This window comes from Lissotriton vulgaris, chromosome 3_1 (assembly GCF_964263255.1).
Source record: "Lissotriton vulgaris chromosome 3_1, aLisVul1.2, whole genome shotgun sequence".
Classification (NCBI taxonomy): Eukaryota; Metazoa; Chordata; class Amphibia; order Caudata; family Salamandridae; genus Lissotriton; species Lissotriton vulgaris.
The window spans coordinates 1,729,203,682-1,729,275,770 of record NC_141689.1 but is presented as its reverse complement, the minus strand read 5'-3'; positions in this window follow the sequence as shown (position 1 = coordinate 1,729,275,770).

Here is a 72,089-nt window from a genome sequence, read left to right as displayed (position 1 = left end):
CTGGGGATAGCCTCTTTGTTGGTATTTTGTGATTTGTTCTTTGATGGTGAGTTCAAGTTGGTCTGGTTCCGATGTTATTCTTTTTAGTCTGATCAATTGTGAAGTGGGTAAGTGTTTCTTGAGCGTATCTGGATGGAAGCTCTGATATAACAAACTTGAATTTCTGTCAGTGGGTTTAGTATGAACCTGAGTAGTAAATTTGAAATCTTTTATGTTTACTTTTACATCCAGAAATACTATGGAGTCGTGGTTGATGGTGTGGGTAAACTTGATTCTTTCATTGTGCGTGTTCATTAAAGCAATGTTGTTTTCCAATTTGACTTTGTCACCTTTCCATAAAATAAAAATGTCATTGATGTATCGTTTGAATATGATCAAGTTGTTTTGCCAGTTGGGATTATTCAAGATGAAATCAGATTCAAATTTAGACATATAGATGCAGGCGTATGAGGGGGCTCCCCCAAAGCCCATCGATGTTCCATTGTATTGGTTGTAGAAGTGGCCTTGCCATTCAAAATAACTATGAAAAAGGGCAAATTGCATCAGTTCAAGTAGAAATATCTTTTGAGTGTCTTCGATGTCCTCATTTAGTAAACTCCATTCTAGAGCTTCGAGACCTTCGTTGTACAGTATGCGTTTTGAAATACTCCACAGAAGCTTCAAAAATCAAGAAAATAATGAACAAACATTGGAGTCTCATTAAAATGGAACCTGACCTCAAAGACTTATATAGTGAAGCATTACTTTTGCTTTTGAAAGATCCAAAAATTTGAAAGAAATTTTAACAACTAAAAAAACTCGAAAAATCGACTACAAAGGAATGTCAAAATGTGCAAATTGCATCCATTGCAACAATGTTATGACTGGCAATAAGTTCACACACCCTACTAAAGGATATGACATAGAGCTACGACATAACAGCACTTGCGATAGCAAAAACAGCATATACGCCATGAAATGCCCATGCGGCAAAACTTACGTGGGTCAGACTGAGAGAAAGATCAAGGTACGAATAACAGAGCATAAGAGCAATATTCGTGCACAAAACATGAAATCCACTATAGCCACTCATTGGCTGGAAGCCAAACACCAGATTTCTCAACTCAGGTTTACAATCCTGGAGATAATTCCACAACGCAGCGACACGGATCCTACCAAACAGAGACTCAGAGCAGAATTTTTTTGGATAAAAAAACTAAATACTCTACAGCCGATAGGAATGAATGATCGTATTGAATTTGCATGTTTTCTTTAATCAGCTCGTCATAAGGTCTATTCCCCCGTGTTTTAATCAATTTCATCAGATCATCAATATTGTGCTACCTTGTAGATAAAACACTGATTGTCAATATGCTAATATATGCATAGTTTACTCAGGACATTTCAGATTTAATAATGAGATTGTTAAAATACCAACAAAGAGGCTATCCCCAGGATGTGCTTGAAGAATCTATGAAAAGAGTTCGCACTATGTCAAGAGAAAAACTTCTCAAACCCAAAAGTTCAATTTCTGAAAAGAAAACAGTATGCGTTTTAAAATACTCCACAGAAGCTTCAAAAATCAAGAAAATAATGAGCAAACATTGGAGTCTCATTAAAATGGAACCTGACCTCAAAGACTTATATAGTGAACGCATTACTTTTGCTTTTGAAAGATCCAAAAATGTGAAAGAAATTTTAACAACTAAAAACACTCAAAAATAAGACTACAAAGGAATGTCAAAATGTGCAAATTGCATCCATTGCAACAATGTTATGACTGGCAATAAGTTCACACACCCTACTAAAGGATATGACATAGAGCTACGACACAACAGCACTTGTGATAGCAAAAACAGCATATACGCCATAAAATACCCATGCAGCAAAACTTACGTGGGTCAGACTGAGAGAAAGAACAAGGTACGAATAACAGAGCATAAGAGCAATATTCGTGCACAAAACATGAAATCCACTATAGCCACTCATTGGCTGGAAGCCAAACACCAGATTTCTCAACTCAGGTTTACAATCCTGGAGATAATTCCACAACGCAGCGACACGGATCCTACCAAACAGAGACTCAGAGCAGAATTTTTCTGGATAAAAAAACTAAATACTCTACAGCCGATAGGAATGAATGATCGTATTGAATTTGCATGTTTTCTTTAATCAGCTCGTCATAAGGTCTATTCCCCCGTGTTTTAATCAATTTCATCAGATCATCAATATTGTGCTACCTTGTAGATAAAACACTGATTGTCAATATGCTAATATATGCATAGTTTACTCAGGACATTTCGGATTTAATAATGAGATTGTTATTTTTCATGTTCTAGTTCTCAAACAGTAATGATATAGATAAATCTGCATTTTATTATTTTTTCATTATGGGCTCATTTATCTTCAACTTTTCACATTAATTTCTATCGATTAGCACTGTTTTGCGCTTTATTTAACATCTTTCCGAACATACATAGTAAATCTTCGATTTCTATTGAGGTTAACACACTCCTTCCAAGTGACCCTGCCACGACGCTATCACCAATAACGTTTAGTCTTATTTGATACGTTGTACTCTACACGCATAGTATTTTTTTGACTTCGATTGAAGCCAGCGTACTCTCATCACGTGACCTGGGAACCTGTAATTTAAACTTCGCGGTTTCCGCAATCATTCACCAGCGGCTACATCCACACGGCGCTAAACCGACTATACTCCAAGTAAGTTCCTCGTACGCATGGCATTTTCCTAAACCTCAGACCCTTGTCATGCAGTGCTATTTTGCGTTCACGTTTTCCTTCATGAACGAACACCTTCTTGCTTCGGCCACGCTCAATAACCATTTTACCCCCTACCCTCGATTACGTTTCCTTTCACATTAACTCCACTTCAGTTATCATGCTTAATTCACCTAATCATATCAACCCTGTAAGATTGATTTTGAGAATTTAGAAATGTTTTGTGAACAATACATATTAGATTATTTTATCGTTTACCATGTATATATACTGTTTAACTGGGAAGCATGCTAAGGTCCTTTATTATTTCATTTTTCAGGCCCCTGAGGAAAGGTCACTCTTCGACCCGAAATGCATTGGGCGGATGAGTAATGTTTAAAAAGTGGATGTAAAGTAATTTCACTAACCCTTATGGAATAACAATAAGGAATGAAATGATTAACTAAAATAAAGAAGAATACATATACACATCAAGAGTACTTTGTTTTGACTTTATTGGAAAATCACAAACATGTGAAGAAGCCTTCAAGCTTCAAGTATATTTGTGCGCACGTTTATGTGAAAGGTACCCAACCTCCACACATAGTTCCTCAATTCAAGACACGACTAGGCATCGTGTGACAAACGTTGACGCCACATCACAAAATATCTCAACTATCAGTTCAACCAACGATCAAAAGGAGTGCATAAGGGAATCATTGACATTTCTATTTTGAAGCTTTGCCTACACCATCCCTGGTGCACCAACCCATAAATATGCAACTTGATAAAATAGCACAAATCACAACAAATAAAGCTGAAACTCTAGCATTCTCCACTGATGCAGCAAAAAATATATATGATTTAATACAGGAGACCAGAGCATTCACACCACAAATATCTACAGCAGCACAATTGTTACGTCAACTGGAATACATCAGCAAGAAAGAAATTAATCAAAGGCTGCATGCCACAACGCTAATACATTACCACAAAAATCAAAGAATTCCCCGGGGACTACGAATAGCCCTGAAACCGATGCTGTGCAAAAATAACAAAAAATTTGTAGAGAAGTGGTATCAAATTTTGAACAAATGTTCATTAGACCTTATCCTTTTAATTGTCGAAGAACTGGCTAAAGTACTAAAAGAATTAGAAGAAGAACTGGAAGGCATAAAAAGAGAATTGAATAAATTTGAGGATTTACAATCACTCCTTGAGGAAGTCAATAAAAAGCTTGACAAATATACCAAAGAAGTGAATGACCGTAAAGTAAGGAAATATCGCCGAGACACAATCGATTATAAGCCTGAAGAAGTTTATACATGGGCTGACATTTACAACCAAAAAAGATGGCAACAACCACAACAAAGATCTAATGCAGGCTCCTCCCAAGAAAGCGTAGTATCTGAATCAGAAATATCACAAACAAGGAAACCCATTCCCTCAACCTCAAAACTACCTGATAAACAAACCCACCCGACTCAACCACAACAACCGGCTTTTTTAGAAATAAGCCCAGCAGCAAATGCCCCCCCACAGACAGGAAAACAAGGAGAGGAAAAAGAAACAGAAGAAGAACGAGTAAAACGAGTCACAAGAAGCCAAACGAAAGTGACTTAGTCATCAACATCTCTTCAAAAGAATTAACTAAAACTCAAATAACAACACTCAACAAAGGTACTACATTTGTCCCTACATACAGATCTAATCTACCAGAAACCGAGATATCTATGTTCAAATTTTTCAGGAACTTGAAATTAAGATACTTCTTCAAGGAAACTCAAAGTTCTACAGACGTTACCAGTAAAGAATTCAAACCCAAAAGCACATTTTGCGCACCCATGACTCATAAAACCATTGAAGCTTATGAAAGAACAGTCCTCACTGAACTTGCGAGATTTCTTAATGGGGCCTCGCAAACCACGGCAAAAGCTTTTCATATATGCCGGTATATACTCTGCTTACAATAAAGCTTGGAAAATAACGCAAATAGAAACTGCTGAAAGCTCTCACTGTAGTGGACAATGGGTTAACGACTCTTTCCTCCAGGATATATTCATTGGACAGCATTGTATCCTCTGCAATTGACATAATCGAACAGGACTTGCTAATGTTACAACATGGCCAGTCTCAATTACGTTCTATAATGCAGTTAGGCTGGACGTTGCAAAATCTTCGTTCAGGCTACGTGCCATGGCGTCTAATCAACACAACGTCATTGTTTGCTGTATTTAACCTTACAGATAAACAAATCTCTTTGGCACAAAGAGGAGCAGATTATACGGTGCTGTGTATTGAAAAACTGAAAAGATTACCAATGACAGTTTCTGAGAAGCCTGTCATTGAATGGACAATTCATGGAACCATCATGATACCATTGACGATATTCCAATTTCAGTATTGTCTACAGCATATACCAGCAAGCCTGTATGAAAGGTTGGGGAAAGAATACATTAAGTCAACATGGACTTTACCTTACACACACAAATGTTGAAACAAGGGTAAAGAGGTATTCCTTAGTGGTAAAAATTGTAAGAACTCACTAAGTGGTACACTTTTGTGCAAAGGTATTCATTTACATGGAGCCTGTGACGGTTCTGCAAATAACCTCGCTTGCCACCTACACGGTACACCCTCCACAGTGATAGCACCCATTTTCAGGCAGCTATCCAATGTCAGTTATGTTATGTTGAATGATCACAGCTGCTGTGGCATGTTACCAGGAAAACTTTACCTCGTTAGTGTGTCGTCCATGGTCACTTGTTGTATGCACGTATTGTATCCAACGTACAAGACAGACAGTAGGACTGCATTATGGCCTTCACTGAATATCTCTTACATGCAAATTTCAATCCTGATGACAGCATTCATTGAGGTCTCACCAGTCTAACTGAGAGTGAGATACGAGGATCAACAAGCACACAGGTACCATCTGATAAGACCATTGCTAACGCGGCAACCAGCGCTGATGGCAATGCTTCTCATCTGTGCACATTTGATCTGCTATATCTAGTTCCACTTTCACCTACTAGGTAGACGATTTCTTTGCCAGCTTAGATGATCTGATGTTTTCTCCTGACACCGAGAATAACTTTTGATTCATGCACACAGCGTTCCCTGAAATTCGGCCTTCAATTTTACAAAACAAAGACTTCTAACTTTGGAACTCTATTTTTTCACAACCAATTGAATTTTTCTCTCAAAAACATTTGAACTTTTTGGCACAGACTAATCTGCTTAAAGTAGAACTATTCTTGAAGAACAATACATTCTTTTTCTTTTTGAACACTGCTTAGAGAGAATATTTGGCCTTGTCCTCATATAACAATTGACATGATATGTTATGTTATGAAATGGTCTCGACCTTTCTTTCTGTATTTAAGAGCCATTTTCATAAATGTAATTTCATGATTCATTCAGTTTGCATATTTAGATACTGTATGCTTAGAATGACATCACTTCCTTAAAATGCGCACTGTAGAAATGCTCACTATTTTTTTTCTTTTGTGCAACCATTTCAAATGCATGTTATGTATTTTGGGGTGGGATTGTAAACACTAGCTTTAGATATGTTCAGTGCTTATACGCTTAGCTTTATTGAACTTAAGGTTGTAGAGTGGGTGTTGTAAATGAATCTAGGACCCTAGTGTAAACTTTCCCGATTCATGCCCGTATATAGGTATACATTATTATATCCTTTTATACGCATAGAAATCACTACCATATTTGGCCTAAGCCTTACAGCCCAAATACGGCATGGCTACTTCCACTAAGTTCCGAGAAGCAACAACGATTTCTTGGAAAAACCCGCCTCCAGCAGCTAGGGACTTCCCCCAGCTTGAATATTGAGTTCTCCAAGAAATCCTGGAGTTTTCAAAGAATCTAGCCTTTGAGTGACGTTATTAATTCCAATCATGCGTCAAACTCGGCACCTTCAAAGTATAAATATGCCTAGGTTTGCCCAAACACACAGTGGTTTAGAGCAGATCAACTATCTACTTGCCCGACGCCCTTCAGCAGCAAGTGCTGAAGGAAGCCGACCCTCCAGCTGATGCACTGAGAGACTCTGTCTTTTCTCCTGTCGAGAAATCCAGTTCCAGTGTTTCCGGGCTACCCTTGCGGGTATCTGGGAAATCGAGTCCTGAGAGAGAGATACAAGACCGCCTTCCTTCTAAAACCAAGGTATGGAGCTGATTAGACCTCTTAGAGAATTCTTTGAATAGATTCCTTGCAGAGAACTACTAAACTTAAGCTACTCCTCACTTACTTCTTCCCTTGTACTAGACTTAGGTTTAGGTTAGGTACACCGGGGTAGGCATATTTTAGTAAGGGTGAGCGGGAAATCCGTTACGCTCGCGGATTTTGCGGATTTTTGGGAAATCCGCAATCCGCGAATTTTGCGGATTTCCCGCAAAATCCGCAAAAAAAAATCCGCGAACGTAACGGGTTCAAAAGTTGAACCCCCACTCATGCAACTATTTTACAATGGCGCCAGCAAGCTGCCAGCGCCGTTGTAAAATAGTTACAAAGTTAGCTTGCACAGGAACCACTAGATAAAACAAAGCAGGTGCTGCTTTATTTTATCTAAGTGCTTCCTGTCAAGCTAACTTTGTAACTATTTTACAACGGCGCTGGCAGCTTGCTGGCGCCATTGTAAAATAGTTGCATGAGTAGGCTCACTCAAGGGACCCCTGCGCCCTTCGGGGAGATTGCATAGTAATAACACACACATGGTCGCTCGAACTAGTTGATGCTCAAATTCAGTGACTCATTCATTAGCCCAAAAACAATTGTGAGTGTCGTCGAGGCTGGACAGGTGTGCCTTCTTCCCAAATCTACAGTGGAAAATCAGCTGTGATGCTGGATAGGCTTTGCATCCTTGACTTTCACGAGCGCAATACCCGAACTTCTTTCTCTTCATCTGCTGAACTGATCTTTCTCTGACCTTTTATTCACACAAGAGGCACATACCCTACTGGGCACATTGTGTTCGCATGGGTTTCTGCAAGTTCGCACGCGTTTTGTACAATTTCGCAATTTGCAAAATTGTACAAAACCCTCGCGAACTTGCAGAAACCCGTGCGAACATTAAAAAAAAATAATCCGCGAGGATTCGCGGATTTTGCGGATTTTGCGGATTTTCACAATCCGCAAATTCCCAAATCCGCAAATTCGCAGATTGCCAATCTGCAAAATCCGCTCATGCCTATCTTTTAGAAGCAACAGTTGAGTACTTTTAATCATTATTTATTACTGTATGTATTTTATACATTTTATGCACTTTTATGGCTTAGAAACCATATCATGCTTTTACAATACTACTTTATAATACTGTTCGTATTATATGCGTTTTACTTTATGACAAGTATTACGATTGTAGCAGTACATTTCCTATGCTTGAGAAAGAAGACTGTTCAATAAATACTTGTTTTTAAAATGCCCGTCTCTCTATTTTCTCAGGACCTCTGGTGAAACGAAGCATGCACGATTGACTGAGTAAAATAGTTATCTATTGTTTCCGGGACTCTAGAGATACGTTTCTTTTCCTGGGGAAACAAAGTTGTCATGTTTATGCGATTGTCAGAAACTAATCCCTTCTTGTGAATTCGAGAAAGTTTCTAGTGACCTCTGAGCTAGCTGGCACTCACTATTAAGTTTAATATGTTCGGTAGAGAACTAGTCAACCTCAGTCCTACGTCTAAACTACATTATATATTATTCTAATGCGCAGAGCCTATTGGGAATATAGGAACTACACTACAAAGGTGGATACAAAACCAAAGACGCTGAAGAGCTGCCTGATGAGAAATGGTCTTGAGCTATATAGTACCCGCTGGGATCTCAAATGAAAAAGAGGTGGTTGCAATTCAGCAGTTGGAGGTGAAAAATTAAACTCAGAAGGTGTATTCAATGGCAGATCAGTTTAAATGACATCTTTGTAGAAGATAGGGAAGTAGAAACAGCAACCAAGTCGAATGAAATCTCGTCCTCCGCCCAGGTAGCCGGGAAGAATTAGCAACTGTGGTACTCACGGGCAGCAAAAGAAAGTCTTGTGAAGGGCCACTTCTGGGCATACTATGGAGTATCGGCCATATGCTGTAAATTGACATGTTAAACTAAAACAAAGCTATTTTCTTTATGACTTGGAAGTGGTGTCAAAATCACAGTTTATGTACCCTGGATACCAAGGACTGGAACAGGAGCATTTTATATTGGGCCAAATAAGTTCTTGGGAGATACTTCTTCGCGAACAAGGTCTCCAAACTTGGGAAGCCAACCAGAAACAGGAATTTGAGTCTCAATACTTGATGAAAGAGCTGGAGGCAACTGTGTGCAAGCCATATTGTCACTGCACTTTTGTAGATCTGGTAAGACAGCACAGTGGTTATCTACATCAAAGGTTGCGGCTGCCGCCACAATGTCTGGACCATCAAGGTCTGAAACATATAGCTTGTTGCTAATGAGCATTTTGTATGGGGTTCACCACCCAGAGATCTTTTAGGGAGATTACTTAATGCTTGTTGAACCCCATAGAGATGACGCAACCAACCCACGCTTTGTACATTATACTCTTGCTGTTAAGGAGTGCTTTATGTCACGGTTCATTCTCTCCACAACAGAATTGCCCTCAGGCCTCTAGGAAGAAGAAAAATGCACTTGCACACCCATTGACTTAATCAAATCATGGTAGGCCTTAGAGGCAAAAGCCGGACCTTGGGTCAAATGGAATGCGCAACAGTCATAAGTCCAGACAAAGACTTGCAAATCTTTATTTATAGTTCGAGTGTCAGCTGAGCACTGTGGCCAAACCTATAGGAACCTGAGGAAAGAATGAACTGGAACCAAAATAAACTTGAAAGCAGTATCTGAAATTAGAGGACCGCAATGATCACAATAAACACAGCTGAAAGGTTGATTCGAAATAAACAAATGCATCTATGGTGGACGAAACACAGTAGAACGTTTAATTCATGACAAATGTCACAACATAACAAGTATTTTCGGCTTGGTCGTATAAACCTTTCCACCAATAATGTTTCTGTAAAAGGGAAATATTGGCAGCCACTACCACATGTGCGGAAGCAATACCTTCATACGGGCCAACTATTAATGATAGTGTACAGTCAAGGTTGGGTATCACGCGATCTCCCAACCCAGGTATACCTAGTTGCAAAAGGAACCTGATGCTAGTTTAGGGAATATGAATGTTTGTAAGGGAAACCATTAGGTAAAGCAGTGCTGGTCTGAAAAACATGGACAGCAGCCAAGATTTCATTATGAACACAAATATTTTACTGCTGCTATTTTACATGTGGCTACTGCATATATGGCTGCCTCATCACCCATAGAAAACCCTACTGCGTGTGCTCCCGAAAGCTGATGACCCAATGTATGGATTACATGTGTATGTCGCAATTTATCCTTGAAATCTGACACCTTAACCCAAAGCATTTTTTCGCTTGATTGTGCTACCTTTGAATTTCTTAAAGTCATTTTGTTTCCAAAAATGCAAATTATCATTAAATGATTGTACACAGTAAAACTAATCACACACTATAAGTGTAGGGAACTTGGACTTTGCATGTTCAAGTGTGAGGAGCAAAGCTTTCAATTCAGCCAACTGCAAAAACATTCTCCTAGAGACCGAGTGTGAGCAATAGTCCGTTGAAAAACCCCATTTAACATAGTGCCTAAAACGACTGCGAATGCTGCAGAGTATTGCTGTTTAGAACCCATAAGCTGGTTGGGTTGAACCATCGGTATAGATAATACATTTGTATTCATCAAGTGGAATTATTAAGAATGTACAGGATAAACATGCTCATACTGTAAGAATTCTTGTGTTTGTAAAGAAGAGCCAAAAACAAAGTAAACATCAATTGCTGTTTAGGATGTAGCCCTTTGAATCCACCGGGGATGAAGGGCTTTTTTCTTGGGAACGCTACCTTTAGTGGCAGCCTCAAAGGTGGGTACAGGAGAAATGAGAATCAAGGGCCTGATTTACAAACGTAAACTTAGACCAAAAGTCTAGGTTTAGACCTGAAGTCTAAGTTTAGACCTAAAGTCTAACTTTAAACGTTTGCCCTAAGTTTAGACCAAAAGTCTAACTTAGACCTAAAGTCTTACTTTACTACAACTAAGATAGACTTTTGGTTGAAACTAAGACCAGAAGACTAACTTTAGTAGCAGTAAAGATAGACTTTAGAATCAGGCACAATGTATTTACCTTGAGCTAAAGGCCATTCCTTTAGGGCAGTCAACTGGAGTGCTGTTTGTGTTTTTTCAATGGATGCAAAACGCATTTCCACCAGGGACCATGAATGCGATTTTTATGTAATGGGTACAATTTCACTTTCATTGAACGTACATAGGTAAAACCAATAGAACCTGGTAAAATCCGGATGACCAAATTTGTTGTATTAAGCATTGTATGTAAATAGTGCATTTGAAGTAAATCAGATTGTAATGATCTGAGTAGATCAGTGTGTTCAGGCATCCAGGAGGATGACAAAAACTCTGGTTGTATCAAAGCATAGTGTCATTGAATATGTTGAGCATAGTCTGGAATGTAAGTTCTTCTGAAATGTTGAAATCCAAGCAACTATAACGTATGCTCTGACAATGTGCTGCTTATGATTTCACATATTACATCACTCATGAGATGGTCAGTGACATCACGGATGACATCTCAAATGGGTTTATGGGTGTTAAACATACATACTAACCTACTACAAAAGTAAAAATAGTATACTAGGTGAAGTACTACTGATCAATACTACTTCTAACATATATTCAGGGCAACTAGAATTATGCGATTTTTTGACTGTGGCAAATTTCACTATTTCGCACAATTATAGGTGTGCCACATTTGCCACATACTCCATAATCTGCCGCATAATATGCGGATGTTAACCAAAAAGATTTTTGTTACTAGCTCTAATGTTTCAAAAGTTACTAAAATGCAGCTAAACATGTTGCTTTGCAGTGTAAGGCCCTTTGCACAGCTTGACTGGTCCTCTTTTCGTTGCGTATTGCTATATTTGGATACTAAACTGGTTCTTATGTATTGCAGCCAATGCCCTGACAGTGTTACCAAAGTTCATAGATTATGAAGAAATACAATGTAAAAGTGCTGCATTATGCCATATAATTCCAGTGGCACTACATATATTATGTGAGTGGTTGTCTGACTGTATGTATCTTTGTGTGAGTGGCTGTATGGGTGTGTTTGTTGGTGTGTGAGTAGCTGTATGGAGGAGTGAAATGCTGTGTGAGTATCTGTTTTTGGTAAGTGTGGTCAGTGAGTGGTGGTGTGAGTGGGTCTATCGGTGTGTAAGTGGGTGTGTAGCAACTGTATGGAGAGCAAGTGGGTGCCTAAACAGCTGTTTGAATCGGTGTTTGATTAAGTGAGTAGCTGTGTGAGTGGCTGTATTAGGACTACGGGGCCAATTACAATGCTGTAGGGAATGGCTCCGACCCTCGGTCAGAGCTGTTTCTACAGCATCGCAAACTGGTGCTTGGATTCATTGCGTACTGATCCATTTTGATAGAGTTAGTTGGAAATGAATCCAAACAGGATTTACAAATGGCTTACGACAGTCTTGGAGAACCCGTCTGCCATTTGGAAGGCCTCCTGTAATATTAAGGGCAGCTCTTTCTGCCCAAGGGATTACAATGTCAGATTCCGACAGCCTTTCTGTGTCAGCCTTTCCGACACAGAAAGGCTGTGGGAAGTTGAATTTGGACCCCTGCAGGGCCCCCAATGGTGCAAGCCCTCTAGATGGTGGCCAAGGGGCCCTGCACCTGGTGGCAGGCACCTTGAGATGCCTGCCACTGGGTGTAGGGAGAAACTGCACCTCCGCGCTTCACAATGAGAGCATGCATTCTACTCATAGGGCATACTCCCAATGTAAAGTATAGGAGTGCGACCAAACAGTATGTGAGTGCTTGTATGGGTGTGAAAGTTTCTGAGTTCAGAGGCTGTATGGGTGAGTGAGTGAGTGAGTGAGTGAGTGTGTGACTGTTCAGGTAAATAAGTGTGTGGTAAATACAGTTCAGGTAAATAAATATATGGTTGAGTGTTTGGCTATGTAGCTGGCTGTACGGGCAAGTGACTGGTTATATGTGTGGCTGTATGGGTGAATGATTGATTGTGTAAGTAGTTGTACAAGTGAATGAATGGGTGTGTGAATTCTTCTATGGAAGACTGAGTGGGTGTGTGAGTAATGGTATGGGAACCTATTCGCGAGGCCCAGCCGCAATTGTGGGTGCCCTGGTACCACCTAGGAAACACAATCACATGTGTTGGGGATGACAGAGGCAGAGCATGAAGGACCCCACATTCCCTGCTGGCTTCCTGCCTACTTGTACACACACGGAACTGCTAAACCACCAGCTTCCTCTCTGTCAAAGCTTTTTTAGCCATTTTTATGCTCCTGCTTGTTAGAAGTATAGGCTTTGCTATGGCTTGGCAGGAGCAGTAAAGCTCCTGCCAAGCTATAGCAAATGGCTATGAGCCGGCGGTTGGCACCCTGGGACATGAGAGGAGCCAGCCCTGGGGTATGGATAAGTAAATGGTTGATAGGGTGTGTGAGTGAACATGTGAGTGCTTTTATGGGTGAGTGAATGGGTGGGTTCAGAGGCTGTATGGATGAGTGAATGGGTGTGTGAGTGACTGGGTAGCTAAATAATTGGGTGTGTGAGTAGCCGGAAGGGTGAGTGTATGGCTGGCTGTCCGAGTGAGTGACTGGTTGTATGAGGGGCTGTATGGGTGAGCGACTTAATGGGTATGTGTGAGGCTCTATGGAGGAGGGAGTTGTTGAATGAATAATGGTGTAGGTCTGTGAATTGGTATGAGAGCAGTTGTGTGGGTGTGTGAGTGCACATATTATAGGTTGGATGGGGGTATGAGTGGGTAAGTCAGGGGTTCTGTGTATGTTATCATCAGTGATATTATTTGAGATGTCACTGACCATATAATGAGTTCTGTACTATGTTAGGTCATAAGCAGAGCAGTGCAGGGGTGTAGGTTATAGTTATCTCAGGTGACAATAGCTGCTGAATTTTTATGGTTTCTAATGAGTGAAAATTGAGCCTTACCCAATATGTTTATGTAATCTCTGGCTTTTTAGCACATTTCAAAGGTGTATTTTATTTATATTTCATCACTATAACATCCCTATCACCTTAGGTATTTTAAATGGATTTCTAAGGGTTTTCAAATTCTATTTACTCGCTATAAATCCCAGTAACACTTAGTTTTTTAATTGAATGTCTATGATTTTTTAACTCGTAGTCATGTTTGAAAAGTTGTGATGTCATTTGAGATGTTATGAGTGATGTCACTGACCATATCCTAAGTGATGTAATGTGTCTATGGTTTTGAAAATAGTAGTCTGTATTTTAGAGTTGGTGTTATATTAGGGTGTGAGGAGGTGCATCAGATTATCATGTGGATGATGTCATCAGGGATGTCATCTGTGATGTCATTTGAGATGTAATCAGTGATGTCACTGACCATGTCACGAATTATGTAATATGTGACATCATCAGCAGTGCATTGTGGAAGCTCAACTAACTATAATGGCTGAATTTCTTTGGTTTTGTATGAGTGAAATGTCCAACTAGCTATAACATCCCTAAAACCTGTTTTTTTTTCAGTGAATTTCAAAGGTTTTTTAAATGCTGATTTCTAACTATAAAGTCCCTGAAACCTATTGTTTTTTCAGTGAATATCTAAGGTTTTTTAAATGCTAATTTCTTACTATGCCGACAGAAATGAGGCAACAGAAGTCCAGAAATAGGCCTTGTCGGAAAGTCATCCTGTGCCCTGGGTACCCTCCAAATTTTTGCTGACTGTTACTGGTGGTAACTGACTCTGAAAGACCCTGGGCTCAGCCTAACGAGGTCCGGAGCCAGTGCTATGCTGAAATACACTTAGAATACAGTGAAAACACCTACATACACTATGGTACACTATGGGTTGGGGTACACCTGTGATTGGCATGACCTCTCCTGTAAGGCCCTAGTACATATTAGGGCAGGGGGATTAAAAGTACCTCTAAGTCCCTAGCATATAATAGGGCATGACAGTTTAGAGGCCAGCATCCTTTTTCTGCACTTGCATGTGTGCACTGTTGAGCCTGAGGTCAGTTTAAAGGTAGCTCTATGTGTGCAGAAAGAGGGAAGCGAAGTGCTGAAATTTGCAAGAGGGGTGCAGAAAGAAGCAAGAGCAGTGCAGAAACAAGCAAAGTGGACAGAGGCTAGATGGGTGCTGAAAGAGGCAAGAGAGGTACAGAAAGAGGTAAGAGGTTCACAAAGGGGGATGAAGGGTGCAGAAAGATGCAAGTGGGGTGAAGAAAGAGGCAAGAGGGGTACAACAGAGGTGCAAAAGGAGCCAAAAAGGTGCAGAAATAAGCAAAAGAAGCGCAGAAACAAGCAAAGTGGACAGAGGCTAGATGGGTGCTGAAAGAGGCAAGAGAGGTACAGAAAGAGGTAAGAGAGGTTCACAAAGGGGGATGAAGGGTGCAGAAAGATGCAAGTGGGGTGCAGAAAGAGGCAAGAGGGGTACAGAAAGAGGCAAGAGAAGTGCAGAAAGAAGCAAAAGTGGTACGGAAGGTGGCAAGAGGGGTACAGAAAGAGGCAAGAGCAGTAAAGAAAGAACCAAAAGACATTCAGGAAAGGAGGGTGCAGGAAGAGGCACAATGGTGAGGTAGTGTGGCTCACTGGTTAGAGGCGGCAGACCCGAGAGCAGAGGACGGCCCGGGACCAGGGTTCGATTCCCGGTGCGGCAGGTTTCTGGACCAGGGTCAGCAGACTCAATAATTCTCTCGCCTCGGTGCCCACTCTGATCAGCGATCACACTCGGCAACTCTGGGCATTAGCTTGCCTCATCCTCACTAACGGCCCCACCAGACCGCCGGGGATGCCTGGTCTCACCCTGGAGATACCCGATAAGGGACCATCTCTCAGGGAAGCCAGGAAGGGTTTCGCAGCGGTCGAAGCGCCTTGGGACCCTCCGGGTAAGTAGTGCGCTATATAAATGCCTATACATTTACATTTACAATGGGTGCAGAAATAAGCAAAGCAGGCGCAGAAAGAGGCAAGGGTGTGCAGAAAGAGGCAATAGAAGTAAAGAAGGAAACAGCAGAGGTGCAGGAAGAGACAAGAAAAGAGCAGAAAAAGGCAAGAGCATTGCAGAAACAGGTAAAAGAGGTGCATAAAGAGGGTACAGGGATGTACATAGAGGCAAGAGAGTTACAGAAAGAACCAACCGAGGTGCAGAAAGAGGGAGGAGGGGTGCAGAAATGTGCAAGAGAGTAGCAGATAGAAGCAAGAGCAGTGCAGATAGAACCACCAGAGGTGCAGAAAGAGGCAAGAGGGGTGTACAAAGAGGCAAGAGGGATGCAGAAAGAGGCAAGAGAAGTGCAGAAAAAAACAAAAGAGGTGCAGAAAGCGGCAAGAGGGGTACACAAATAGGCAAGAGAGGAGCAGAAAGAGCCTCCAGCAAAATGCTGTTTTTTCCCTCCTTTTTTGGGGGGTTGGAAGGGTGGCTATGTGGCACCCCATCTCTCAATATTTTCTGGGTCCTGGGGACCCAATCCCACATGGCCTGCCACTATTCTTTAAAATAAAAAATAAACAGGAAGGGGGCTATGTAGCCACTCCCGAGGCTGGGGCATGGCTACATATTTAAAAAAAAGTAATCTTATTTTCAAGGAGGGGGGCCATGCGTGCTGCTCCTGAAGCCAATATTGGCCCCGGGGACCCCATCCCCCATTTCATTGCCTCTTTTTTTGTTGTTTGTTTTAAATTCAGGACGGGTGCCGCATGACCCCCCCCTTCACTGGGCCACTTCTGGCACCGGGGATCCTATCCCACAGGGCCTGGCCTCAGCGTTGGGGACTGTGGGCGAGCCCCAATGCCCCCACAGTCCCAGCCGGCTCCCTGCCTCTTGCGGGAGCAGGCATTGCTTTTGGACAAGGGGAGCAGCAGCACATGTAGCTCACCTTGTCCAAAATCAATTCTGCTTTGCTGCTTGGAAGTGAGATCAGGTTTCCTGCTCTCGCTTCCAAGAAGCAAAGCAGTGTTTGCTATGGCAGGGCGGGGGTCGTGCTCCTGCCCTGTCATAGCAAATGGCAATGACCCACAGGTGGGCACCCTGGGACATTGCTGGAAGCGGCCCTGAGGGGGGGGGGATGTCTGACTCCCATGGACATAGAGGGTTCGATGAGGGGGGCCGTGTGCCCCTCCTCCATTCATAGCCCTGGGAAGTGGTGGTCCCCGTATCCGGTGGTATGCAACAGAGTCTCCCCGCACTTACTACATTTATATTTAACCCCCCTGGGGAGGTGGTGTGCTTAGGGATTGGGGGGCCTGCGACACCCCTGCAAATAATTACAGCTGCCCCAGGGAGGTGGTGGTCCCCGGGGCAGTTTGGGGAGTGGGAGGAGCCCCCTCACATTTTCTTTATCAATATTTAAGCACCAGGGAAGTGGCGGTTCCTGGGGCAGCATGGTTGCCCACACGCATTTTTTTTAAAAAGCTCACAGGAGGTGGCAGTCCCCAGCGTTGTGGGGGCACCATAATTATGAATTGCCCTGGGACCTGGCCCTACCAGGACTTAAAACAAATGAAGCGTGGGATCCCACGCTTTGGTTTTTTTTTTTAACTATTCGCAGATTCACACAACCAGCGCAAATTCGGCCAATATTATTTTTTAAAAATAATGCTTTTTTGGGCCCTGGGGGTCCTTGTAGGACCCCCTGAGCAGGCCTATCGGGTCAGGGTGTTTCTACCCTGCCCCCTTTTCTTGGTTTTTTATGCTTTTTTTTACTGTCTTGTGACTCGGTTCAACAGAGTCATAAGATGGCTGCCAACACTCTCTGGTTTGGAGTGTTGGCAGCCAATCAGAAGTCAGCTCATGATCGGGAGGGTTTGTAAATCCTCCTCAGCCCTCAGATATCGATAAATATTTTTTTAAATTTCTCGGGAACTACTGAACGGATTTACACTATTTTATTTTTAAAAACGGTAGCTGGGACATGTCCGGCCATCATGGCCGCGAGGACGTGAACCTGCTCGGCCCCTGCACCAACGTCCAAACTATTGCCTCCAACTGTACAATAAGCTCACCAAAAAATGATGAGCCGGCAAGAGAAATAGCAGGGGACAACTCAACCAATGGATTTGAAGCTTGGCAGTGCTCGTGAAGTGCTTTGGTCCCACTTTCGCTCCCGAGGCCAAACGCGGCCGCTTAGGTAACATGGCGGCTGGGCCACACTACTAACAAGATTCTGGGTGGGAGACTGCGTCTCAGCACTGGAGGGTGACTGGCAGAAGATGACACGGCCAGCTGGGGGCCACGTGCTGATGAAGGCTAGAGACGGCAGTGAAGCGCTCCGGTGACCCTGAAATGGCGGTCAATTTGAAATGCAGGCCCCGCAACGTAGAGCCCGCTAATGCAGCTGCATGATCCCGAGTAAAGCGGTGCTGTGATTACGAACCCCTGACAGCACCGTGCATCCTGCAGAAGCGTCCCTCCTGACAGAGTCTATACCCACAGTAACCTGAGGTGAGAGCGTGCGACCATCCCAGGAAGCACAGGGGCACCCAACTAACTACACAGAGCCTCTCGCCTCCCGTTGCTAAGCACACTCAATCGAAGGGACCCACACACCACCAGGTTGGACGCTGGGATGCTGCAAAACATGAGAGAGGCCTGGAACACGACCTGCCTGACCTCCCTGCCTGGCCTTAAGAAGGCGGCCTGAGCCCTCACATCCTGGGCTACATAGCAGCCCATGATCTCCCACAAGTCACTACCTAGAGGCACTGGAGGGCACACTTGGCGGAAGGGAAGACATCCAGACCCCGAGAAATAACGTGTGACCCATGAGTCCAGATCCCACGACCACAAGTGAAGGGAGAATAAGAACACAGCAAAGTGTGGCCTGGTCTCGCAACTTGCCTACATGCCGCCCAAAAAAATACAGCCCAACAAGGTCTCAAGCTACTTTGGCAACTCTGGGATGGACGTTGACCACAACCGGGCAGAGAGGAATATGGCACTGACTCACGACGATCCGGCCACGCTCAGAGACTTCAAAAGAGAGCTAGGTGACAACATTGAAGCTAACATCAGCGCCTCTCTCGACGCCTTCAAATCCGATATGGAAATTTGAGACCTGCACACCGACGTGGATTCCGTGGGGGCCCGCGCCCTCGACTTGAAGGCAAAATGCCAGACCCTAGAGAACCGACTCCAACCACTTGAAGAAGGCGCTGAAGCCCTCACAGCACAACTGAACTCCGCTCTTCTCAAATGCGAGGATTTAGAGAAGCGATCTCAATGGGAGAACATCAGAGTGAGCGACCTGGAGGAAGGACGCGAATGAGCTCTCCTGGAGCAGTATATCACGGGTCTTTCACCACCATTACAGGCAGTGACGGCCCGCCAATTCATTTGGAACACATTCATAGAGTAGGCCCTGTCCAACAAGGGAAGCATCAATTACCCCGAGACATCCTGGCCAAATTTGCCTCCTTCAAGACAAAAGTACTGGTGCGTCGTAAGGCCTGGGGGCAAGAAACGATTGACTATCAAGGAGGAACATGCGAATTGTTCCAAGATGTCGCCCAGGTCACACTGATGCGCTGACAACAGTTTTGTCTAGTTACCACAGCTCTGCGAGACAAGCAGATCAAATATAGATGGATATATCCCTTTGGTTTTACATTTACTTTTAACAATAAGAAGCATCACTTCACTGAATTGGAGGGCAACGCAACCCTACTTGGCCTCGCCAACACTTCACCTCAGGACAATCCGGCCCCATCAGGAGATGTCAGGGTTTGGACAAGAGGCAAGTGGCCACTGGGGAACGGCAGACGGTACACGCGCCTAGCAAAAAGTCTCCCTGGCCAACCTCTGTCATCCCATCAAATATGCCCGCAGAGGGCACCTCAGCCCCAAAAAGAAAAATTGGCTCTCACACCTCTTCTTTAGGAGAACCACGGCGAGGCTCACGTCAGACCATGCGATGGACTAATGGCGTCCTTTTGAACTTAGTCCAGTTTAAAGGAATCTGCAATAAGGGTCATCTGATATCTGCAGCCTGTTTGGTGCAGGAATGGTCTTACCCCTAAAGACATCCGACAATGTAGACCTCGAAGTTTGAAAAATCTTCTATTCACTCTGCAATTACTTTAACTCGTGATTTGTTTCTTGATGTTTTTGTTTTTTCCTTATTAGGTGCTCTACTCAGGGATAGCAACAGGGGAGATAGGAGGAATGATGGGAATGAAGGGGGACTGTCCTCAGCAGGATTAAACTCCTACGGGAGCTTTAGGGGTTAAGCTCTTATCATGGAATGTTAGGGCCCTCAACTCCCCAAACAAGAGACACAAGTACTGATAATACATCGGAGATCCGTGGCCACTGGTTGTGGCACTTCAAGAATCACACATAAAATAAGTGGAAGAAAGCAGACTCAAGCATAGACAATATCCCCAGATTTACCAAGCCACTAGCACTAAAAAACAAAATGGGGTTGCCTTGATATTTCACTCCTCCGCCCACTAGGTACATGAGACAACACAGAAAGATAAGGAGGGCAGAACCCCTAGAATTAGAGAGCGAGCTGGTAGCGGCGGAAGAACAGCACAAAACCATTTCCCTCAGGACCGTCACTGAGAAAAGTCACAGCCCTCAAAGGTAAAATAAATGCAATCTATATGAATAGGGCAGGGAAAACACTCTTGAGGCTCCAGGCTATAGGCTACGAAGGGAAGGACAAGGTCGGCACTCTATTGGCCAAACTACTGTGAGCCAAACAGGAGAAAGAATACATAAAACAAATCATAATCAGCCATGGCATGGCCCACATTGGTGAAACTGAGAAAGCTTAGGTGTTTCATGATTTTTATCAAAACCTATACTGCGCTGACATTCTCAGGTAACCCGAGCAAACACAGTATGTAGCTCCCCTTGACCTGCCCCAGCTTTCTGCCTCCGCCAATGATAGTCTTGGGGGGAGTATTAAAGTTAAGGAGATCCAGGCTGCAATTGACTCTTTGAAACCCCACAAAGCACCAGGGCCGGACGGCTTTACTGCTCTATTTTATCGCACCTTTTCAGCTGATTTGGGTCCTCACCTCCCCACACTGTTTAATGACATTGCAACCCGACAGTCAGTAACGCCATTTATGGGCGAAGCCCTAATCTCTATCAGCCCGAAACCCGGGAAAGATCCTCCAAAATGCTCATCATATCATCTAATTGAGATATACCATCTATTGTTTTAGCTTTTTTTTAAAAAACTTGTGCAATCCATCTTTTACCAAAAAGAGGCTCCCTACTGTATACGAATGTTGATACTCTTGTGAGATTTTTTTCAGAAATTATTTGCATCTATATTGTGGTTTACATGAAAGTGGAAATACTTTGCGTTTGTGAAAAAGAAAACCTTTTGATACTGTTATGTAAGTGCTTTTGGCCATGAAGCACACCCCAATCCATGGGCGAAGCCCTAAACTCTATCATCCTGAAACCCAGGAAAGATCCTCAAAAATGCTCATCATATCATCCCATCGCCATCCTTAACCTGGACACCAAAATATATTCCAAAATTCTAGCCACTCGGCTGGAGAAATTTCTCCCTGACCTCATTCATCCCGACCAGTCAGGGTTCATAAAGGGGCGGCAGACTCACGACAACCTTAGGCGTATCTTCCATTTAATTGATCAGTCCCAAAAGAAGAAGATCCCGGCCGCACTCTTGTCGCTCGACGCCGAGAAGGCTTTTGATCGAGTTAATAGGACCTTCCTGGAGCTTTCTCTGCGCTGATTTGGCTTCTGCGATGCCTTCATCGGGATGATCCAAGCCAACTTTAGCACCCCTAGGTCCCGCTTGATGGTGAATGGGGTGGCCTCAAATTTGTTTAACTTAGCGAGAGGGACCAGACAAGGCTGCCCCTTATCACCATTACTATTCGCTCTTAGTATCAAACCCTTTGCAGTCCGGATCCGCACCAACTCACAGATCACTGGGATCCACTTTGGAACAGATATTCATAAGAAAGCCTTATTTGAGGATGACATCCTTCTACCGGTCACCAACCCAACCACCACCCCCCCTCCCATTAGTCAGGAACTTGAGCAATTTGAGGCGGCCTCTGGCTTCAAAGTCAATCTCTCCAAATCATTCATCCTTAATCTCACCCTGCCCTTGGCCACTCAACTGCTTCTGGAGGAGACATCCCCCTTCCAGTGGGCCTGTAAAGCCATCACTTACCTAGGGGTCCAAATCACTCCCAAACGTACAGACCTAGAGAATGACAACTTTCCACCCCTTATTAAATGCCCGAGAGCTGACTGCAAAAAATGGAGCACAGACTACATCTCACGGATAGGAAGGATCAATGCAATTAAAATGAAAGTATTGCCACATCTCCTTTACCTCTTATAAAGGCCTGCCCATCCAACCAGACAAGACACTTTTCCCAAAACTAAAAACCATGCTGCTCAATTTTATCTGGCAAGGAAAGCATGCAGAGTTCTCCTATCATTTGTTAACGAGGCCACGTTTGAAGGGAGGCCTGGCCCTGCCAGGCTTCCCAACCTATGATATGATATGATAAATGTTCTTATAAAGCGCATGTTCACCGACGGTTTCTTGGCGCTTGTTGGGAGGTGCGTGGACATGTACAGTGAGAAGATTATCAGTTAAAAGCCGAGGAGAAAAGCCATGTTTTAAGAGACTTCCTGAACAGAGGGTAGGAATGGATTTGGCGTAGTTCGGGAGGGAGGGAGTTCCAGAACTGGGGTGCCAGGAAAGCAAACCTTTGCCCACCATGTTTTTCCTGCTTAAACAAGGGCGGAGTCAGGAAATTCGAGCTGGCAGAACGTAGGGTGCCAACTACATGGCAGCTCAATTAAGGGTACTGAGCGAATCTGACAAACTATGGCTCCATATCAACAGACAGGTGACGGGTAGAACAATCTGGGACTTGCCATGGCGACATTAAAGGAATAGGCCTCTTAATGTTTACCTACGTTTACCTACCACCACCACCCTCGAAGTGTGGCATTACATTAACCAAACACTACCGCTGACTCCATACCCGTCTCTTTATAATCCCATACACTTTTCTAAGAACTTCCCCCCAGCTCTTCAAGAGGGGCCCTTTGATTTATGGAGGGAGGGGGGATGCCTGATGATCCCGGTCCTCTTCCAAGCCTCTAAAATACACTCCTTCCACGATTGCATGAATCACTTCAGCCTACCAATCACTGAGCGATTGCACTATATTCAATTGCTTCATTGGGTCCAACAACCACAAATTCGCCAAGCTGCCACTAGAGCCTACCTCCCAATGGAGAAATTTGTCATGATGGGCACTACAGGTAAAGGGTCTATTTCCTTTCTGTATACCCTCCTACTCACACTCTCACCACAATGTACTCAACGCCACAGAGTGTTTTGGGGAGACATGCTACAGATACCACCCGCCCTCAGACAAGCAATGGGAATCCCTGTATAAAGATATAGCAACATTTAATAAATCCATGCATCTCAGGGAAGCCTACTACAAGATGCTCTATGGGTGGTACCTTGACCCCCACAAACTACACTCTATCTTCCTGGGTACCTCAGACCATTGCTGGTGAGGTTGTAGTCACTGGGAGACTTTAAGCATATACGGTGGAACTGCCCGGTCATCCAAACCTTTTGGAAGGAGATTATTTCCCAAATTAAGATCATACTAGGTTATCCAATTGGAGAGTCAATAGAACAGATCCTGCTTGGTCTCCGCGACCCACACTCAAATTCCAAACACATCCCGACAGATCCATTTTGTGGGTGTGCCTGGGAGCCGCAAAGATGGCTATAGCCGGGGGCATGGAAGAGACCTGAGGCCCCCTCACTCTCCCAAAGGTGCTGGCAATGGAACGAAAAACTGACATCACAGAGGAGTCAAAGAGGGGATTTGACTATATCTGGACGCCCCTGGTTATCTACCTCTCAGAGGGTCTTCCACTATTCGCCAACAGCTTTAGGTTGAGGGCGCACACATCTTCCTGATCTGAAGTACACTTGACCCCTTTGTGAGCCAACATCATTGATATGGTGGCTACAACGAGGATAGCGTCTGGCGCTGGTCGTGGAATGCTCCAATCGTGGTTCACCCTCCTCCCCCCCACAGTCAACAATTCTGCCTCGCTCATGTCCCTGGGTATCACCATAGTTGGAGTGTTTCTCTTTTCTTTTTTTGTTTGTTTACTTGCTTCTCTTCTCTCTCTTGATCCCTTATGTTTATTTATGTAGTTGCTCTCTGTTATATGCTCGGATTTAATTTAGACAATGCCTGCAGAAGGCATCCAATGGATCTTCATTGGATGTTCATTTCTCAAGAGTGTTCGCCCATACTGGCGCTATGTGGAATATTGGGCCCAGTAGCTCCTGGGAGAGATTGGGTTTACTTCCATTCTTTCTGTTACAGCACGCCATTTTATGCGAACATTGAGGGGCAGGCCTACCAAGGCAATTGGAAACTGTGCTCTTTACATTAGCTACCTACTGATTGGTACCTGCGCCCGTCGAAATACTTGAAATGCATTGTGAGATATATTCCTTATGCACTGTTTGTTATTTGTGACACATGTTTCAATAAACAAATTTGACAAAAAAAGGTTGCTTTTTGCCAATTTTGGTGTAATTCCATTCAGCAGTTCGGAATGTACTGTGTCTAAGGGTCCTGGAGTTCTGGACTTTTTTTTTTGGTTCCGTCCAGAGGTGTCAGGGAACAACACCCAAAGACCCCGGAGTTCCACCTGCCTTGGTGCACAAATGAACAGAAACACGGGCTTCTCGATGGTGGCGTCAAAGACCAAAGGTTTATTACTGCAGGGACACAGAAGTCACAGAAACTACGCATGGGCAGTAACTAGGAGCCTGTTCAAATTGTACAAAGAGGGTTGCTCCTTATATACTGATTTTTGGCCTTCAGGCGAATTCTTCACATGTTGGTACATTCCCAAAACCTTTGTGTCACAAACAATAAATATTTGGCGTACACAGGAACCGTTGATAAAATCTGATACAAAACATCTACGAAGAGGGGTTCTCACTAGTTCATCACAATCCCTTGTCAATATTGCATTCAAGAGCCGGACCGCCTCATCGTAAATTTCGTTACCTCCCCCTAATAAAGATTCAGAAAGAAAGAAACGGAGCCAGGTGTGGAAGATAGAAAAGCGGGATAAGAGATGTTTGTGGGTCGTAAATGGGCAAGGCTACCGGCTTCGGCCACCTAATCGTGATCAGGACAATGGACACGAGAACCAGTTCAGTTGGGCTGGCCTCGGGCAGAGGAGGCAACCTTTGTCGAGTCATGTAGCTACAGCGTGATCTGGTTTAAGGTGCACGTGTCATGAGAGAGGTGAATCTCCGGCTAAGGCTACGTGTCCTTAATCGAAATGAAGTGATCAGAGGTTATTGCGTATGTGAGGGCAAGAAACACAAAATGGCTGCCATGATCTAAGATGGATGCCGTGGGTAGATCAGAAATGTGTTTGTAAAAGGAGTGCTCTTGCTCGTAGCACAGCGAAAACACCAGGATATGCTAAATGGATCATTTGCGGTTCGCTGATACCAATATTATGCATTTCCGACAATATTGAAAACACGGGTTCAAATCGTCACGGAACCTCAGACCCTCCTTTTGCCCTTACATAGGCAATTACTCAGTCTATGTCAGAGTCTAGTTCTATGCTCATCAGGTCAGTGACATGCTGTTGTATCATCATCCTTTCTCGTGCCTTTTCTCCAAACGCAGGTGATTTCCTAAAACAGGTTGCAGCGCAAAGACTACACAAAGCGGGACCACACTGGATAATCAGGCAGCATGAGAAGAGGAGTACTAAGATGACACCAATGATCATTAGAACCTTCCATCCCCACGCTGAGATCAGAGTCCAAAACCACTCCATAAAGGACCAGTTTCCCTTGTCTACGTGTATAGAGTCGGAAATCTTGTGTAGCTTAGAGATCGCCTCATAGACTGTTGGAGCATTATTAGGAATAAAGACACAGCAGCTCGATTGGATCATTCTGCATACCCCACCTCGGTCTGCAAGGATAACGTCTAGAACCATACGGTTCTGTAACGTCATGAGTCTATCCGCCTGAAGCTCAGCGGTCAAATTGCTAAGGGCACCAGCAGTTTCGGTAATAGTAGATTCAACTACCCGTGTTAGCTGACGTATGTTTCTACTATTGGCCATAGGCCCCCAGAACGGAAGGAAGCCTTTGAAAAAGTCTCCAGCTTCCTGACCAGCGGTATCTTCCTTGCTGAAGACACCTCTCGCTACTCTGGTTCTGTGGTAATCAGATGAAGCAGTGTATGTTGGAGGCAACAATCGAGCAATATAACATGAACCTGAAAAGTCGGCAGGTAACCATGTATACGCTCTATCTCGACAGATGAAGTAGGTACCCCTAGCAGTAAGGAAGGCAGGGGAAAAGTTAGCCGGAAACACATAAGTCTCAACGCACTCACTCCTCCCTAGCTGAGCTCTTGGATTTCTCCCATTACCTTGCAAACAGACTTGACCTCGGTGAGGTACGACCCAGATTGGAGTTGAGCTTTTACGCTTGCTTTCTCCTAAACTAAGGCGATACTCTGAAGTATTCCAAGTTAAATACACTCGCAGTTCGTCTCTAGGGTATGATGGAGTATTATTGACGTCCTTGATCATGTCAATAATTCCCTGGACTAAAGCTTTGTTGGCAGAGTTATATTTAGTGGAACGTGGGGGGCGCGGAGGATAGGTTTCAAGGGCATAAGCAAAGATGGTTTGAAGGGCCTGAAATGATCCATTGTAGCTGAAAGGCAAAACCAGGTAAGGAATACCTTTATCCATAGTGTGGGGTATCAAGCCACACACCCAGCAGTCTGTAGTGTTAACTACCAGTTGGTGTTGGTGCAAGAGCTGTACAAAAGTGTTGTTAATGAACTCTGAGCGTCGAGCTTGCTCATGTTCCGGAAACGAATGAAAAGAGTGTATTGAGGAAACAGTAGAAGTAACAGGATTAAGGGGAGGTACTGTAGTTACTGGTACATAAATCAAACTTATACCAAAAACGATTCCACCCACCAACGTTATCAAAACAATTAGAAATGTAATGGCACATTGCGTCAAAAAGCATTTGCTATGAAGAATTCTGTAAAGTCTGTTTCTGCGAACGTAAATCACATTTTCTCGTTGCAGCGCAGGAAGCTCCATCTTCTACAATCCGCTCGCGACCACTGATGATGTGTACGTAGATGAAAATGCCTCTATCAGCCCTGGGAGTTCCCAGAACCAACAGAAAGATCGACCTTGTGTCAGACCCCTGCAAATCCAACTAGGCACACAGCCACGACCCTACGGCTACCCAGACGGCAAGGCAATTTTAAAATAATAAAACAATAGCAAACTTCCTGGCTGAATGCAAAAGTTCAAAATTTCAAAACATCACAATATGCAGTTGCCTGCTTTATTTGTCCATTTTACGGTTTCGTAAATTATATCTTTGCTTCGCAGGTACTGTCTGATCAGCAAATAGCGTTTCACTGGTAGCTGTTGCAGTGTTCAAGTTCGCAGATGGCAGAGTTTCTTCTGATGCAGGAGACAAATGTTCGGTGTTCGAAGGAGTCTTTTCTGAAGGAGAGTCAGAGTTTGGAGTGTCAGTGATTAATTCGGCATCGCTGAAAGGGATGAATTTTGGTGTGCTTTCAAATTCGGAGGAACCAATTCCCTTCTTCACCCAGTCGTCGTAAGGAAGCGGCAAAGGGACACGCTTAACATGGGATGCGTGCACCCAATGCTTGCGTCCAGCTACACGAACTGCTGTTCTTGTTGCAAGCAGGACTTGGAAGGGGCCGACGAATCTCGGCTGAAGGTTCTTCGTCCTCGCGAAGTTTCTGATGACTACTAGGTCTCCTGGTTTCAGCTGATGCCCTGGACTCTCCGGAGGTTTTGGTAAAGCATCGAAAACCTGTTGATGAATAAGACTCAATTTAGCAGTCAAGTCGTAAAGATAGTCTATCAACATAGGGTACTCTAGAGAACAAAATTCCTTAGGCCTTGGCACACCCCAGATATTTGCCGGGCGGCCAAAGACTATCTCGTAAGGGCTAAGCCCTACTCTAGAATGTACAGTTGCTCTCGTTGATAACAAAGCCAAAGGAAGTGCGTCTGGCCAGGCTAAACCTGTGGATGCTTGTATTTTAGCTAATTTCAGCTTGAGGGTGCCATTGTAACCCTCCACTAAACCAGCAGACTGGGGATGATTTGCACTGTGAAACTTCTGTTTCAAACCTAAGCCGGCACACACACTCTGCATAACTTTCCCTATAAACTCACTTCCGTTATCTGACCATACAATCCGTGGCATTCCATACCTAGGGAAATATTCTTTGAGAAGAATCTTGGCAGTTGATAGGGCAGTATTGTCCTTTAGTGGGTATGCTTCGATCCATCTGGAAAAAGCACAGACCACCACCAGGACATATTTCAAATTATTACAGCGATCCATGTGAATGAAGTCTAACTGAATCACTTCAAAGGGGCAGGAAGGAGGGGCGAAGTGACCAGCAGGAGTTGGAGTTCCCTTGCCAGGATTATGCATCAGGCATACCATACAATTTTTCACCACTCTCTCTGCACACTTACTGATCCCATCATTCTTCCAGACTGGAGCCAACATCTTACAGATTCCTTTAGAACTTATATGCGCTACTCCATGCGCCATCGTCACCACTGCAAGCACATACGCATCAGGCAACATCCAACGCTGCTGTTCTGTCAAATCAATCCAGCACCCATTTGAATCCAACTTGCCCGTACTCTCTCTCCATACACGTTTCTCTTCCTCAGTTGCTTCTTTCTGAATTTCTTTCACACTTTCCATTGTATCCTCACACATTCCAGATTCAGCAATCCATCTTGCAGACGTAACAACATACATTCTGCTCATAGTGTCTCTAGCTGTCTGTTTAGCAGTTTCATCAGCAAAAGCATTCCCGCGACCAACATCATCCGTGATTGCTTTATGAGCACTGCACTTTACAATCGCAACTTCAGTCGGCAAGGTTAGAGATTCCAACAAGTCGTTAACTAGCTGACCATGTTGAATCTTAGTCCCATGGGACGTAATGAAACCTCTTTCTCTCCACAAACGGCCAAAACTATGGGCCACGCCAAATGCGTACTGACTATCTGTAAAAACATTCACTCTCTTTCCCTTAGCTAAAACACACGCTCTCGTTAAAGCTATTAATTCTGCAGCTTGGGCAGAATTCTGACTCACTCTTGCAGTCTCCACAATCGTTTTCAAAGTCGTTACTACATAAGCAGCGGTCACATCACCATTCTCTAGTTTAAAACATGATCCATCCACATACAGCGTACCATCTGGATCTGATAATGGAGTATCCTTCAAGTCAATTCGTCCTTTTGTCTCTTCCTCCGTTTTAAAACAACAATCATGTGGCTCGGAATCACTCGACTCTTGATTAGCCGGCAACAATGTTGCTGGATTCAATACATTACATCTTTTGATTTGAATATGACTCGCTAGTAATGTCAGCTCGTAACCAGATAGTCTCGCACTGGTAAGGTGTTGTGTCTTGGTTCGGTTCATGAGTGTGTCCACTGCATGAGGAACCATGACCACTAGCATATTGTTCATCACCAAACCAGCAGATTGTCGAATGGAAGCCGCAGCTGCCGCTGTAGCTCTCAAACAACTAGGTAACGCTTTAGCTACCGGATCCAATGTTGATGAAAAATACGCACAAGGGCGTTGTTTATCACCAAATTTCTGTGTCAGAACACTCAACGCGCAACCTTCTCTCTCGTGAACGTAGAGCGTGAATGGCTTACTGTAATCAGGTGTACCCAATACAGGAGCTGAACACAATGCTTTTCGTAACTCAGAAAAACTCTCTTGACATTCATCAGACCATGGTACCGGACTCGGAACATTTTTCCCAGTCAAAGCTACCAATGGCTTCGCTAAAAGAGAAAAATTCGGGATCCACTGCCTACAGTAAGAGGTAATACCTAAAAAGGCACGTACTTCTCTCTGTGTGCGTGGAACACTCATTTGCGTGATTGCTTTTATTCTCTCTGGGGTCAACTTCCTTCCCTCCTTTGACAAGAGATGACCTAGGTAGGTCACTTCTTGGCAGCAGTATTGCATCTTAGAAGGTGATACCTTGTGATTCAAATTAGACAAATGATGTAATAATGAAACCGTAGCTGCTTTGCAAGTTTCCTTGTCATCAGCAGCCACTAGAAGATCATCTACATACTGTACTAGAGCAGAACTTGGAGGAAGGACAAAGGAATCTAACTGGCTTTTTAATGCTTGACTGTAAATAGATGGGCTCTCACAGTAGCCCTGTGGAGCGCGTTTAAATCTGAAACTGCGACCTCCTAGACAGAAACCAAAAATATCTCTGCTTTCCTCGGCTATCGGAATGCTGAAGAAGGCATTCTTCAAGTCGATGACTGAAAACCAAGTGGCGGTAGCAGGAATCAATGTTAACAAGGCAGTAATGTCTGGAACCACAGGAAACTGTGGGACTACAATCTTATTAACTTCTCTAAGGTCAATAACAAACCTATATACTGGAGGCTTTGTAGGATCAGTTCGTTTCAAAATCGGTAATACAGGACTATTACAAACATTTCCTCTAGTTTCTTCAACCACACCTTTCTTAATCAAATCTTGCACAATTAATAAAAGTGCACGCTCACCTTCACTAGATATTTTGTATTGCGGAATTCTTGGAAACTTTACATTGGCTTTCAAAGTAACTACATATGGTGGTATTTCTAAAAGGCCTACATCATTAGGACCAGTCGCCCAAAGAGAATCAGGGAGTGAACGCAGCTCTGGCGGGAGTGCATTCATTGACAAGTACATCGGAGAGGTGATTTTTTTACCCAATGTAAGTTGTACTCCTTCCGGAGAACAGTATAATGTCGCATATAGTCGTTTTAACAAGTCTAAACCAAGCAGGTTTTCATTACAACCCGTCGTCAAAATCAAAGGTGCTTTCAATTGACACGGTCCAACAGAAATAGACAAAGGACCAGATATAGGGTTGTAAACAGGGGCGCCTGAAAAACCTACAGAAACATTTGTTGAGCCAGACAAAGGTGCGCCAGGGAGTTTCGCATGAATGATAGAACTTTTTGCGGCACCAGTATCCAACAGAAACGGTTCGACTACACCTGATGTTGCTACTGCGACATAAGGCCCACTCTGATCTACTGGAACTGATACTACTCCCTCTCTCTGTCCATGGCTGTCCTAGTACCCATTTTGCTGAAATCCTTCATCCACTTCACAATAGTCTTCAACAAGATATTGTTGAGATCTATTTTGCTGGGCTGACTGTCCATTTCGTTGATCAAAGTGATTGGAAGGACGATCATTTGTTTGTGGAGGCATAGCACCTCGCCCTCGACCTCTAGAATTCTGCACAAAACCACCACGACCTCTTTGAGCTGCTGCTGCATTATTTTGCGCTAAGACCGGACATTCATTTTTGTAGTGACCCTCTTTTTTACAGTACGCACACTGGTTCCACTGATATTGAGGCCTCGGTGAACTATAATCTGTCCTCTGATACGAACCCTGTTGCATATTAGTCTGATTTGTGCGAGGCGGATACGCCTGTTGCAAAAGAACTTTAGTCTTTAAATCTTTCGTTTTCTTCTCTGATTTCTCTTTTTCCTCTTTATCCCTATTTTCATAATATTGTGCAGTTGCAAGTATTTGCGCAGTTGTAGAAACAGCCCACGCACTCTCTGAATCCTTTAATTTATTGCATAACTCAGGTAGCAAATTATGCACAAATTTATCGACAAACAGTCTCTGTCCTCCTTCTGTGCTCATATCCTGACCACTATGATCTACAAAAGTCTCTTCAAACCTCGTGAAGAAGTCGGAGACACTTTCGTCTTTCTTTTGCTTGCATGCGGATAACTTATCCCAATTAACACGTAATGCGGGCATCAGAGTCTTCATTAAGTCAATTATCCTACCCGGAAGATTAGCAATTAGGGGTTCAGGTTTTGCACCACCCGTTTGCTGACCATCCGCTGCAGTGATAGCTGCCCAATCACCACCTAAGGCTACTTGATGATCTTCTCTACGAATTTTAGCCCACACTGGTTGCGGAACTACATTTCCAAATAACATATCAATGTCTGCTAAGTTCATTATACAAGCCTCAACCGTCTGTGTTAATTCCTTGTAATATCCTGCAGGATTCTTACGCGGATCTGGCAATGCCTGTTTCACTGCTAGCACTTCGGCTCGCTTCCACGGAATGTGTATCCACACTCTCTGGAATTGCGCCGGAGCGGCAGCAATACCATTAATAGCATCAGCTTGCACAGCATCGCGCCAAATCGGAGGAACCTCCCTCATTGGATATTGGCGACTCAGCTTCGTCTTACCTTTCTCTAAATCTCTCGGTGAACGAAGAGATGGATCATTCCTAAAACTTAAGATCAGTTCCATTGCTTCTTCTATATTTTCACCTACTATCATACCAGCAGCAAACTCCTTCTGAACTTTAATTAAGTCTTCTAAATTCGATTCAATATCATCTTCCTCTATTTCCTCACGTAACAACGAGCACATCTCATCAAAGACGTACCGTTGCATTGGTTCCTTCCACTGCATAAATGTATCTAACACATCTTTCGTACTATATCTTCTACTCTTCGATATCCATCTGAGAGCCGTGGAATCTAAAATTCCCCGTTCCTCAGTGCTTGGATGCTGACTACGTCTCTGAACAGAGTCGGAAGTAGGAGTCTTAATTAAGGTTTTATAGAAAGGAGACAGCATATTAGACACAGAATCAGTGATTCTTTGACGAACAGAAAGTGGAGTCAACACACTCGCAGACGTAGAAAACACAGTGGAAGTAGGAACAGATAGCGGAGCAGTAGGAGTATCGAGAAAAATAGTTTGTGAAGCAGTAGGTGTAAGCGAGACAGATACAGGTATAGAAGTCGGCAATCCAGGAAGAGGAGGAGCCGTAGGAACATTCACATTAACCCCAGGAGGTACAGGGATTTGATTCTGAGGGGCAGGAGCAGGAATACCAGGTTGTCCAGCAACCGGTAATTGAACATTTGGTACAAGTGGAGCCGTAGCACCTTGTGCATACGGTGGAGGTGACCGTAACAGATAAGACAACAGAGGATCGTTTTCGGGGTCCTCTAGTATCTTAGCCGTTTTCGATGGCAAGGCAGGGTAGCACTTGTCGATCGCTAAATTATGCTCTCTAATGGCCACCTCTATGGCCTTCTCACACTCGTTATCTTGCAGCTGTTTGGTTGCTTGCTCTAGAGTCAACTCTTCTTTCTCTTTCTGTTCTTTCTTTAATCTCTTCATTTCTCTCTGTTTGGATTCTTTTCGCCAGTAACGGAAAGAATCAAACATTGCCGGCCGGGCTTTCTTCCTAAACAATTTCGCTTCTAAATTATCAAGAATTTCGGGTTCAAAACTACCATGCAGTGGCCAACTAAGGACACCGTCTTTCTCGGTGTAGCGGACCCACACCTCATTATAGGATATAGGACCCACTCCATGTTTACAATATAAGTCATATAGGGGAGTCCCAATCGGAGGAACCAGACACGAGTCCTCCAATCGTGAGTCACTGTTGCAACCAAAACACGACAACATACAATTTCTCCGACTTACCATTTTTCAGTCCGGAACACAAAACAAACAAAACACAAAACAAATATGTGCACTTGAACCAAGAACTTTAAGGCCTACCAAAACGAACTGATGTATCGATACCCAAACTAAACCAAATAGATTATCGTGACCAGAACAACCAGTGATAATCTTACGAAACCAAACCAAACCAAGACCCGAAAAGGATTTTAACAACCCACACGAAGTAACCAACTAGCAACCACTAAATACTTAACTGAGGCACTGAAGACGTCACCAAGGAGAAACCCGTCACGTTTCGCTGTACTAAGGACTGCACCTCGGGTCCAAGACAGGGCGACGGTCAAGGCAACGGCCCACTGCAGCCGTCCTGAACGGGAACCCTCGTGGAAGAGAACTTCGGGCCACTTTTGCGATATGCCGGGATCGATGAAGTGGGGCGCCTCCCTCAGGAATCTTCACACGAAGCTTCTCGAACTCTTCAGGCTTTTTGACCGGTACCGAATGACGTCGCCCCACATTGGGTGCCAATTGGAGTTCTGGACTTTTTTTTTTGGTTCCGTCCAGAGGTGTCAGGGAACAACACCCAAAGACCCCGGAGTTCCACCTGCCTTGGTGCACAAATGAACAGAAACACGGGCTTCTCGATGGTGGCGTCAAAGACCAAAGGTTTATTACTGCAGGGACACAGAAGTCACAGAAACTACGCATGGGCAGTAACTAGGAGCCTGTTCAAATTGTACAAAGAGGGTTGCTCCTTATATACTGATTTTTGGCCTTCAGGCGAATTCTTCACATGTTGGTACATTCCCAAAACCTTTGTGTCACAAACAATAAATATTTGGCGTGCACAGGAACCGTTGATAAAATCTGATACAAAACATCTACGAAGAGGGGTTCTCACTAGTTCATCACAATCCCTTGTCAATATTGCATTCAAGAGCCGGACCGCCTCATCGTAAATTTCGTTACCTCCCCCTAATAAAGATTCAGAAAGAAAGAAACGGAGCCAGGTGTGGAAGATAGAGAAGCGGGATAAGAGATGTTTGTGGGTCGTAAATGGGCAAGGCTACCGGCTTCGGCCACCTAATCGTGATCAGGACAATGGACACGAGAACCAGTTCAGTTGGGCTGGCCTCGGGCAGAGGAGGCAACCTTTGTCGAGTCATGTAGCTACAGCGTGATCTGGTTTAAGGTGCACGTGTCATGAGAGAGGTGAATCTCCGGCTAAGGCTACGTGTCCTTAATCGAAATGAAGTGATCAGAGGTTATTGCGTATGTGAGGGCAAGAAACACAAAATGGCTGCCATGATCTAAGATGGATGCTGTGGGTAGATCAGAAATGTGTTTGTAAAAGGAGTGCTCTTGCTCGTAGCACAGCGAAAACACCAGGATATGCTAAATGGATCATTTGCGGTTCGCTGATACCAATATTATGCATTTCCGACAATATTGAAAACACGGGTTCAAATCGTCACGGAACCTCAGTCCTATGGAAATTAACATGAGGAAAATGTGTTGGGACCACCCCTTATTCTCAGCCCCTGCTTGACGAATCAGCCTGAAACTTTCAGGAAAGTAGCTGGCCTGAGTGAACCATTAGTTTTGATAATTTCACGAAGATTCGTCAAATGGTGCCAAAGATATTGACAAAAGAAAAAACGTGCTCTCAATGGAAATGAGGTCCTAACTATAACTACCTACTGGCGACTGCCAGTAGGTTATATATATATATATATATATAGGTATAGATATAGATATCTGTTATTAGTGCTTTAAGGTGCATTTTCCATGCATTGTTTAAACATCCCAAAGAATTATCTTCACCAGATTATTTTCTATAAAACTGCAAAATTCCTTAACCTCATCTTTTGATCATTTATCAAACTCAAAATTTCCAAAATACCTTTTGAGAACACTTAAATGAGTAGTCATAACTAGGGCTTCATGCAGAGTGGGTCAATAACAGAAAACATACTAATAATTTGCTAATTTTTGACTGTCCCAAATTTGGATTCAACATATCATTTAGAGCTGGGTAAACTTATTTGTTACCAATAAATCTAAAATTGCAAGGACCTTGAATAAATGTGTGTAGTCTCTGCAGCAGTAGTCCCTCTTTCAAAATTAAAGGAAGAAATTTCATTAAACAGAAATAATGAGAGAGTGTCAGTGATGAAAACGCACTTGGTGCCGAAGAAATGTGACACACATATTAGTGAATGGTATATATATGTGACACACAAAATACATCTATTTACAACTCTTTGTAATATGTAATGATAACAAGGGTAAATAAATTAAAAAGTCAACAGTATTTCAATTCTATTTAAAAGAGGGATTGCCATGGGCCTCAAACAATATGGAGTGCCCAACAGTAAGATCTATAAAGAAGGATACTAACACACAAAAAAAGATGAAACCACAAATTGAAGGTTCCTTCAGTGATTACTAGGATACAACAAAAAGGCTATGTTGGTGGGGCATAAAGCCCAACTCAACATCCTGGATTAAGGAAGACAGTGGGAGAGGAACTGTGGTCATTTAAACGAGCGATCGCCTTGAGGTGAAAAGTCAAGTTGATGTACTATTGTGAATCAATATATAATCCCTGGAGTTAGGAATCAAGCCCACAGAAAAAATTAATTGACAAAGAGGGACCGGCGGAGTGCTGGGTGTCCTCTCCAAACTCCAACATGAATTTCAGGCATTCTATGGCAGGACCTGGAGGTGAGGATTTTGCATTCTTCCTTTTTTTAATTTTTCAAGTAGCAGCTGTCAAAATAAGAATAACATTCAACAAACTTCCTTTCCCATCATGCCAGGGAAAGAAGTCAACAACATAACAAATGTTACAGTCCAATCAGGAGCAGTCTGTCCCTTCAAGCGAAGTTGTCCTTCCTCTCTCGCCATCTTTCTTCAATGCTCACAGCTGAAATGAAATGAAATGAAATGAAAAGAGCATTTGTAAAGCGCGGTAGCTACCCTGAGGCATCCTAGCTTTGCGGACAAACGCGTGTGAGAAGGCAGAGGGAACCTATTCTAGTCGTTAAACAGCTGAGTTTTAAGCTTTATCCTGAAGGACAGCCGAGTACAGATGAGTGTCGGGACTCCTGTCCAATTTTACTTTGTTATCTTTTTTTCTTGTCACCTTGATTGTGTGTTTTTCTCGTCTGAGGTATCGTACCTCGGCTCGGTGTGGCCACGGGTGCACTGTTTTGCTCCACTCGTGACTGAACTGCTGTTTTGCACTGTAATTATCCCTGTGAGGTATCGGGCGCGAGCGCAATAGACTGTTGGCCACCAGAGGGCACGTGCCTTCAGCACATCTTTCCTTCGACGCTCTGTGTCTCAGTGGGCCATGGAGCGGAAGGCGTAGCAGTTTTCTGACAGGTTCTGTCAGATCTGAGCGCCTCCAGACCATGGCCTTATGAGTCTTTCTGTGCCCCAAGTAAGCCTGGAGCGTGACACCCTGCGAGGTAAGGCGATTTGGAGCAAGGTCTCTGATTAGGCAGGCTCTTCCCAGGCTGAAAAACGTATCAGTTTGGGGCCTGACTTTACATGAGGGCAAACTGTCTGCCAGCTCTGATAAGGGCTTGATACAGTGTGTGCTTTGTCCCATTCCTCTGCAGGGCCTTTGGTTCACCTGTTTCTATTCCTGCCTCAATAACAGGTTTGATTAGGGGTTCCCCCTCCCAGTTTGGATTTACCTATCCCTCTTACCTGGTGGGTGGCCACCCAATATTTACTGCTGGTCCTCAGTATTTTATTACTTACCTCATGGAGGATTAGGGTGATTATTATGAAGAGGAGTAGGAGGTCCAATATTTTCCGGTCACCAGCGAGTTTTGTGATGCGGGGGATGCCTCCCTTGTTAGGGCGGTCTCAGATGCAGTGGCCCCTCTAGAGAAGAGTCTCATGGAGATGGCACAAAGGAGCCTTCAACCCCTCTCACAGAGGGAAGATCTGCCTGGGCCCTCGGCCCCACAACCTTTGGAGAAGGACACTGCCTCCCCATCTGAGAATCAACACAAATGCCCTTGTGATTCTGGGGTGGATATGGAGGCCTTTGACAGGCTCAAACAAGCCTTCCTTGGGACTCAACCCCAAACTCCCCAACAAATTAACCCTCTTACCATACCGCCTCCACCAGAGGACACCCCTCTCAACCACTTCCCTGTGATGGCTTGCCGATAGGTTCCGATGGGGATTTCAATTAGGTGCGGCGTTGGAGGCCAGCAGCACTCCCGCCCATGGGTCCCAGTGGCCCCTCAGGGGATCCCATTGATTTGCTAATGGATCTTCTGGACCCTGAGGACCTTATGCACCAACGCTCTTCTGAGTGGTCTCCCTGTTCCAAGGTGGCTATGTATGTAGCCAGAAGGCTCCTCAAGCCCATATATCAGGAGGTCAGGAATCGCCTCAGAGCAAAGTGTCCCTGTCCGTCTTTGAAAGGGAAAGTTGCGATCACTGCGGAGAGTGATGCACAGATGGCCACTTCCCTGGCCAAATACATTAAAGACCCCAAGAAGGGCAGTGGTCCTGCAAGGAGAAGCTCCTGGACGTGGTAGGACCACTTGTTATAATTTTTGACATGGCATAGGATGCCAAGGCTTCCAGGGCTTTGATGTCCCCAGAGATCCTGTCTAGCTGGGCCCAGCATGCTGTCATATTTTTAGGAGATGCAAACTGTGCCATCTCCACAGAATTGTGCAGATCCTTGCTGATCAAAATTGATCCCCAGCTGGGGGAGCTGGCCATGTCTGAAGCAGGATAGGTGGCTCAAGGGGACCTTTTTGGTGATCTGTTCGTCAAGGAGTTGGGAACATTTGTTTCCACGTTTAATTCTCTGGACAAGGCCCAGTCAAAAGTAAAGCGCATTTTCAATGCAACTGTTTTCAACAGGGCCAGACGTGGTAGGGGGCACTCGGCTGGCCGCTCCTCTTCAATCACCTCCAGCAGGGGGCAGTGTCCAAACGAGGCCAATGGCAGGACTCCTCATGCTTTGGAGGTTTCCAACCCACTCGAGGATGACCGCACCACAGAGGCCAACTTAATGGAACCAGGGCTGGTGGAGGAAACTCCAATATGCTCAGTGAGTTTTTTTTCATTTCGTGCACGCGCTTGGGGGGCCGCTTGGCACAGTTTCTCCCCAACTGGCATGCCCTCACTTCAGATGCCTGGGTTCTCCAGATGGTGCAGGGTTTTCAAATAGAATTCTATGGGTCCCCCATTCAGGTCACTTCTCCCCGACCCATCATTTTCTCCAGGCACAAAGCCAAGCTTATACAGCAGGAAGTTCAGGAGGTCCTGCACAAGGGGGCAATTTTGCCAGAACACCTCTCACCCAGCGGGATTTCTCAGCCATTTATTTCTAGTCCAAAAGCAGGACGCGTCTCAACGCCCAGTGATCTACCTCTGAGAGTTCAATGAGTGGCTTGTGTACTGCCACTTCAAAATAGAGGGTATTTACGTGCTTCGGGCTCTTCTTTGCCCTGGCTACTAGATGGTACATCTAGACCTCAAGAACGCGGACCTGGTGGTCCCCATCTTCCCCCCTCATTAGCGTTTCCTGGAGTTTCAGTGGCAGAACCACACTTTCAAGTTCACCTTGCTGCCTTTCAGCCTGTCCTTGGCCCCTTGGTGTTTTCCAAAGCTTCTCAAACCAGTCATAGAACACTTAAGGGCAACTGGAATTTTCAGGATCATATACCTGGATGACATGATGCTGATGTTCAACAACCTTGTCCCTACTCCTCCAACAGGCCATAGACCTTTTCCAGTCCTTGGGGTTTGTAATAAATCAGGCCAAGTCAGCCCTGGTCCCGTCACAGTCCATTACCTTCCTTGGGTTTGTGATGGTATCCACCTTGAGTCTGCCATCCAGAAAGATGGCAAAGACTCACCTAGAAATTCAAAGGATGTTGTCTCGGTAGCCAGTCACCCTTAGCCCACTGGCCAGGGTGGTGGGGCTGCTGTCTTCCTCGATCCAGGCCCCATACACTTCCGAGCCCTTCAGTGACTGGATGTGGCTCACCTCCGCCGTGGCCCCTGGTACTCCCAGCATGTTCCTCTTTCGGAGGAGGCCCGGGAGGAACTTTGGTGGTGGCTCTCACACATGGTGGCAGGGAACGGATGGGCCATTTTTGGGTCTCAACCGGATTTTTGATTGAGTCCAATATCAGAGGTTTGGGCTGGGGAGCTCGTTGTGGAGAGTTCAACACAGGAGGCAGATGGTCTGCTACAGAACGGACCCTCCACATCAACTGCCTGGAACTAAAGGCAGTCTTGTTTGCGTTTAAGTGTTGGACCAGAGACCAGGTTCAATTGTGTATCCTGCTGAAGATGAACAATGTAGCAGCGGTCCGTTACATCAATCACTTAGGTGGCACGAAGTCCAAGGCTCTGGCAGACCTGGTCAAGACTTTTAGGGAATACTGCCTGGACCATCATGTCTCAGTGAAAGTGGAGCATCTTCTGGGGTCAGCCGACCAGGTGGCAGATTGGCAATCTCGCCATCTGCGAGATGCAAGCTTGCGGAAGCTGCTCCTATACATGTTTAAGGCCCATTCTTCTCTGTGGGGCTCATTCACGATCGATCTATTTGCATCCCGGCTCAACCATCCGCTTCCCTGGTATTACAGTTGGAGACCGGACCCGGGAGCTGTAGCCACTGATGCCTTTCTCCAGACCTGGTTGACAGAACACGATTATGCGTTTTTTTCCCGTTCGCCATGATCATGCACCTAACGACGCAGGTACGCAGACAGCAGGCGGACTTGGTGGTGATTACTCCAACATGGAGATCGCAAGTTTGGTTTCCAGTTCTGATGGAACTTTCATTGGCTTCTCCAATCCATCTACACCAGTGTCCTCATCTCCTGATCGACCCTGCTGGGAATCCTGTGTCTCATCTCCTGCAGAAGATTGTTGGATGTTCGAGCCTTAGACATTTCAGGTGGATCTATTACCACAAAAAGGAGTCACATTCCATGTTACCAAGCGTACAAAGTGCCACTCCAGAGCAATTTCCTACCCTGCTTTTCCAGCAGCGCCCAAGTTGTGCATTGTCAAATGCATCAAGGCTTACGAGGCCGCGACGGCAGATCTCCGTCCACATGGGGAGAGACAGCTGTTGATTGCATCGAGGAAGCCTTTCCGGGCAGTTACCTCTCCAACCATCGACAGGAGGGTGCGATGGATTATGCAGGAGGTAGGCATGGACACCAAGAGTTTTGCCGCTCACTCGTGGGGCCATGGCCTCAAAAGCATTTGATTTGGGATCCCGCATGGGGGACATTATGAATGCAGTGGACTGGTCTTTAGATTCAACCTTTAAGAAGTTTTACTTTAAACCAGTGTCCTCCATTGCTGCCCTAGTGGTGGACAAGATTTGAACTAGCATAATCCTTGCCTCTGGGTCCTGCCAAAGAATGAAAAATGTCCTGGCTATCGTAACCTAACGTTGGAATACTATTAAGGACTCGGAGGCGAAGATTAGCCCACAGTCATGAAAAAGGGGGGCCCCTTTTGATTGATACACTCTTTGCACACCATTCATGCGCAATTGATACACAAACCTCCTCTTCACCAGTAGGATGTCACTAGACACAGGGGATGCAATTAAAAAGATCAATCTGGAAGAATACAAATCTGAAAAAGTACAAATGTATTCATTAAAAAGAGACACTATACATATCATGGTACATTAAAATTACTGATGTGTACTAAACCATAAAAATCATAAAAATCAGACCATGTAGTCTGTAACACAATAACATTGATTTTTTTTTAACACCATCGCTGCTAGCGATATTTTGCTGCTGTGCTGGATTATTGAATTTCCCATTGTTCATGACGAGCTGGGCTCGTCATCAGTGTTTGAGGAGGCTACACCATGACGAGCCCAGCTCGTCATGAGTGTGGAAGGGGTTAAAATACATTTGTGTACAAAACTCATTCATACACATAAATACTTGGGAACATTAGAAGGAAAAACGAATTCCTTTTTCCAAAAGTAAGCCGGCAAATCATAGGTGCATCAATTGTAACAGCTATAAATGATTTGCATAAAATGCGGTAATTTGAAACAATTGTCACCCCAGATTTTACACAGTTTCCTTCAAAGCGCATTACCTCATTTCGGCGGGCGCTCATTTATGGCCAACGCCTTCTTCAGAATTTTTTTTTAACATATAAAAGTCCCAATCCCAGTAAACATCTGTAAATTCTGGGAACACAAAAAGTCTCCATAAAGCACTACCACCGAATTCTCTAAGTCATCGGTACCTTCAAGCAGATAAAAAGCTCAATTTCCTATCTAACGGTTATTGGATACTGGTCACCCGTCGCTATCAGGTATCAGGAAGAATTCCCGAACTGCATGGTTAGATATAATCTAACACTGTTAGATATTAGCCACCATAAATTTGTCAGTTGCGGGTGTAAGTCTCAAGGCGAGAGTGAAAGTCAAGCTTACCGCTACTCAATCTGCAAGATAGCTAGCATGTCACAGATCAGCTTTTTCTCCATTGAATGTATTAGTTAAGACACTCTAGTGCACTCAGCTATACGATTATTAATGTCGTTTTTCCTTGATTAAATTCTGCCTCACGCTAATCGTTAGATCCTATTTTCGACAACAGCAACGCTGTTTTCATTTTGCATAGAAAATGTTATCATCTGCTAGACTCCACTGTGTGCTCTGCCTTATACTTCCTCCTCTCTTTCATCTCTCCCTTGAACGTCCGTGGTGTAGTTTTTTTGACATGCTATGTTATACTTTAAATAGTTCCCGCCGCAATACCATTTTATGTGTTATGGATTTTGCAATGTTTTATTACTTACTTCATATACAATCGTCACCTACAGTACCTCACAGCCATTGATGCACTTCACTCTTGTCACGCACTCTGGTATACGTAAGAATGTTTGTCTTCTCTTATAATGGACGATGATATATCGATACAAACAAATGATGAAGCTTATGTTTTAATACACAACCGTTACACCTCACACAATGTCTTGGTTTCTAGGGTCTTTTTTGTCTTACACTTGTGTCTTTACGCACCATAGGGTCTCCTCATTCACTTAGATGATCTCCCATTTCACAGTCACCCAGCCATTTTGATGAAAGTTTAGTTTGTCCCTCTTTATTTATATTTCTGCTTAGTTTTTTCCCCCATGTCCTTCCAAGCCCTGATGAGTCACATCTCCTTCACGGTGTGACAAAACACGTGTTGGCTGGCTATTATCATATGTACTGATCCAGATTGACTTATAAATCTTCCCTACATGCGAAAACCTGGTGTTTGACCTTCATTTCATCCATATGAACTTTGTTTTTAATTGTTGAGTCCTGACATCAGGACCGATTAATATATAAGCGTGTGCACAGGACCTGTTTCTCTACTGTTTCACAAGTACATGCATGCTTTTCACAGTCTTATAAAACACATGCAGATGCGTGTCTCAAAGCACCGTGATTTGACTCTTCCCACTCTTTTCCCTCATTCCACAGAAATGCTATCTATAATACACTGTAATTCAAAATACGAAAAATATCTACGCTGGGATATGTAACAGTGAATACAAATAATAGCTGTCAGTATCAATTTAGTTACTTTCCAGCTGCTGGTCAAATTGTCAATTTATTTTCGTATTTTAAGGGAAATAGGTTGCAATATACTCAAAAAATGGAAGCTGCGGTTTACAATTCTCATGAAGTATGGACGAGTGAAACAGCTGTTTCGTGAAGACTGACATATACCAATCTAGTACCAGATGTATTAAGAACTGTTTGCAAAATACTAATCGCAATTTAGCAGTGTGGTAATTTGTGAACCAACACATACGAATAGGTCGGTTACCGAATCACTGGTTACTAATAGGTCGCAATTCTACCAACATCATGAATATTAATGATGTAGGTTGCAAATTGAGAGCCACTAGGAATTGCTGCCATCACAGGAATTGAGCCTGCTGAGGTTAGCAGACCTGTGACTGCTTTTAAATAAATAAATAAATGTTTTTAAAAAAAACAAAATATGTTTTAAAAAAGTGTACGTTTAATGTTTTAGAATAACAGCCCACTGTTAAAAAGTGTTTTGTCAGCATCCACAAAGGGGAAGCAGTCCCTTGCAACTCTTTCCCATTTGCGGGTGGTTTACCACCTCCTTTGACGAAGCGATAAAAGATTAATGTTTTGAGTCCTGAATTCGGTTGCAAAACATTATTGCATATCAAATGTGATTTGGTATTTAAAAGGGATGCTCTAAACACGCCCCTTCCAAATACTGAATTGGTATATGGTTGCAAACCTAAATTGCGTTCCAAGTACCCCGTTACTAAATTCCAATTTAGTTTTGTACCTAAAAAAGGGCCTTTTTGCCCTCACAAATGCCTCAATTCTACTAATATCTAGCCCATAGCCAATGCGGATCACTGACAGAACCTCGACAACCAAAATATTGAGAGGACAAAATATCGAGGTTAAAATATCGACTGACAGAATATCGACTTCCTGTCTTCAAACAGGTAAGTGCAAAAATATTGACTCCAAAATATCGAGTGTAAAAAATATAGAATGTCAAAATATCGAATTTTTTAAATATGCTAAAAGTAACTTAAAAGTAACTTAAAAGTATATAAGAATAAATTAAATTAATATAAACATATTTAAAATACTTAAATAAACGTAAAATTAAGAAAGAATTAATGTATCTTAAAAAAAAAATGTTTAATAAATATATATATATCATGTCATGTGATCAAGGCTTGGAGAAGCCGAAACGCGTCATGTCGGACTGGTGTTGGGTCTCGTAATAAATTGAAAATCTGCACTATTTATGGGTCCTGCCTCGTCATTTAAGATTCAGATCTGTTTCTGACGTCTGTGCTTACCGAATATATATATACATATTAATAACTAAATATATACAATATTTTTACCATATGATAGCGAGAGGGTTAAAGTTACTGTAACAACTCCAGTGAGTGCAACAGTAGAGAAAACGTTGGATAGCGTAGGGGTAAAAATTACTATTCGAACTCCAGAGAGTGCAACAGTAGAGAAAGATTTGGATAGCGTAGGGGTTTAAATTACTATTCCAACTCCAGTGAGTGCAACAGTAGAGAAAGCGTTGGATAGCGTAGGGGTAAAAATTACTATTCCAACTCCAGAGAGTGCAACAGTAGTGAAAGCGTAGAGGTAAAAATTACTATTACCACTCCAGAGAGTGCAACAGTAGGGAAAGGGTTGAATAGCGTAGGGGTAAAAATTACTATTCCCACTCCAGTGAGTGCAACAGTAGAAAAAGCGTTGGATAGCGTAGGGGTAAAAATTACTATTCCAACTCCAGAGAGTGTAACAGTAGAGAAAGATTTGGATAGCGTAGGGGTTTAAATTACTATTCCAACTCCAGTGAGTGCAACAGTAGAGAAAGCGTTGGATAGCGTAGGGGTAAAAATTACTATTCCAACTCCAGAGAGTGCAACAGTAGTGAAAGCGTAGGGGTAAAAATGACTATTACCACTCCAGAGAGTGCAACAGTAGGGATAGGGTTGAATAGCGTAAGGGTAAAAATTACTATTCCCACTCCAGTGAGTGCAACAGTAGGGAAAGCGTTGGATAGCGTAAGAGTTTAAATTACTATTCCAACTCCAGTGAGTGTAACAGTAAGGAAAGCGTTGGATAGCATAGGAGTAAAAATTACTATTACAACTCCAGTAAGTGTAACAGTAGGGTAAGCATTGGATAGCGTAGGAGTAAAATTTACTATTACAACTCCAAAGAGTTTAACAGTAAGGTAAGCGTTGGATAGCGTAGGGGTAAAATTTACTATTCCAACTGTAGAGAGTGTAACAGTAGGGAAAGCGTTGGATAGTGTAGGGGTTTTTAAATTACTATTCCAACTCCAATGAGTGTAACAGTAGGGTAAGCGTTGGATAGCAAAGGGGTAACATTTACTATTCCAACTGTAGAGAGTGTAACAGTAGGGAAAACGTTGGATAGCGTAGGGGTAAAAATTACTATTCCACCTCCAGAGAGTGCAACAGTAGGGAAAGCGTAGGATAGCGTAGGGGTTAAACTTACTATTCCAACTCCAGTGAGTGCAACAGTAAGGAAAGTAAATACTTCTGATATAAATACAAATATCATAAATAGTAAAATATATTGCAAATTAATTTAAATATTTAAGAATTGTGTACATTATATTACATATTTTATTAAAATGATAAATAAAAATGATTTAATAATATAAATTACCTACTAATACTAATTATTTACCTATTAACAATCAATTAATGTTTTAAATATTTTACAAAATAAACTCAATATATTTATTTAAACAATTTAATTACTTACAATTTAATGACTTCAAAATCTATTCCTCTATAAACACACAGCCCACTACAGAAATTAAATTAATTAAATTAACATATTTATTAATTAATCATTTAAATGTATTTACAAATAATATTGTAATTAATTCCCAATTAATTAATAATTAATAATTAATTCGAAATAAATACCAATAAATTAAATTACATATTTAATTAATGATTATTAAATTACTTCCCACCCTAATCCCCTATAAACCCACATCCCGCTACAGAAAATAAATTACTAAAAATAAATTATTAGTCAATTAATCAATTATATTTAATTACCAATTATATTTTAATTAATTACCAATTATTGATTAATTAACACATAATTGTGATTAAATAACAATTAATTAAATAACATTTTTAATTAATTATAATTAAATTACTTCCCGCCCTATTCCGCTATAAGCCCACAACCCGCTACAGAAAATAAATTTCCTAAAAAAAAATATTTAACAAATAATCAATTATATTTAATTACCGATTATATTTTAATTAATTACCAATTAATGATTAACTAACAATGAATTTGAAATGATTACCAATTAATAAATAACATATTTAATTAATTATAATTAAATTACTTCCCACCCTATTCCCCTATAAACCCACAACCCACTACAGATAATAAATTACAAAAAATAATATATTTATCAATTAATCAATTAAAATTAATTACCAATATATTTAAATTAATTACCAATTAATAATTAACAATTAATTTGAAATAAATAAAAATTAAATAATTAACATATTTAATTAATTATAATTAAATTACTTCCCACCCTATTCCCCTATAAACCCACAACCCGCTACAGATTTATATTACACAAAAATGTAAACATTAATATTAACTTACCTTAAATTCGATATTTTTGTTGTCAATATTATGTCTAGTCGATATTATGTCCATTCTATATTTTTGAATCAATATTATTGCTATTCTAGTCGATATTACATTTTTCTAGTCGATATTTTTGTAGTCTATATTATGTCTAGTCGAAATTAAAAACTCAATATTATGTCTACTTACCAGCCAATGCACAGCTTGTGGTTATAACACGCGTCTGCTCCCAGAGAATGCCAACTACCCATATGCACTATTGCCGAAACATATTCAATCATGAGGATGACTCCCCTTCTATGCTTTAAAAAAAAAGTGCCTTATTCAGGACAAACCTAACATATATAATGTTTCCGTTTAAGATTGGTCCAGGCTCAAACAAACAAATCTGTAAAGCACAAACAGTTTAATTTCAGCATTATATTAAAAATATAAAACTGTCTCGGAATTCTGTTTATAATGAGAAACTAGCTGGCTGTGATCAAAGGCGGGCTTCCTCCTCATGCAACACTGAAAATAAGTTACGAAGCATGAGAAGTGATGGATTTAAAGCATATCAAAACTGAAATGACAGGTAATCTTGGAATAGTTGATTGTGCCCGTGAATATACAGCACACAGCTGCCCTGAATTGACATTAATTCTGCGGTATCAGCTGTAAGTCTTCCCTGAATGGAAACAGCAAAAAGATAGGGCAGTGGGGCGGCAACAATAACCCGCTGGGAAAGGGAGAAAGGTTTACGTTTTAGTGCGAGGTTATGCCAAAGTGACAGGTTAATACTGAAAAACCTATTATTGAAAACTTTGCTGGCTTAGTGTCTTTCACTTTACACGACCTTGGTAGGCTTACAATGGAGAAGAAAGCAACATATCAGGCCGCCGCTAGACACAATAATAACAGCTTTATCTCGATGGAAATTTACTCACCATGGCAGAAGGACCACGTGGGCTCTCTTTTTATTCTGCACATTTTGTCACTTATAAATGGCTAACAAACCACGTCTGGTCTGTTGAAATGCAAACAGCAGGAACAGTTTTAAAAAAGCTGTACAGTCCTTAAAAATAAAATACTTACTATAGTCTTCATAAATTCCTATGTTTACAAATAAAGGGAGAGTCATATGCTGCGTTTAGTAATTGATATTATTCATCCCAGACAAGGTTCATAAAACATTTCCCCCGTTCCGATGGAAGTCGATCAGAAAAAATGTTTTTGTGGACGTCCACTTTCATAAAGGTATGTGTCCTTTCACAAAATAGGATGCATATAAACCAATTGATTGGCACATTGCTCCTCATACAGTTTTTTTTTCGCTCAACGGCTTACCATGGGTTTGATAGGTGGAGACATGGTTAATTTGTAAAATAAACAGTGCCGGGGCTCTCCTCAGGAGACAGTGCTAACAGGAGAACTGAGTCCCGGAACTTATCATTCTGGAGAGGACTTGGCCTACTCGCTAGTGCTGTCGAGATCGGAGCTGGGGAGCTAATTATTCCGGAGAAGACTTGGCCTACTGGCTAGAGCTGCCGATTTGGGAGTTGGGGTGTTGAGTTCGAGTCGCAGCGTGGCTCAACATCCTGTGATTCTGGGGGAAATCATGTGCTTTAAATATGAGTGTGTCCTTAATTGGTGCTATAAGAGCCAGTGCTGAGAATTAGATGCACGTGCTAAACACTGGCTCAAATTAACTGCACATCTCTCATTCACAGAGAGATCCTATAAGATATGTATACCTGGCTCAGTTCCAGTTCTCTTGTGGTGGTCTTGGCCAACTGCAGGGATGCCGAGGAGAAAGACATAGTATAGGAAAATGGGAAAGAAAGGTACTCTATCTGAATTGCAGACACCCTGCAGTATGGGCAAACATTTTGTTAAAATGCAAATATTGGCCTGCAGTGCTAAACAACACAACACATTTTGCATCGCAGAGTCTAGTAAAGGGGTGTGTTCATTGCCTGGACGAATGGGGACCACTTGTGCTTGGCTTCCCATGTCCAGAGCGCCACCACTAGACTATAGAGGAACTGGCTATCCATATTTGGGGCCTCATTATGGGGTTTTGATAAAGAGCACTGCAGCTAAGTTCATTTGCTGTGCTACCTCCCTTCAAAGTGAACGGTTAGGAATGCACTGTATTTATCTAATGCAGTGCATGGCGGTACTTTCCCCTAGCACTGGTGCACTATCAGCAGGATTGTGTACCTTCCAGCACAAAAACACTCCTCAGAGATTATAGCTCAGCGTTCGATCATATAAAGAGAAACTTACTGTGACATAAACTAAAAAGGCTGAACATCCCATCTTTATTGTTAAAACAGCTAATTCTCCTACACAGCAACACCTGGGTGCAAGTAAAACTGGGCACAGGAGATCACCTAACAAACAAGATCCCCATGACCTCCGGCCTAAAACAGGGCTGTGTGTTAGCCCCAATACTTTTTAATCTCTTTATGACAGAGTTATCAGCCACACTGAATGAAAGCAACTCATACGCCCTGAAGATTGGCGGCTTGTATCTATCAAATCTATTCTATGCGGATGATCTTGTGCTCATTAGCCACACACCCATTGGACTACAGCGCCTGCTCGACATTAAATTACGATATTCAGAGGTTAATAAACTTAGCATTATTCAAGAAAAAACAAATGTCATGAGCGTGAACGTGAACACTCACAAAACAAAGTCATACCACCACTGGCATCTGGCAACAATCAAGCAGGAAGCCATGCTAGAGTATGGATACCTATCATCAATAACTAAGGTAGTTTTGCCACTCAACTTGAAGCCAGAAAAAAAGGGGGGATAATGACAGCTGTGGCACTAAGACCTTCAAAATAAGATCTCTGTCTCAGGCTTGCCCTCACTAATCAGCTTCATCCAGGCGAAACTCATACCATCTATAACCTATGGAAGTGAAGCCATGAGAGGGAGAGACACTGAAACGTTGGACGGCACCATAGCAAGAGCATTGCAAATGAGTTATGGGCTACCAAGATACACATCCCCAGCACAATTGAGATTAGATTTCAGGATACAGAACCAAGAGCTGGCCCATAAAGGAGCATATATCAAAAGCTGGTACAAAATCAGAAAGGGGGAGCCAGAAACACTAAATGCATATTTATGGAAAGAACAGCAAGGTAAATGGGCATGTCGAGCCAGACGTTAACTGGAAAGATAACTCTACCAACTAGGCCTACATCATCTCTGGGAGGCATCGGGGAATAGCTTTTTAAAAAAAGTTAACAACATTGTTAAAAATGAATCCCTGATACAAGACAAAGCTACGTTGTCAAAGCAAGCACAGTGCTGGTTCACCATACAGTCATACAGCAACATACCTTCACACCGGCTTTTCCAAAACCACCAAAGAGAAGTTCCTGAGACTCTGCCTAGGTATATTACCATCTGCGTACCACCTGACGCCGTGGCTATACCCGATGAAGCCTGCAACTTGTGGTCCCTGTGGGGCAGGCAAGGAGGATATTCTGCACCTCCTAACCATCTGTAGGGAACTACTATGGGAGTGCCAGACCCTACTCAGACCACTCTTCAATAGGAAAAACAGACAAGCAGTGCTAGCAAGCTACTCCGGTGTGGACATCCAATTGCGCTGCAGCTTGGTAAATATTTTAACCGCTGTGGATAAAAGAATTAAAGGACAAACTAGTCAATAAATGGCTGCTTAAATGACATGATCAAACAATGCTAAAAGTGACCTCGCACGGAAGGGGCAATCATAAAAATACAATAGTTGAGCTTTAACAGCAACTGTCAATCTCTAGCTTCACTAGAAGGCCCCTGGAAGACCCTATGCAGCGCCCACAATAGAACCATGTCCACTTCGCATTTTCCGAATTTAATGACTTCAAAAGCGATCTTGGGTGGGTGAGGTCTCTGATAACATTGCAACTGATGATCTATGGGTTTATATTACATTATAAATACCTCTATCTGCAGTTTTTGTACACAGCGCTTGCACTTCATTTAATTTAGCAAATAGAATTGGACCCGATCAAGCAATTAACCAAAAAAAAACTACTTCAATCTCAGGTTCTCAATGGCGCTGGACACCCTTCCATCTGTGATCCTGGAACACAGAACTTGCATTTTTTTTCCCATCTGGATCTGCAAGTTTGCACACCGGACTGGCATCTGATCTCCCTCCAGTCCGGAGCTTGTATGGCCGGGATGCCTGTCACCCCCTCCCAACACAATCCCCAAGGATGGGAAGACGGACGCAGTTCTGAACTTTTGGAAGGCGGGAGGGAGTTACCCTCCCGGACGTATTTATTAAAATATGAAACACAATTAAAACATTAAAATAACAGTTTCATATCATGTACAATTTTCATTTATTACATTTCGGTGAAGACATGTTCTTTGGCTATCCTTAACAAATCTCTAGTACAGAGGATTTCCTAGCCGAGTCTAACATCCTGCAAATGCATACTTTCTAAATTAAAATTGTACATCCTAACATTACGGGCCAACGGCAAGGTCACAACTGGTGTCAGATCCCTACTACCAGAACTCTCCCCCTCACGGTGTGAGGGCGGGCGCGCAGAGGACTGTACCTCTGTGCCAACTCCAATTTCCCTTGTCTTGTGGGGGCCCCCTATTTTAACTCGACGCCATCTTAAGGGTTGTCCGAGGACTCGTGTGAGGTGTCCGTAAGAAGGTAGCGTGGACCCCCCTCCCACCCCACACTGTCCACCATATCCGCCGTCGCGGATATCCGGGCCCCGGGAAATTCGTAGGAGGGGCATCTAGCCGCCTCCTCCCCTGGAAGAGGCCTATGACCGTCTTCCCTTAGGCGACCCATACTTAGTGGGTGCCGCCTCCCCGTGTGAGGGGCCAATGGCCGCCTCCCCCCGGGCGCTCCCATCCATATTGGGTGGCGCCCCCCCTCTAGGGACCTTGAAATTACTGCTCACCGATCATGACCTTACCGCCCGACCAAAAAGAATAAATACGACATTTGTTTAACTACTAAGGGAGAAAATTACACTGTATATAGCAATCTCTGTCACTACTACTAGACATTCTTCATATCAATAAACTCAGACCGTTATCGTCTGCTAAACCAAGGAGAGAAAATGTTATCAAACAAATTCCTTTATTTGCAGAACTAAACATCATCCTGGTATCGATCGAAGCATATCACTTTATTGCAGTACTAACGTTGCCATAAGGGGCTGGTGGGTGGGTCAAAATTGCTCCTTGTTCCGTCGAGGGCTCACGTGCAACGAGTGGGTGCAGCTTCCAAGCACAGGAACAAGAGGATGCTTCTTCGGATTCCCGCTCTCTTTATTCTTCTCCGGGAGGGCGTGTACCCTCCTCCGATACGCCTCCTGGGCGTGGCCGATGATGTACGTGTCTAGGACAACCCTTCTTTGGGCAGGAAAAGGCGCGCCCCGGCTACGCCACTTCGGGCATACCAGCCGTGACACGCCCCCGCCCAAAATGGTTTCCCGGGAGGATCCGGGCCCCCTACCATACGTTCGGGGGGACCGAGTGGTCGCCCCTTTCCATATGGCCGGGATGCCTGTCACCCCCTCCCAACACAATCCCCAAGGATGGGAAGACGGACGCAGTTCTGAACTTTTGGAAGGCGGGAGGGAGTTACCCTCCCGGACGTATTTATTAAAATATGAAACAAAACTTAAAACATTAAAATAACAGTTTCATATCATGTACAATTTTCATTTATTACATTTCGATGAAGACATGTTCTTTGGCTATCCTTAACAAATCTCTAGTACAGAGGATTTCCTAGCCGAGTCTAACATCCTGCAAATGCATACTTTCTAAATTAAAATTGTACATCCTAACATTACGGGCCAACGGCAAGGTCGCAACCGGTGTCAGATCCCTACTACCAGAACTCTCCCCCTAACGGTGTGAGGGCGGGCGCGCAGAGGACTGTACCTCTGTGCCAACTCCAATTTCCCTTGTCTTGTGGGGGCCCCCTATTTTAACTCGACGCCATCTTAAGGGTCGTCCGAGGACTCGTGTGAGGTGTCCGTAAGAAGGTAGCGTGGACCCCCTCCCACCCCACACTGTCTACCATATCCGCCGTCGCGGATATCCGGGCCCCGGGAAATTCGTAGGAGGGGCATCTAGCCGCCTCCTCCCCTGGAAGAGGCCTATGACCGTCTTCCCTTAGGCAACCCATACTTAGTGGGTGCCGCCTCCCCGTGTGAGGGGCCAATGGCCGCCTCCCCCCGGGCGCTCCCATCCATATTGGGTGGCGCCCCCCCTCTAGGGACCTTGAAATTACTGCTCACCGATCATGACCTTACCGCCACAGGCCGGATAGTTGACCGGCTATCTGGCCCCCCCACAAACTCCTATTAAAGGTCATGTTTTATTCAAACCTTTTAGCCATGCTACGAAGTCTCCTATGAGTAAGACATTCCCCTCCCGGGACAAATGGACACCATCCTCGAGATACATGTTATCTCCTCTAATACATCCGTGCGGAATACAGTGCAATTGCGACAAGCGAAACAACCTACCGAGTTTATTATTGACTTTTTTAACTGAATGGTTCAATGCTGACACAGAGAAACCCCCCCGCCATACCTTCCTGGGAATCATGTGTGACCATCCTATCGTGCACCCCGGGATTCTCCTCGCCAGCCAGCTAACAGTAGATAAAACTCGCTCGAGTAATACTCGCTTCCCGAGTGTCACCAAGTCATTGCCCCCCAGGTGTACTATGAGTATAGATGGCGGTGACCTCTGCCGCCCTAACAGACCCTCAACAAAAGATTCAAACTGGTCAATACTGAGCCCGCCCCTTCCGTGGAAGGTCACCCTGTACCCGTATTCCCCAGCTGCGTGAGTCACGTCACCTGTTTTGAACACGTCCCCGGCCCGTCTCACGTATGATTGGCCCACGACCCACACCACTTTTTCCTCAGCCGGTGATTTCTGACCGCTGCTCCCCAGGTGCCGGGTCGACTGCACAGTCCGCCCCGCATAGCATGCTCGCGAAACTGCAAACCAAACAGAGGACAAGAAGCGTGAGTGCATGCAAATGACTTCACAACATGTGCAAACGCACGTACCTTTTATAACAATCTGATGACCATCGTCCCAGTCGTTTCACCTTCTCAACACTTTGACCCCTGGCTGTAGCCTCTGTTGCAGCCCCTATCCTAAAGGAATGGGTCCCAAAATCGCCCGAGTCCAAGCCCGCTGCTGCGATTGCCATTGTCAACACCCTCTGGAACTGAAACCTCGTCAGTGGGGTGGCATCGATGTGTCTCAGCAAGCTTCCCCCCCATGTTTCCCCTCTTTGTGCCAGATATTCCTCTACACACTTTACCGGGCACACGGGGGATTCTCGCATGCGCTGGACAATAATACTGTCTCCCATAGCACTCTGGTCGGTTTTGGACCGGGTGATTGTGATCATCATTGAGTCACCCTTAATCAGAATGCGGTCCCGACACAGACCTCCTTCCACATCATTCTTATTTCTAGCCACCAGCTCGCTAACCCGCATCGCCCCATGAAACGCTAATGCGAAAGCGGCCCGGAACAGCACTGCCTCGAACTGGGAGGAGCATGTCGTGGGGAGTATTGCTATCAGGAGAGACAACCTTTCTAACCCAATCGGGCGTCTCTCGTCGACTCTACGACCCTCAAGGCGTTGCCAACCCCTAAGGGCTTTCCTCACTAAAAAGGACGACGTCGGGTCCTTGATGCCATGCGCCTGCGCCATGAAGGAAATGGCGGCCCGGTGTCTATTGGCCGTTGCCACTGATCGGCCTGCACTGTGGAGAGCCACTAGAAACTTCAGAACATAATCCTCCTGCCCCCAATATTCCCCCCCAGCCGGACCCAAAAATGCACAATAGGAACGAAACGCTCCCTCGTATGCCTTCCATGTCCTGGGGGCTAAGCTTGCTGCCACGAGGTCTTGTAATCCGGGGCACCGAGTAGCCAGAGTGCTTCGGCGATTGGTGCCGCCACCAGGTCCGCAGAAGGTAGATAACCCCTGAAAGCCTGCATGTGTGAATGAGAGAGCGCATCAGCCGCGTGGTTCAGTACACCGGGCACATGCTTTGCCCTGAATTGTACGTTCAGTCTCATGCAAAGCAGTACAATTTCCTTAAGCAATCTCAATATCCACTTGCAGCGAGCTGCCTGATTATTTATACATTCAACGACAGTCATATTGTCAGACCAAAACACAACTGAGCGATCTCCAAACTCCTCCAGCCATGCCCTCAGAGCCACCAATATGGGGAACAACTCGAGAAACCCGATGTTACCTGTGAGACCGCTGGTGTGCCACCACGTCGGCCATGTTTGCGCCGACCATCGATTACCAAAGATGGCGCCAAATCCCACGCTCCCAGCCGAGTCGGTCCACAAACCCAGCTCGTCCGAGGACGCAGGTGGCTTGTTCCACACCACTCGATCGTTGAAATCCGCCAGAAATGCCAACCAAATGCGCATGTCCTGGCGAACTTCTGCAGACAGTCTCGTGCGGTGGTGTCCTTCCTTGAGACCAACCATGGCTTGTGCAATAGAGCGGGAAAAGGGGCGGGCCATTGGTATCACCCTTAAGGCAAAGTTAAGCAGGCCCACTGCTTGTTGCAATTGATGTAGGGTAACCTTCTCTTTGCTAATGCACAGTTCCAAGGAAGCCCTGAACTTCGTAACTTTCTCCATTGGTAAACGGAAACATCCTTCCACTGAATCAAGCTCAATTCCCAGAAACTCGAGTGAAGTAGATGGTCCTACCGTCTTACCCGGTGCCAATGGCACCCCAAACCTCTTCATGAGTGTGCAAAAGTCCTATAATGCCTGCGCACATTTCCGATCGCCGGCTGGCCCCAAAAATAAAAAATCATCTAGGTAATGCATAACCTGGGCATGGCCGGTGGCCTTGGTGAACGCCCATTCCAGAAAACAACTGAACTTCTCAAAATACGCACAAGAGATGGAGCAACCCATTGGCATACATCTATCCATGTAGTATTGGCCCTGGAAAATGAAGCCTAACAAACGCTGATCCCGGGGGTGTACCGGGAGCAACCGGAACGCTGACTCAATATCTGATTTCGCCATCAGCACCCCGGGCCCTAATTGATTCAGCATGGCGACGGCATCATCGAAGGATGTGTACCGTACCGAGCAAACCCCCGGGTCAATGGCCTCGTTCACTGAACGACCCCTTGGGGCCGACAAGTTATGGATCAGCCTGAATTCCCCTGGGTCCTTCTTGGGAACAACTCCTAACGGGGAACAGATGAAATTAGTTACTGGCGGGTGTCTATATGGGCCAACTACCCGGCCTAGGGCAACCTCCTTTGCAATCTTCTTTTCGACCACCACTAGGTTATGCCGAACCGACAATTGGTTTTTACAAAGTGGTTCCCCCTGAAAATCCCCCGCCGGGATGTGGAAACCATATGAGAAGCCGTTCCTCAACACCCCAGCGGAGACATGATCAGGGTATTCCTTTAGCCAGGGGATCATTGCCATGATATCAATAGGGGTAGGTAGCGGTATCCGATGGTCTTGCTAAGACCTGTTTGGCCCCTCCTCTACCCCCTGTATCACCATTCTTGGCTCGGCATGAGCTCTCGGGATGTGAAGAGTTTCCGCAACCTGCACACGCATGTCTGAACTTACATGTCCCTTGTGGTCTAGTGCAATTGCCTCTGTTAAAATTCCAACAGACCCCTTTCCTACCCCCATTTCCACCGTTCCTTGGTTGCTGGTCGCCCGTGTGGCTCGCTCGAAAGGGCGCCGCAGGCTGTTGGAGGGAAGGTCCCGACCCTCTCCCGCCGAGCGAGGACGACTTCGTCGCGCCCGGCAGGAGCTGCTTCTGCCAAGAAATAGAGTCGAGACAATCCCACGTCAGAGATGAATCGTGCTCTTTGGCCTTACGAAACTTCATATCGTACCCCATCCACTCATCACCCTCATATGTATCATAAAAATCCATTATTCGTGCCTGGTAGCATGATAATTCGGACAAAACCTCGGGCTTACGTTCTCCAATAATCGCAGAAAACATTGCAAAGGCCCTGGCCCAATTCGAGATTGTCTCATCCACCCTAATCCCGCCATTTTGGCTCTCCATACACTCGGGTGCCACAACTCCTTTTGTGTCTTAACATACTCCATCTCTCGATGGTCAGTCAGCAGGGAAAACATGTTCACATACTTATCAGCCCATATCAATTCTTTAGTGGCCAACGGTATATGTTGGACCACCTTCTCCCGTCTTGAGGACAAAGACCCCTCCCTTGCCATCGGCAATGCTTGCTTACCCGGTTCCGGTGCTGTTCCCGCGGCTGCTCCGACACCAGCTGCCAGTCCTTCCGTGATCGCCCGAGTGGTCGCCCCTTTCTAGAATCATTATACACTAGTGATGTTACTATGGAAGTTTTAATCAACATTCTTTTGAATTTATATGTGAAAAAAAGCGCACATAAAATTGGATAATCCAATTCATGGACTATTTACCTATGTTATTTTTAATGTAAACGGTTGCAATGATTTTAACTAGTCACACAAATAAAGGATTATCTTATTTTATCTTATCTTATCACTCCTGTTATATTATGTTATGTTAGACCGACTTGTATAGAGCAACAGCTGCCTTGGCAAAGAGGTGTCCCGGCACTTAGACCTCACTCCTGAGAGGTGTTTTCCTCTATCTATGTGTGCTGCAGAATGCAGCACACATGGAAAGAGGAATAAATTAGGAGAACTACAATTATTTCTCCTTACTACGCTTCACTTTGAGAGGCATAAAGTTTTGGTACTTCCCCGGGTTTACATGGTCCTGTAAATCTGGACAAAAGTCAAAATCCATGGATGTTGCGTGGGAACAATAACTGAAAAGCTCATGGAATGCCTCCTGAACACAGAGTAAGTCAACGCAGCAATTTGCACTGGCTTGCTCTACTCCATATCTATGAGGCCATTCAAGATAGGATTTCAAGGTTTGTGCTGTGGGAACATACCAAAAAGTAATGCTCCCGTGGCACAAGGGGCTCATAAATATTTACCTTAGTTTGAATGACTTCACAGCTGTCGATTGCTAAGGCCTACCCAGAGAGAACCTGTTTTCATTGGGTGAGTAGTTAAATAGAATTACTGAGAAAGCAGACTGTTCCACACGTTGGAATTCTCTTAACCTATCAGCACGGGTCTATGTGGTTGGATCAATCTGACTCATTAGAATTCATTCTCAATAGCCCTGACCCACCCCCATCTCATGATGGGCTCTCCATAATAAAAGCTAAACGCTGGAAATCCTACAACAATAAATACATTCAGAGATTGAGCTTTTATTTCAGTGAAATAAAAGGAAAAACAAATCCTGAAAAACATTTTTTCCTGACATTCACTTCAACATAACACCAATATATATGTTTCACTGAAAAAAACAGAGGTTTCAGGGACGTTATAGTTAGGAATTTGCATTTTTTTTAAACCTAGAAATTCATAGAAAAAAACAAAGGCTACAGGGATGTTATAGTTAGGATGACATTTCACTCACACAAAACAGAGAAATTCAGCAGTTATAGTTAGCTGAGCTAACTATAACTGGCGCCCTCACAATGCACTGCTGATGATGTCACATATTATATCACTCATGACATGTTCAGTGACATCCCTGATGACATCACTGATGACATCTCAAATGATATTACTGATGACCTCACTGATGACATCATCTAGTAAGTGAGTGTTGCATGGGTTGGTGAGTAGGTTCCTGAGTGTTCATATTGGTTATTGCTTAGTTGTCTGAGTACCTGTATGGGAGCCAAAGTATCTGTGTGGTTGATTGAGGGTGTCTTTGACTCCCTGCTGAGATGTATGAGTGGGTTAATCCTTGGTATATTGGTAAATGAGTGCATCTGTGAGGGACTGTATGGGCGAGTGAGTGTGCGTATGGCTGTGTCTGTGAGTGAATGGATGTCTCAGTGGTATATGAGTGAGTAACTGTATGTGTGAATGGCAGTATATGTATGTGTTGGAATATATAAGTCACTGTATGTGTGAGTAAGCGCTTGTGAGAGTTGCTGTATGGGTGAGTGAGTGCCTGTGTCAGCGACTGTATGGAGAGAAAGTATTTGTTAGTATCTGTATGAGTAGTGAGTGTATGTGTGTTTCCGTATGAGTGAGTAAGTGGCTGTGTTATTAAGTGTTTGGATGAGTGAGTGGGTGTGTGAGTAGCTCTATTGGTGACTGACGGTGTATGAGTGGCTATATGGGAGTATGAGTAGATATCTCAGCGCCTGTATTGGCAAGCGACTGGCTATATGAGTGCCTGTATGGGTGAGCGAAATGATGTGTATGTAGACCTATCAATCAGTGAGTGTGTATGTACATACTGGTATTGGTTTGTCAATGGTTTCAAGAATGGTAGTCTGACATTTGGATTGGGTGTATGATAGGTTATATTGGTGTGTGAGGAGATTATGTGGATGATATCAGTGATGTCATTTGAGATGTCATCACTGATATCATCAGTGATGTGACATCATCAACAGTGCATCAGCTAACTATAACGGCTGAATTTCTCTAGTTTTGTGCGAGTGAAATGTCACCCTAACTATAATGTCCCTGTAACCTTTGTTTTTTTCTATGAATTTCAAAGGTTTTTAAAGGTTAATTACTATCAATAACGTCCCTGAAATCTCTGTTGTTTTTTTTTTGTGAATTTCTAAGGTTTTTTAAATGCGAATTTCTAACAATAAAGTCCGTGAAACCTGTGTTTTTTTCAGTGAATTTTTAAAGGTTTTTAAAATGCTAATTTCTAACAATATCTTCATAGGTAGGACAGGTACAGAAAGAGGAAGAAAGGTGTAGTAAGAAGCAAGAAAATACAGAAGGAGGCAAGAGAGTGCAGAAATAGGAAGAAAGGTGCAGAAAGAAGCCTGATCAATGCAGAAAGAGGTAAGCGAAGTGCAGAAAGAGAAAGAAAGGTACAGAAAGAAGCAAGTGAGGTACAGAAAAAACCAAGAGAAGTGCAGAAAGAGGCAAGAGAAGTACAGAAGTGCAGAAAGAGGGAATAGAGCTGCAGAAAGAGGGACGAGGGTACAGAAGGAAGCATTAAAAAGTACAGAATGAACCAACAGAGGTACAGAAAGAGGTAAGAGGGGTGCAGAAAGAGGTTCTCAGATTGGAGGACTTTTTGGGATAATGCTGAAGAGATCAGGATATCATGAGTTTGGTTTTTTGTATAAGTTTGCAGACCCTAAATTTTTCAAAAAGGTGAGACTCAAGACTCTGAGAGACCTGGCTGAGATATGGTATAAAATCAGGAAATTATTCAAGCTTCCGTATTTTAGCTATAGGGCTCCAATATGGGAATCTCCTGGAGCCCCTTCCTGGACAAAAGATGCGCTAGCTTTAAATTTGAAAAAGGAACCTGACTTGCAAAGGTGGAAAGACTTGTTTCAAGATGGCAATTTAATTTCTTGGGGTTTTTGTCAGCAAAAGTGGGGCCAATTTTTTTCAAAATACAAATATTTACAGATTCAAAGCTGGGCAAATCATTCGGAATCGGAGATCGGAATAGAAAATGATTTTGAGTCAAAGTTGGAGACAGTGGCTTTCAAGAAGGAAGTAGCATTCTGGTATTGGCGAATACTGGATATGGAGGATGGATCATTTGACCTACCAGAGACCCTGTGGAAGGATAGCTTGCCAAGGATCGCGACAGAAGACCAATGGCAAGTAACTATGTGCATGCTATATAGAATTGTTAAACCTGCAAACCTAAGGCGAAACCTTTTATTTACCATTCACAGGGCATACTGGTCTCCGTATAGACTTTCTAAATTTAAAGATGGAGGGATTGTCGGATGTCCAAAATGTAAAGCTCCAAATGTTGATGACTTACACATGTTTGTGTCTTGCCCAAATATCAAGCAATTCTGGATTGACGTGAGTAACTCTCTCTCCAAATCTTTGAACGAATCCATTGAGGTAAGCTCTGAATTAATTATTACTGGGAGATATGATTTACAAAGCAGATTTCTGAATAATAATGTTAGACTTATTTTCTATGCTATGTTGCTGGCACGTCGAGAGATATGTAAATTATGGGTCTCACCACTTAGTCCCACTTTAATGGACTGGATTATAGCCATGAGGTACATGGCTAAGCTTGATATATTAGACCGATCTAAAAGAAATAGAGGTTTTTGGATACCCTTCCTGCTAAATTTTGGTTAAGTTATATTTATGTTAAAGTCCGATGATTAAGCCCGTGCCTGTTTCGCTGGTACATGGACTATCCCAGAACGATAAATAGAGATGGTGGAGGACACACATACTGGGTCAGGTGGTCAAGAAGGATAGTTTAGAGAAAGGCCAGACCCAAAAATATGTGTTGTCTACGCCCCATTACTCTAACCCAGCCTAAGAGACAATAACAGCCCAGTGGTGGTTTAGAAAGAAGATATGGGCGGCAAGACGGCAAATGAGGATAAAAAGAAAAAAAAAAAAGTATAGAAAGAGGCAAAAGGGGTGCCAAAAGAGGCATGAGAACTGCAGATAGAGGCAAGAGAACTACAGGAAGAGGCAGGAGAACTGCAGAAAGAGTCAAGAGAAGTGCAGAAAGAGTACAAAGAGGAACAGAAACATGAAAGAAAAGGGCAGAAAGAGGGATCAGAAGTGCACAAATAGGCAAGAGGGGTATAGAAAGTAGCACGAGGGGTGCAGAAAGAAGAAATACAGAAAGAAGCAATATAGTGCAGAAAGAACCAACAGAGGTTCAGAAAGATGCTAGTGGGGTTCAAAAAGATGCTAGTGGGGTTCAGAAAGAGGCAATATCAGTGCAGAAAGAAGCAACAGAGATGCAGAAAGAGGCAGTAGGGATGCAGAAAGTGGCAAGACGGCTGCAAAAAGAAGTAACAGAAATGCAGAAAGGGCAAGAAAAGTATGGAAAGAGGCAAGAGAATTGCAGAAAGAGGCAAGAGACGTGCAGGAAAAGGGAAGAGGGTACAGAAAGAGGCAAGAGAAATGCAGACATAGGTAAGATAAGTATAGAAAGAGAAAGAAAGGTACAGTAAGAAGCAAGAGAGGTGTAGAAAGAAGCAAGAGAAGTACAGAAAGATGCAAAAGAGGTGCAGAAAGAGGTAAGAGAGCTGCAGAAAGAAGGAAACGGGTACAGAAAGAGGCATGAAATGAACAGAACGAACCAACAGAGGTGCAGAAAGTAGTAAGAGGGGTGCAGAAAGAGTTAGGATAAGTACAGAAAGAAGCAACAGAGGCGCAGAAAGAGGCAATAAAAGTACAAAAAGAGGCAACATTGGTGCAGAAAGAGACAAGAGGCTAGGCATGGGTGTAGGACTAAGCATGGGCGGAAAATCCGTTACGCTCGCGGATTTTGCGGATTTTCGGTAAATTCGCAATCCGCGAGATTCGCGAATTTCCCGCAAAATCCGCAAAATCGCACGCAGCGGATTTTTTTTCTTTGCGGTGTAAGTTCGCAATTGCGAACATGTAGGTGCGGCGGGCAGCAACAATCTCGCACTCGCGAAATTACAAAAATTGCAATTCTGCACAAGAAATCTACTAGCAAGCAGCGTAGACCTTCTGAAAATGATGATTTTTATCAGAATAACTCCTCAGGTTGACATTTGCCTGCACTTTTTTGATTTGAGGCCTTTTGATTTTCTTTGGATAACTTTTGAATTAGAAATCAACTTTCTCATATAAGCTTGGTGGGATGGTTGCTGTAATGCTGTTCTGCAGAAAAACGAGTTTTGCAAAAGTGAAAGCAGGTTCAAAAGTTCAAACTCATCATTAGTAACGGTTCCCTGTAGTGCTTCCTGACAAGGGCCCCTCCAGAGTTCAGTTGCTAGTTGCAACAATTGTATGACCCTGCTCTGACCCTCACAGCAGGCTCATAGGATAGCTACAAGTAGGCCACAAAGGTCCTGGAAAAAAAAATTGCACTGCAACAGAAAGAAAATTACAGATAAGGAAGCAGGTGCCAGACTGGAATTTTAAAACAGTGACACATTATTAAATCAACCCCAAATTAATTCATGTCAGTTGAAGCAGGCAGGTGTACTTGCTTTTTCCCCCCATAATCTACAGTGATGATGAACCAGAGGGTGGCATAAGGCATTGATGTACCATAGGGTGGCATGGGTGAAAGAGAGGAGGCAGGGGTGAAACAGAGGGTGCTGGGAACCTGTGATGATGAACCAGACGTAGAAACAACATAATCGTGACCGTTGCGAGCCGACATGTAAGTTCGCAATTGTGAACTGTTACAAAACCCTCGCGAATTGTCAGAAATCCTTGTGAACTGGCAGAAATCCTTGCGAACACCAACAAAAAAAAAATCCGCAAATTCCCAGTTCAGTTGCTAGTTGCAACAATTGAATGACCCTGCTCTGACCCTCACAGCAGGCTCATAGAATAGCTACAAGTAGGCCACAAAGGTCCGGGAAAAAAAAATTGCACTGCAACAGAAAGCAAATTACAGATAAGGAAGCAGGTGACAGACTGGAATTTTAAAACAGTGACACATTAATAAATCAACCCCAAATTAATTCATGTCAGTTGAAGCAGGCAGGTGTGCTTGCTTTTTCCCCCATAATCTACAGCGATGATGAACCAGAGGGTGGCATAAGGCATTGATGTACCAGAGGGTGGCATGTGTGAAACAGAGGATGGCAGGGGTGAAACAGAGGGTGCTGGGAACCTGTGATGATGAACCAGACGTAGAAACAACATAATCGTGACCGTTGCGAGCCGACATGTAAGTTCGCAATTGCGAACTGTTACAAAACCCTCGCGAACTGTCAGAAATCCTTGCGAACTGGCAGAAATCCTTGCGAACACACAAAAAAAATCCGCAAATTTGCGAGAATTCGCAGATTTTGCGGATTGCGAAATTCGCCCATGCTAATGTAGGACTAAGGTACACTCGTGTAGTTTGTATAGTTTGCACAACTAAGCTCTAAGCAGATTGCATGTAGCACAGTGCAAAAACACGTATCAGGAATATTTTGCTTGCTCGCGGTCCTCAAAGACACAATGGTGACCGCGAGCAAACACCTCGGTGAGACATTTTCCTCATTTGCAATCAGCAACATCAAGTTGCCGATCACGAGCGTGGAAAATAAAACTCCTGTAGATATTCTGACGGGGAGGTCAGGTTTCTCATTGCGAGTGGTCGCGTATGCTCACGACCACTCGTGATGAGAAACTACCAGCCCACGTAGAGAAAGCTGCCACTTGAGTACAAATATAATCGCCCAGCAGAAAACGGCCGCTTGCACTGTGCAAGAGGCGGTTTGCACTGATTGCACAATGCGTACAAGCATCCGGCACTGTGCAGTGCAAACAGCATTTTGCAAAGTGCACTACACAGTTCGTGTAGCCACATGTAGCTCGCGTAGTGCAAAGTACACTTCGCGTAGCTTTGTGCAGCGCTACTACGCAAACTACGCCCAGGGTTACAAGAGGGGTACAGAAAGAAACAAGAGAGGTACAGAAAGAAGCTACAGATGTGCAGAAAGAGGCAACAAAAGTACAGAAACAGGAAGGAGAGGTGCACAAAGAGGCAGGAGAGGAAAAGAAAGAGACAAGAGATGTGCAGAAGAGGGAAGATGGATACTGAAAGAAGCAAGAGTGGTTTTAGAAAAAATCAAGAGAGGTACAGAAAGAAGAAAGAAAAGTACAGAAAGAAGCAACAGAAGTGTATAAAGAGACAAGAGATGTACAGAAAGAGGCAGGGGAGGTGCAGTAAGTGGCAAGAGAGGTGTGGAAAGAGGGAAGAGGGCTCGGGAAAGAGGCAAGACAGGTACAGAAATGTTAGATTTGGGGGTCTCTAGTTGGCACAGGTAGGTACTTGTGACAAATAGGGACCCTTGCCTCTAGTCAGGATAAGGGGATCACAATTCTAAAATAACCCCTGCTCACCCCCTTGGTAGCTTGGCATGAGCAGACAGGCTTTATCTCAGAGGAGTTGTGTGTTAAGCATTTGTGACCAGATACAGTAACCCAGTGACAACACAACAAATGAACACCACACATGTTTTTATATGAAAAATAAGTATATTTTGTATAGAGTTACTACACGACCATAAATGACAAAAATACACAATAGGGACCTTGAAATTACTGCTCACCGATCATGACCTTACCGCCACAGGCCGGATAGTTGACCGGCTATCTGGCCCCCCCACAAACTCCTATTAAAGGTCATGTTTTATTCAAACCTTTTAGCCATGCTACGAAGTCTCCTATGAGTAAGACATTCCCCTCCCGGGACAAATGGACACCATCCTCGAGATACATGTTATCTCCCCTAATACATCCGTGCGGAATACAGTGCAATTGCGACAAGCGAAACAACCTACCGAGTTTATTATTGACTTTTTTAACTGAATGGTTCAATGCTGACACAGAGAAACCCCCCCGCCATACCTTCCTGGGAATCATGTGTGACCATCCTATCGTGCACCCCGGGATTCTCCTCGCCAGCCAGCTAACAGTAGATAAAACTCGCTCGAGTAATACTCGCTTCCCGAGTGTCACCAAGTCATTGCCCCCCAGGTGTACTATGAGTATAGATGGCGGTGACCTCTGCCGCCCTAACAGACCCTCAACAAAAGATTCAAACTGGTCAATACAGAGCCCGCCCCTTCCGTGGAAGGTCACCCTGTACCCGTATTCCCCAGCTGCGTGACTCACGTCACCTGTTTTGAATACGTCCCCGGCCCGTCTCACGTATGATTGGCCCACGACCCACACCACTTTTTCCTCAGCCTGTGATTTCTGACCGCTGCTCCCCAGGTGCCGGGTCGACTGCACAGTCCGCCCCGCATAGCATGCTCGCGAAACTGCAAACCAAACAGAGGACAAGAAGCGTGAGTGCATGCAAATGACTTCACAACATGTGCAAACGCACGTACCTTTTATAACAATCTGATGACCATCGTCCCAGTCGTTTCACCTTCTCAACACTTTGACCCCTGGCTGTAGCCTCTGTTGCAGCCCCTATCCTAAAGGAATGGGTCCCAAAATCGCACGAGTCCAAGCCCGCTGCTGCGATTGCCATTGTCAACACCCTCTGGAACTGAAACCTCGTCAGTGGGGTGGCATCGATGTGTCTCAGCAAGCTTCCCCCCCATGTTTCCCCTCTTTGTGCCAGATATTCCTCTACACACTTTACCGGGCACACGGGGGACCCTCGCATGCGCTGGACAATAATACTGTCTCCCATAGCACTCTGGTCGGTTTTGGACCGGGTGATTGTGATCATCATTGAGTCACCCTTAATCAGAATGCGGTCCCGACACAGACCTCCTTCCACATCATTCTTATTTCTAGCCACCAGCTCGCTAACCCGCATCGCCCCATGAAACGCTAATGCGAAAGCGGCCCGGAACAGCACTGCCTCGAACTGGGAGGAGCATGTCGTGGGGAGTATTGCTATCAGGAGAGACAACCTTTCTAACCCAATCGGGCGTCTCTCGTCGACTCTACGACCCTCAAGGTGTTGCCAACCCCTAAGGGCTTTCCTCACTAAAAAGGACGACGTCGGGTCCTTGATGCCATGCGCCTGCGCCATGAAGGAAATGGCGGCCCGGTGTCTATTGGCCGTTGCCACTGATCGGCCTGCACTGTGGAGAGCCACTAGAAACTTCAGAACATAATCCTCCTGCCCCCAATATTCCCCCCCAGCCGGACCCAAAAATGCACAATAGGAACAAAACGCTCCCTCGTATGCCTTCCATGTCCTGGGGGCTAAGCTTGCTGCCACAAGGTCTTGTAATCCGGGGCACCGAGTAGCCAGAGTGCTTCGGCGAATGGTGCCGCCACCAGGTCCGCAGAAGGTAGATAACCCCTGAAAGCCTGCATGTGTGAATGAGAGAGCGCATCAGCCGCGTGGTTCAGTACACCGGGCACATGCTTTGCCCTGAATTGTACGTTCAGTCTCATGCAAAGCAGTACAATTTCCTTAAGCAATCTCAATATCCACTTGCAGCGAGCTGCCTGATTATTTATACATTCAACGACAGTCATATTGTCAGACCAAAACACAACTGAGCGATCTCCAAACTCCTCCGGCCATGCCCTCAGAGCCACCAATATGGGGAACAACTCGAGAAACCCGATGTTACCTGTGAGACCGCTGGTGTGCCACCACGTCGGCCATGTTTGCGCCGACCATCGATTACCAAAGATGGCGCCAAATCCCACGCTCCCAGCCGAGTCGGTCCACAAACCCAGCTCATCCGAGGACGCAGGTGGCTTGTTCCACACCACTCGATCGTTGAAATCCGCCAGAAATGCCAACCAAATGCGCATGTCCTGGCGAACTTCTGCAGACAGTCTCGTGCGGTGGTGTCCTTCCTTGAGACCAACCATGGCTTGTGCAATAGAGCGGGAAAAGGGGCGGGCCATTGGTATCACCCTTAAGGCAAAGTTAAGCTGGCCCACTGCTTGTTGCAATTGATGTAGGGTAACCTTCTCTTTGCTAATGCACAGTTCCAAGGAAGCCCTGAACTTCGTAACTTTCTCCATTGGTAAACGGAAACATCCTTCCACTGAATCAAGCTCAATTCCCAGAAACTCGAGTGAAGTAGATGGTCCTACCGTCTTACCCGGTGCCAATGGCACCCCAAACCTCTTCATGAGTGTGCAAAAGTCCTATAATGCCTGCGCACATTTCCGATCGCCGACTGGCCCCAAAAATAAAAAATCATCTAGGTAATGCATAACCTGGGCATGGCCGGTGGCCTTGGTGAACGCCCATTCCAGAAAACAACTGAACTTCTCAAAATACGCACAAGAGATGGAGCAACCCATTGGCATACATCTATCCATGTAGTATTGGCCCTGGAAAACGAAGCCTAACAAACGCTGATCCCGGGGGTGAACCGGGAGCAACCGGAACGCTGACTCAATATCTGATTTCGCCATCAGCACCCCGGGCCCCAATTGATTCAGCATGGCGACGGCATCATCGAAGGATGCGTACCGTACCGAGCAAACCCCCGGGTCAATGGCCTCGTTCACTGAACGACCCCTTGGGACCGACAAGTTATGGATTAGCCTGAATTCCCCTGGGTCCTTCTTGGGAACAACTCCTAACGGGGAACAGATGAAATTAGTTACTGGCGGGTGTCTATATGGGCCAACTACCCGGCCTAGGGCAACCTCCTTTGCAATCTTCTTTTCGACCACCACTAGGTTATGCCGAACCGACAATTGGTTTTTACAAAGTGGTTCCCCCTGAAAATCCCCCGCGGGGATGTGGAAACCATATGAGAAGCCGTTCCTCAACACCCCAGCGGAGACATGATCAGGGTATTCATTTAGCCAGGGGATCATTGCCATGATATCAATAGGGGTAGGTAGCGGTATCCGATGGTCTTGCTAAGACCTGTTTGGCCCCTCCTCTACCCCCTGTATCACCATTCTTGGCTCGGCATGAGCTCTCGGGATGTGAAGAGTTTCCGCAACCTGCACACGCATGTCTGAACTTACATGTCCCTTGTGGTCTAGTGCAATTGCCTCTGTTAAAATTCCAACAGACCCCTTTCCTACCCCCATTTCCACCGTTCCTTGGTTGCTGGTCGCCCGTGTGGCTCGCTCGAAAGGGCGCCGCAGGCTGTTGGATGGAAGGTCCCGACCCTCTCCCGCCGAGCGAGGACGACTTTGTCGCGCCCGGCAGGAGCTGCTTCTGCCAAGAAATAGAGTCGAGACAATCCCACGTCAGAGATGAATCGTGCTCTTTGGCCTTACGAAACTTCATATCGTACCCCATCCACTCATCACCCTCATATGTATCATAAAAATCCATTATTCGTGCCTGGTAGCATGATAATTCGGACAAAACCTCGGGCTTACGTTCTCCAATAATCGCAGAAAACATTGCAAAGGCCCTGGCCCAATTCGAGATTGTCTCATCCACCCTAAATCCCGCCATTTTGGCTCTCCATACACTCGGGTGCCACAACTCCTTTTGTGTCTTAACATACTCCATCTCTCGATGGTCAGTCAGCAGGGAAAACATGTTCACATACTTATCAGCCCATATCAATTCTTTAGTGGCCAACGGTATATGTTGGACCACCTTCTCCCGTCTTGAGGACAAAGACCCCTCCCTTGCCATCGGCAATGCTTGCTTACCCGGTTCCGGTGCTGTTCCCGCGGCTGCTCCGACACCAGCTGCCAGTCCTTCCATGATCGCCCGAGTGGTCGCCCCTTTCCAGAATCATTATACACTAGTGATGTTACTATGGAAGTTTTAATCAACATTCTTTTGAATTTATATGTGAAAAAAAGCGCACATAAAATTGGATAATCCAATTCATGGACTATTTACCTATGTTATTTTTAATGTAAACGGTTGCAATGATTTTAACTAGTCACACAAATAAAGGATTATCTTATTTTATCTTATCTTATCACTCCTGTTATATTATGTTATGTTAGACCGACTTGTATAGAGCAACAGCTGCCTTGGCAAAGTGGAAAGGGGCGACCACTCGGTCCCCCCGAACGTATGGCGGAGTGCCTCGATCCCCCCGGGAAGCCATTTTTTGGCGGGAGGCGCGTCTCGGCTGGTATGCCCGAAGCGGCGTAGCCGGGGCGCGCTTTTTCCCGCTCTAGAGTGGGCTGGCCTAGACACCAACGTAACCAGCCCCGCCCCCGGGACGGGCAGGGGCGGGTTTACGCCCGCCCTGAAGACGGATAAAAAGAGACGCAAGACCAGAAGACGTCCTCTTGTTCTTGTGCTCCGAAGCTGCACCTCCTCGCTACACGTGAGCTCGGGACAGAACGAAGAGCCAATTTTGAGCGTTTTGATCTTTTTCTTTGTCTTCTAGATACTTCGTCGGAGAGATGCCAAAGAAAGTCGCAAAGAAAATGTCGACCGACCAGATGGTGCGGGCCCTTTTCAAAGATATGGCAGACATAAAGAAACGGTTGGCAGAGCGAGACGGGGAGGAGGGTTCGGGCCCTGCGCCGGCTGGAGGGAGACCGAAGAGGCCGAGAAAGGTTCCAGCCGGTGGAGACATCCCGGTTCCCCCTGCACCGCTCGAGGCGCCGACCCCAGTTCCAGTAGAGGGGGATCCAATCCCTGTTGTCGTCACCCCGACGTCCAAGGAAGACATGCCCCCCGAGCTGGCAGCACAGCTAGCAGCTTGGTTGGGGGATAGTAGTGATGGCGCCACGGCTGCCGAGGCACAGGCACTGATAAAAGGGCTTCGTGAGAAGAGAGAGGCAGCTAGAGTGGCTGCGCCATTGGCGGGGATAGACAAGCCACAAGCGGCAGAAGCTGCGTCCAGTTCAGGTAAGCGGCCATTGCCGATTGCAAGGGACGAGTCAGCACCCTCTCGTAGAGAGAGATTGGGACAACATGTGCCTTTAGCCATAAAGGAAAAGATCTGGGCAGGGGAATACGTGAATATTTTTTCCTTGCTTGTTGATCATTATGATGTGGAGCATGTGAAAAGTCAGAAGGACTTAATGCATCCGAGTGTTTGGCGCGCAAAAATGGCCGCCTTTAAGGTAAATGAGAACATTGGCAATTGGGGCAATGCATGGGGGATTTTTACATCGATTTTGGGGGAACGTAGGCCCGAGTTGCTCCCTGAGTTTCCCGTTTATCAATCACGGATTATGGGTTACTCGACAACGTATCAAGGTAACCATTGGTTTTGTTACGACAATCTGTTCAGGAAAGAAAAGGAACATAACAAGAGTTTGACTTGGGATTGTTACGATTCTCTAACATGGGATAAAATGAAGGAATCGGGAATGTTAAGAATGCCATTGGTCGGGAGCAATGTTGTTGATTACTCCCGCCAAAATGGGGGGACGCCCTTTCGACCAAGTACGAGCACCGACGACCAGTCGAGGCCCGCGGGCAATACAGGGAGAAAGGGTTTCTGTTTTAATTTCAACAAGGGGAAGTGTACCAGGCCACCGGGGTCGTGTAAATTCAAACACGAATGTAGTACGTGTGGATCATCCCATCCTGAGTCATTGTGCAGAGCCAGAACGAGTGAGAATGGGGGTAAGGGAGGCGCCAAACAGGTCTAAGCTAGGCCGAGGGGCGCCTTTACCAACCCCGATTGATACCCTGGCAATGATTCCCTGGCTCAGCAACTACCCGGATCAGACTTCTGCCGGGGTGCTGCGGAACGGTTTTACACATGGTTTCCGCATCCCGGTAGGGGACTTTCAGGGTGTAGGGATGTGCAAAAATCAACTTTCCGTTTTACAACATACATCTGTAGTGCAAGAAAAAATCCAGAAAGAGGTTAGCCGGGGTCGGGTCGCCGGCCCGTTTAGTGTACCCCCGGTACCAGATTTCGTTTGTTCTCCGTTAGGGGTTGTCCCCAAGAAGGACCCGGGTGAGTTTCGTTTGATCCATAATCTGTCTGCTCCCCATGGTCTTTCGGTGAACGACGCAATTGATCCAGAAGTTTGTTCGGTGCGATACGCATCGTTTGATGAGGCAGTGGCCATCTTGAATCGCCTGGGGCCCGGGACGCTGATGGCAAAATCAGACATCGAGTCAGCGTTCCGGTTGCTCCCGGTACACCCAGACGATCAGCGTCTGCTGGGATTCGGGTTCCAGGGGTCATTCTACATGGATAGGTGTATGCCAATGGGATGCTCTATATCATGTGCTTACTTTGAGCAATTCAGTACTTTTTTGCAATGGGTGTTCACTAAGAAAACGGGTTTCCGAAATGTAATGCATTACCTTGACGACTTTTTGTTCCTTGGCCCCGCCGGAAATCCCGCATGTGCACAGGCCTTAGCTGAATTCCGTGTGTTGATGGGTCATTTTGGCGTACCATTGGCACCGGCTAAAACTATGGGTCCCACGACTTGCCTCGAGTTTTTGGGGATCGAGTTGGACTCAAGGGAGGGGTGTTTCCGTTTACCAGCTAGCAAAATCTTGAAATTCAGGGCAGCCCTCCAAGTATGTTTACATGTATCCAAGGTTACACTACAGCAGTTGCAACAATTAGTGGGAAAGTTGAACTTTGCCTTGAGGGTGATCCCAATGGCTCGCCCCTTTTCCCGCTCAATTGCCCAAGCGATGGTTGGCCTAAAAGTGGGTCATCATCGCACGAGGTTATCGGCCGAGGTCCGCCAGGACATGCGGATTTGGTTAGCATTTCTGGCGGACTTCAATGGCCGAGTCGTCTGGAACAAGCCAGCCGTGTCCTCCGAAGAGCTTGGGCTATGGACAGATTCAGCAGGAAGCATAGGCTTTGGCGCCATCTTCGGCACAAAATGGTCGGCACAACGGTGGCCCCTATGGTGGCACGAAAAAGGGCTGACGAGTAATATTGCCTTCCTGGAACTATTTCCCATTCTGGTGGCCCTGAGAACCTGGCCA